Source organism: Ictalurus punctatus, chromosome 6 (genome assembly GCF_001660625.3).
Source record: "Ictalurus punctatus breed USDA103 chromosome 6, Coco_2.0, whole genome shotgun sequence".
NCBI lineage: Eukaryota > Metazoa > Chordata > Actinopteri > Siluriformes > Ictaluridae > Ictalurus > Ictalurus punctatus.
In genome coordinates, this window is record NC_030421.2 from 2,796,155 (window position 1) to 2,868,243 (window position 72,089).

General features: G+C 40.9%; 4 protein-coding genes across 6 annotated transcripts; 2 read left to right on the forward strand and 2 right to left on the reverse strand.

Annotated features, from left to right (window-relative positions):
• The first annotated feature begins 3,177 nt into the window (after positions 1-3,177).
• On the forward strand, positions 3,178-9,895 carry nhlh2 (nescient helix loop helix 2). Its single transcript, XM_017469350.3, has 2 exons — positions 3,178-4,926; positions 8,046-9,895. Exon 2 carries the CDS (start codon positions 8,068-8,070, stop codon positions 8,440-8,442), a length of 375 nt encoding a protein of 124 aa, XP_017324839.1. The 5' UTR covers positions 3,178-4,926; positions 8,046-8,067; the 3' UTR covers positions 8,443-9,895.
• An 8,879-nt stretch (positions 9,896-18,774) lies between these two features.
• On the forward strand, positions 18,775-44,284 carry vangl1 (VANGL planar cell polarity protein 1). 2 transcript variants are annotated; one of them, XM_017470876.3, is made up of 9 exons: positions 18,775-18,905; positions 24,921-25,102; positions 28,075-28,207; positions 35,473-35,907; positions 36,637-36,812; positions 37,662-37,795; positions 41,312-41,447; positions 41,657-41,891; positions 42,815-44,284. In XM_017470876.3, the coding sequence occupies exons 2-9, from the start codon at positions 25,041-25,043 to the stop codon at positions 43,073-43,075; spliced, it is 1,572 nt and encodes a 523-aa protein (XP_017326365.1). In that variant the 5' UTR covers positions 18,775-18,905; positions 24,921-25,040; the 3' UTR covers positions 43,076-44,284. The 2 variants fall into 2 exon arrangements, with proteins under 2 accessions (XP_017326365.1, XP_053536676.1); XM_053680701.1 differs by lacking the exon at positions 18,775-18,905 and adding an exon at positions 24,181-24,281.
• Positions 44,285-45,926: 1,642 nt separating this feature from the next.
• casq2 (calsequestrin 2) lies at positions 45,927-53,757 on the reverse strand. Of its 2 annotated transcripts, none has more exons than XM_017470891.3 (12): positions 53,496-53,757; positions 53,063-53,307; positions 51,001-51,085; positions 50,436-50,536; positions 50,200-50,311; positions 49,842-49,915; positions 49,388-49,518; positions 48,684-48,729; positions 48,118-48,172; positions 47,914-48,014; positions 47,735-47,809; positions 45,927-46,441 (listed from the first exon to the last, which is right to left on the reverse strand). In XM_017470891.3, exons 2-12 carry the CDS (start codon positions 53,297-53,299, stop codon positions 46,169-46,171), a joined length of 1,290 nt encoding a protein of 429 aa, XP_017326380.1. In that variant the 5' UTR covers positions 53,300-53,307; positions 53,496-53,757; the 3' UTR covers positions 45,927-46,168. The 2 variants fall into 2 exon arrangements, with proteins under 2 accessions (XP_017326380.1, XP_017326378.1); XM_017470889.3 differs by having other exon boundaries at positions 53,063-53,389; positions 53,496-53,752.
• Positions 53,758-56,301: 2,544 nt separating this feature from the next.
• Positions 56,302-56,676, reverse strand: LOC108267018 (potassium voltage-gated channel subfamily E member 2). Its single transcript, XM_017470892.2, has one exon. It carries the CDS (start codon positions 56,674-56,676, stop codon positions 56,302-56,304), a length of 375 nt encoding a protein of 124 aa, XP_017326381.2.
• Positions 56,677-72,089: the final 15,413 nt, after the last annotated feature.

Here is a 72,089-nt window from a genome sequence, read left to right on the forward strand (position 1 = left end):
TTTAGCGTATACACTGCAAAAAAAAAAAAAAAAAAAAAAAAAAGTGAAAATGTCTCGAATATGGTCAAAAGTCATCTAGTATTTCTTATTATAAGATCACAATAAACCAAATATAAGGTCGTTAAACCTATTTCTGGACATTATTACTCATCTCACGCTTGGAATGAGAACAAGTGGCTTGGAGTAGGTTTAATAATCTTATATTTGCTTTATTGTGATCTTATAGAATAAGACGTACTAGATAAGTTCACTGTTGTGTTTATATGCAGTCTGTTTGTTGATCTAGTCCACTGTTCACTAAGGGAGACCCGAGTGTGCATATTTGATTTATTGTGATCTTATATTATAAGAAGTACTCGATGAGTTTGACTATATTCAAGGTATTTCCACTTGCTAAGATGTCCGGAACAGAAAAATAATGCCATTGACCCGTTAACCACTTGTATTATTATTATTATTATTATTATTATTATTATTTGAATCATACTTTTTACTCTGGAACAGTTTCGAGCGATTACGTTCGCTTACTTTCGATCATGTTCAGATGAAAAATTTTGTTATACGGCTTTTGTCTTTATTCGCTGTCGGCTCTCCTGCTCACCTTTTGCTTTATTAGCCAAAATCTCGCCCCCCTCTCTTTCTCTCTCTCTCTCTCTCTCCTTGTCTCCTTGTTTCACTTCTGAAAACCATCCACTTTTGCAGAGTGAGGCATCCCGCTTACATCCATCTCTTCATCCGCTCATCCATCTTCCTATCCTCTGAGCACTATTAGCCAGCTGCCCCACAATGCACAGAGAGAGAGGAGAGAGAGAGAGAGAGAGAGAGAGAGAGAGAGAGAGAGAGAGAGAGAGAGAGAGAGAGAGAGAGAGAGAGAGAGAGAGAGAGAGAGAGAGAGAGAGAGAGAGAGAGAGAGAGAGAGAGAGAGAGAGAGCTTAATTCTGTCAGTAAAATCTTCGCCCCTTTCCCGTACTGTTGCCCAGTGAGCAGCACAGGGGGTGGGGGTAGTTATCTCAGGACACCATATGCTCCTTTCTCACATCTGATTCCTACATAATGTATGTGTATGTGATTATGGAGAGGAGGGAGTGATTGTGTGCTAATGTGTGGCTCGTGTTGCTAACATCTGGGGAAAATGTTTTTTTTTTTTCTTTTTTTTTCTTTTTCTGAAGAATGTTTTTATTCTGCTGGCACAAATAATACCCTCTCCCACCACCCCACCCCCCCACCCCCAACCACCACACCCACGTTCCAGCAAAAACCCCACGAAGCGTACATATCTGTCACTGCCTACATTTTTTCTGGTAAAGAATGACATAACATTTTTTTTTTTTTTACAAAACATGCCGACTATTCCCGACCCAATCCAACTCACATCGAAACACGTTACAGACTACAACCGATGAAAACTCCATGTACATAATGTACGTCATGTAGGTAAATCACGGCCTATGAAAAACATTCGGCAGAGCTTTCCCGTTTATTTGCCTTCGCTTATACACACTTCAGGTAAGAACGAGTTTGGGGCAGAAGCTTCCTCTTACACTTCTTTCTCCATCTCCGTCTATCTAACTCTATACTCTCTTCTTCCTCCATCCTTCTCCGTCATAGCGGATTTTTCAATTCAATTCAATTCAGTTTTATTCGTGTAGCGCGTTTAATAACGGACGCTGTCTCAAAGCGGCGTCACAGAAACATATAAACACAGGATGGAGATTTAAAGTGTGTGAGTTTATCCCTATCGAGCGAGACGGTGGTGACGGTGGTGAGGAAAAACTCCCCGAGATGATACGAGGAAGAAACCTTGAGAGGAACCGGACTCAGAAGGGAACCCATCCTCATCTGGGTCACGACGGATAGTGTGAGAGTAAAAGAAAAGTTATTTTTCAGAAACCGCATGTGGTAATCGCAGTCCCGATGCCATCGCTGCAACCGTAGTCCCGGCGACCACAGCGAGTATTTGTATTTACGTGTGTATTCTTGCTGAGTCGTCCTGTTTGGAAGGTGAACCTTGGCAGGTCTTCAATACTACATTTGATGAATATGATTTATTTCTATGTTGTATTTATATGCTTCAGAATGATCATTTATATACGTATGTACTATCTTAGACATTATTACATTATGTCTTTGAATTATTATTATTATTATTATTTTTACAAAGGCATTATTATAGTAGAAAATGACGTTTGGGTGTTGTTTTCTTAACTCATACGGCGGTTTAGAGTCAAAGCTCTGTAGAGTTAGTGAGCGCCAGTGGGGTCAGTGCTTTTGCTTCGTATTCACGAAGTACGGAAGAAGAATAGTACAATTTTCTGCTTAGAGGTGGAACGCCGCGGGAAGTTTTTAGGAAGTTTAATAATGAGAGTAAACTGTGTTTTGAGTTCACACCGTCGAGTTTTGGTTCATTAAGGGAAGTGTGCCAGTGTGCTCGCTCTTTCTCTGTGTAACTGTGCGTTCTGAGAAGTATTTACTCGTACTTGTATTCACGAGTCAGGAGGTCGTAACGATGACGTCAGGTGCGTTCGAGTCACATTGTTCGGAGCGGGATGGCGGTGTACGTTCTGTTAATTGACCGCGGAATAAATATAGCAAGGGTTTTTTTTTTTTTTTTAACTCTCCTTCTAGAAAATGAAGAACAAAGAATGCGCACGAGGTGCATTTTGCTTTTTGATGCTTTTTAAGCGATTTATGAAGTAAACTTTATCGTTACATCTTACGTCATAATTGATACGCTGTCGTATTTTGTACGGGCGATTCGCTTGTCGTATTGTAAATAAAAAAGCCGGACAATAACTTGCCGCGTAAACCCAACGCTTGATAACTGAAATCGGCTTCTGAGACGAGTAAACGTTCAATTTCAGCAAATTTACCGTCGACTACAGGCGCTGCATCCACTGATTCCACCATGTTTTCTTACTGACACGACCCCGAGTCGGAAACTCCGACCTCGAAGTAAAGAAGATCCCAAGTTTCCTCGCTTGTAATTATGACTTTATGGTGGTGTTCATATGCGTTCACGTCGTAAATTCCGACGTGACTTGAACGCATCATAAGCATTGATTACTGATCAATGATCGATCAGGACGCTGTGGCTGTTATAAGGCACATCAGTGGTGGCTTGGTGGTTAAGACTCTGGGTTACTGATCAGAAGGTCGTGTGTTTGAACCCCAGCTTTGTATCATAGTCCTGAAGAAATGACATTTTGTTCCAATGTGCACAATAGAGCCGTGGTTCTCAAACTGAGGTTCTACTCTGCTGGGGGGAAAAACAATAGATTCAAACGGTTTCCACTACAAATACCATTACAGACCATCAACCGACTATTAAAACTCACCATTACTGGTCCTTAATGGTATCCACTAGAGAAAACATGCCACCAAGGCAACAAATTACCAGTAGAGACCCACAGAGACCATTACAGTTTCCATTAAAAACAATACAATTCCCAAATGGGGGCACACGGTGGCTTAGTGCTTAGCACGTTCGCCTCACACCTCCAGGGTCGGGGGTTCGATTCCCACCGTGGCCCTGTGTGTGCGGAGTTTGCATGTTCTCCCCGTGCTGTGGGGGTTTCCTCCAGGTACTCCGCTTTCCTCCCCCAGTCCAAAGACATGCACGGTAGGATGATTGGCATATCCAAAGTGTATGAATGGGTGTGTGAGTGTGTATGTGATTGTGCACTGTGATGGATTGGCACCAGCGTGTACCCCGCCTTGTGCCCGATGCTCCCTGGGATAGGCTCCAGGTTCCCCGTGACCCTGAAAAGGATAAAGCGGCATAGAAGATGGATGGATGTACAATTCCTAATATAACCATTAAAACCATTACAAATACGATGAGGGTTTCTATTATTGTTGTTTTTTCAGCACTATTTAAAAAGTTCATCAAATAAATCTGAACTGTGTGGGTCTGTGGAATTTATTTCACAGTTAAAAGGCTGCAAAAAAAAGTTTGAGATTTAGAGGAATGACAATAAAAACCCATTTGAAGACAATATCTTCTCAAGGTAATGATTCGATTTGGAGTGCTTAACTACTACTACTATTATTATTATTATTATTATTATTATTATTATTATTATTATTATTATTAAAAGCGTAAAGCCAGAGAAAGTTTCAGAGATTTGTGCAGAAGCGCAGGTGTAGATGACCATGACCTGAGCTCAGGTGATGGTGAATGATGCGCGAGGCTCCTGTAGCTCAGGTGTGCTTCCATATAATTGGTGGCAAAGGAAGCAGAGGTGCTAAAATAGACTCCGAGGTAGAACATTAAAAAAAAAAAAAACTTTCACGAACAGTTCTCCGAAAGACCAGAAAACCTTTACATATTCTCAGAGGATCTATATCACTGTGTAACGGCTGAATCCGTGCGGATTGTGTCAGCACGAGGTGGGGGTGAGAAAGGGGTGGGGAACGAGACAGTGACTGTGTGTGTGTGTGTGTGTGCTCACGCGCGCACACCAAATGTATTCAAACCCTGCTGTCTACCCTCACCCCTCACTTTATTTTCTCCTCCGGAACCGTCAACACCAAGTCTGGCACGCGCCGAGTGCGTGTCCTTCCCCCAACCGCGGCGTCTCGCGCATCACTCCAGCATCCTGTGGATAGAGGACAGCAGCGTGTGGAGTTGAGGAGAGTCATATCTCACTCACGTCTCGCAGTTTTGCTCTCTACGCAGAAGGGTCACGCGGCAGAAAAGCATCATCTCTCAGCATGCGTTACAGCTGACAGGCTGCGGCGTCAGGATCTTCCAAACGCGTGACTGCTATAATTAAACGGATCAGAACTTTGCATCGGAAAGACTTGTGCGAAATTCATGAATGGACGGGACGCTGAAGAAGATACAGATCCACTGACAACACCCTGATAATCCAGCTGCTTTCTCGCTCTCCGCTCACATCATATCACAGCTGGAGGAGGCACAAGGTGAGCACACTACTGCCTAATCATCGGAAAGTTTTCGTATACACTTCATGAAAAACTGTCTTGGTGCCGCGCTTAAGGATCGTCCAGCTCACACGACGGGTTTATTATCGGCTCATTTGTTTATCATCGCGTCGTTTTAGGAAATGTCACTTCGTCCCGAATGACTTGCTTTCCGAGACGCCGGGTTTTTTTTATATATATATATTTTTATATATATACACGAGACGAGACATGAAAATAAACAAAACAAAATGAACATATTTAACACGACATTGTTTTCATTTGTGCTTAAAAACGTTATGATTGACAGCATTTATCCTGGTCTGACGCTGCTGTCGATGGGCGAATTGTCGTGTGTGTACAGCACATCCCAAACAGCACACTCCCGCACTCGATCGCAGGCTTTACACACAACCGCATATTATTTAGAAGTGTAGTCGCCCCTCTATGGGTGCAGGATGTGGCCCGTAACGTCCGGTATGTAATGTAATCCACTACAGTTTACTAATTACTACTTTAAAATGACTCATTACGCCACTTTGAAAACTTATCAAACCGACAAAAATACACTACAAGGTGAAACTCGCGGTTCTTTCAGTAATTTTAGCGCGTGTAGGACATGATCAGAAAAAGAAAAGTCGGATTTATAATAAAACCTGCCTCGGGGGTTGTCACCGTGTGTCGGACGACCAGACGGATAAAATATCAAACGTTTCTAACTAGGCTAGTCTGGTGTCGCTAGCCGAGGGGAGACACGGCTAAGCTATCACTGTATGGGTTTAGCTGCTACAGCGCCATGTAGAGTACATTATCTTTCCTTCTGCTCCGCTCAGATCGTGTTCACGTAAACTGGAACTCATCTAGACGTTTACACGCCTTGTTTTCCTGCTCAGCCTCAGTTTCAGTTTCAACTCCTTTACTGCTTCAATAAAAATCAGCGCGTATCCATTTCCCCTCACGCTGACTGTATGAGCTGGCGTTCGGCAGAATCGAGATCCGTCAGCCAATAAGACACGAGTGTTCCCACGTGTGTATTTTCCCGTAAACCCTGTCTGATCGGTCTCGCCTCCGTTCGCTGAAGATATAAAATCACAACCCCGCCGTCTTCTTTTACCGACGTCCGGTTACGCAGCGGCGGACCGCTCCGAGTGCGGAATCGTTCGCGGCTAAATAAAAAAATCTTCGAGCAAAAGGTGATTTGTTTTAAAAACGCATTTTACTTTTAATATTGTTTTCTTCACACTGAAATTGTAACTGTAATCAAATGACATGAATTGATAATGTAACGTGTTACATCACTGCGTGATCAGAAAGGGTCGTTAGGTTACAGTAACGCGTTACACACAACTCTGCTATCGACAGATGGCCAAATGTGCTTTTGAGCGCGCGGAGGCTAATTGGTTTTCCATTAACTTGTTAGGTCTATATTTACCGTCGCTGTTAGGGATGTCAAGGAAAATAAAACTCCTAAAAGTAAGTCAACAATATTGTAAGAAGAAAAAAAATGAATCTCATTATTCACTTTACCTAAAGACAACTTTCATCGTCGATGAAAACACTAAAATAAAATAAAATAAAATGTGAAAGACTGTGCATTGCGAATCGAACAAGTAGGTTACTTAGAAGTAGGCTAGTTTTCCTTTCTTTCTTTAATGTTTAACTTTCATCAAGATGTAGCCTAAATATATTTCTTTCTTTCGTTCCTTCCATCCTAATGTGTAGCTAATTATCAACTTTTCATCTATTTCTTCCTTTCTTCCTAATCTTAATATTAACCTTTCATCATTTACATATACCTAGGTAACTTTCTTCCAAGCTCTCGCTCTCTCTCTCTCTCTCTCTCTCTCTCTCTCTCTCTCTCTCTCTCTAGCCCTCGCTCTCTCTCTCTCTCTCTCTCTCTCTCTCTCTCTCTCTCTAGCCCTCGCTCTCTCTCTCTCTTTCTCTCTCTCTCTACCCCTTGCTCTCTCTCTCTCTCTCTCTCTCTCTCTCTTTCTCTCTCTCTACCCCTTGCTCTCTCTCTCTCTCTCTCTCTCTCTCTCTCTAGCCCTCGCTCTCTCTCTCTCTTTCTCTCTCTCTACACCTCTCTCTCTCTCTACCCCTTGCTCTCTCTCTCTCTCTACCCCTTGCTCTCTCTCTCTCTCTCTCTCTCTACCCCTTGCTCTCTCTCTCTCTCTCTCTCTCTAGCCCTCGCTCTCTCTCTCTTTCTCTCTCTACACCTCTCTCTCTCTCTACCCCTTGCTCTCTCTCTCTCTCTCTCTCTCTACCCCTTGCTCTCTCTCTTTCTCTCTCTCTACACCTCTCTCTCACTCTCGCTACCTAGATACCTCTCTCTCTTCCTCTCTCTCTCTATCCATCACTTCCTCTTTCTCTCTCGCTCTCTCTGTCTACCTCTCTCTATCTCTCTCTCTCTCTTCACCTTCCCTTTTACTCTCTTTGCGCTTCTCTTTCAGTCATTCTTAAGAGTGCTGAAAAAAAATCTGTACAAAAATCTTTAATTCAATTTCCAAATTCTGAGTAATTTGTGGCTGCACTGTACAGACTGACTGAGCTGCAATAATTCTATTAAAACTCTCTCTCTCTCTCTCTCTCTCTCTCTCTCTCTCTCTCTCTCTCTCTCTGTGTGTCTGTCTGTCTCTCGCACTCTCTCTCTCTCTGTCTGTCTGTCTCTCGCTCTTTCTCTCTGTCTCTCTGTCTGTCTCTCTCTGTCTGTCTGTCTGTCTCTCACTCTCTCTCTGTCTGTCTCTCTCTGTCTGAATGTCTCTCTCTCACTCTCTCTCTGTCTCTCTCCCTTTCTGTCTGTCTGTCTGTCTCTCGCTCGCTCTCTGTCTCGCTCTCTCTCTCTCTCTCTCTCTGTCTCACTCTCTGTCTCTCTCTCTCCCCCTAATGTAACCTTTCATCATTTACATATACCTAGGTAACTTTCTTTCAATCTCTCTCTCTCTCTCTCTCTCTCTCTCTAAGGTGAAACTTTCATTCTGTCATCAAGATGTAGCCTAACATTTCTTTCTTACTTTCTTTCTTTCTTTCTTATTAAACTATTTATGTTTTGGTCTTTGTGTATATATATATATACACAAAAAAATTATTTATTTATTTATGTATTTATTTATTTTACCCAGGTGTGATTCAGCCTTGCGCTTGATGAAGATGATGCTGAGTCCGGATCAGACCGATCCTGACCTGATGTGGGCTCAGTCTGACCCGGAAACGGTGCTGAACGTCATTAAAGTAGAGTGTATGCCCAAGGAGTCTCCTCTGGCGGACGGGAAGCAGCGCGCGCTCGCGCCTCCCGCACTGACCCGCGAGGAAAAGCGGCGGAGGAGGCGCGCGACCGCCAAGTACCGACTGGCGCACGCAACGCGCGAGCGCATCCGCGTCGAGGCCTTCAACGTGGCGTTCGCCGAGCTGCGGAAGTTACTCCCTACACTCCCACCCGACAAGAAGCTCTCCAAGATAGAGATCCTCCGTCTGGCCATATGTTACATATCTTACCTGAATCACGTGCTGGACGTGTGAAGGAACCGGAGAACACCTTAACCATTAAAACCAGTTCTAATCTATAAGACTATTTTACACAGGTATAAGATCTAGTCTAATCTATAAGACTATCTTACACAGGTATAAGATCTAGTCTAATCTATAAGACTATTTTACACAGGAATAAGATCTAGTCTAATCTATAAGACTCTTACACAGGTGTAAAATCTAGTCTAATCTATAAGACTATCTTACACAGGAATAAGATCTAGTCTAATCTATAAGACTCTTACACAGGTATAAAATCTAGTCTAATCTATAAGACTATCTTACACAGGTATAAGATCTAGTCTAATCTATAAGACTATCTTACACAGGAATAAGATCTAGTCTAATCTATAAGACTATTTTACGCAGCGTAAGATGTAGTCTGTTTATGAGAATATTGTTATTGTATGCCAGCTGTTAGATGTAGACTACAGACATAGGTAGGCCTATGCAGAGTAGTAATAGCAATATCTGTTGATGGGTCTGATGTCACCAATATCTGATGGGTCAGAGATATTTATCTAACTTCTGTGAAATGGCCTACAGTTAAATAGGCATGCTTTAAAATAATAATAATAATAATAATAATAATAATAATAATAATAATAATAATAATAATCTCAGATGAATATGGGGTTAGCATCAGGAAAACCTCACACAGATCAGACCAGCCTGAAGCACTGGAAGCATCCTGCACAGATTAGTCTCTATTTTAAAATGTTATTTATTCTCTGCTTGCGTTGTAAACAGACTTGTAGGCCTATATTTTATGTGCGGTTGTGTTATAAAGTTGGATAATTTATTTTATTGTTTGACTGTGCTCTTAAACTAGGCCAGTGCAAGGTGTTTAATACTGTAAATGTACAATTATTTATATCGTAAAGTCGTTGTGTTGAAAGTTTTGTCGTCGCTCTGAGCTCGCACATTTGGATAGTTAATGCTAAACGTTAAGCCTTTAATATCAATGAAGCAAGTGATTATATGTGGTTGATATCTCCGTGGAAACAAGACGTGCTTCCTCTGTTTACAACGTGCTTACGGATAGGCTACACGATCTTTACACGTTTCTTTATATAACTCTGTGTGATACGGCCTAGGAAAAGTGTGTTTGGGGATTAAGCAATTTAGTGTTTAGACAGAATAATTGATTTCACGGATCGGTAGTGAGCAATACAAAAGAAGGCAATATTATTGAATAGCCCCAAGACTATGTAAATTCAAAAAAAGATTCTTTCTCTGCAGTGAGCAAACGATAAGGTTGTTTGTTTATTTTTCTTTTACAGACAAGCTATTTTCTACATATTATTTATGTACATTTTCATTGTTAGTCTTAAATTTTATAGTACAAAATGATTCATATCTGCTTTATAGCCAAAGATGCCCAATTCAGGGCCTTGCGTGTCATTTTGTATTGCAAAAGAAAAACACTGAATTTCATGTCTTGATGGGGAAAAAAAAGAAGTTTAAATTAAAATGAAACATTCAATCCATTGTGTTTGTTTACTGCTAAACTGGGAGAGCATGGACAGATGCCATATGCTACGTAGAGATGAAGCATAATTCATCCAGATTAATTTTACCCGCTTGATTAATCTGCCTTAAAAATCAATAGTTAGTGTCACACGTGATGGCATTAATTAAATATTTAATTAACTTTCTTTAATTTCCTGGAATATTTAGAGAAATCCTATACAGACAGGTGATGGGCGAAAGGCAAAGTTCTATTATATATATATATATATATGTATATATATATATATATATATATATATATATATATATATATATATATATATATATATATATATATATATATAGTTATTCTTTGTCAGACTGGTGTAGATAATGTCATCTAATTTCAATCATGTCATTTTTTTTCATGATTCTGAGCTCAAGGTACTCCAGGAATGATGGTAAAACTTTTAACTATAGATATTAAAAAGGTGAAAGGAAAAAAAAAGAACGAATGTGTGCTTAAGACTCTTCCCACCATTCCAATCATTTCAGTGTGATAAACTATTGCATTATGAGGAATGAGCAAGCGAGAGACAGAGAGAGAGAGAGAGAGAGAGAGAGAGAGAGACAGAGAGAGTGTGAGAGAGAGGGGGGAGAGGGAGGGAGAGAGAGAGAGAGAGAGAGAGAGAGAGAGAGAGAGAGAGCATGAGACTTTTAAATTGTCCTTTGATTCAGCCATTTAGATTCCTCCAATTTTTGTGAGACATAGTAGACAGAGGAGGAGAGAGACAGAGAGAGAGATGGGGAGAGAGACAGAGAGAGAGGGGGAGAGAGACAGAGAGAGAGGGGGAGAGAGACAGAGACAGAGGAGGAGAGAGAGAGAGGGGGAGAGAGAAGGAGAGAGAGAAAGAGAGAGAGAGGGGGAGAGAGAAGGAGAGAGAGACAGAGAGAGTGGGGGAGTGAGAGAGAGAGAGATGGGGAGAGAGAGGGGGGGAGAGAGACAGAGACGGAGGAGGAGAGAGAGAGAGGGGGAGAGAGAAGGAGAGAGACAAAGAGAGAGAGATGGGGGAGAGAGACAGAGAGAGTGTGAGAGAGTGGGGGAGTGAGAGAGAGAGAGGGGGGGGGAGAGGAAGAGAGAGAGAGTGAGAGAGAGAGAGGGAGAGAGAGAAAGAGAGAGAGAGGGCGGGAGAGAGAGAGCATGAGAGTGACCTGTTTAATCTTCTGTATGACTGACAGCTCTCCTCCTCCTATGTGTTGTTCTGTCTGGGACCAACATCCCCCTTCCACCCAAACACACACACACACACACACACACACACACACACACACACACACACACACACACACACACACACACACACACACAATGCTTGTTCAATTTTGCACAAAAACTCTTGATTTAATACGAAACTCAAACTCCACACTAAATAAAATATGCACATACAGACAGCGACTGCAGGCCAGAGTCCCTGTGTTGGAGTGTACAGGCCTGTATGGGGATTGTGCTCAGCTCATACACTGTTCATGTAGCCATGTTAATAACCCTGCATACAACCAACCACCCTGTTCCCTCTGTAACACCCGTGCGTTGCTCATCTTAACATCCACATGTTGAAAGTATAATCCTACAGTGATATGTTTATCTTAATCTCAGCTGGACTACAGCTCCCTATTGGTAATGAGGTAAGGTGTGTACAGCCTCTATGAAGTCAGTCCACATATAGATACAGCTCTGTTCTCTCACTCCTTAAAACATGGCTACTCTTTTGGTACAGAAGCGTTGAATGAGTGTAGACGGCAGCAAACCTGATAACACCTGGCAACTCTTTCACCAGCTCGAGCCATTCCTAGCGATCTCCTTTTACCCACTTCCTCTCCTCTTTATAGAAAGTAAGGTGGACCACATGGTCTAGAAAGAGTTACACGTAGGTAGACCTGCATGACTAATGTCCACGTCAGCACAGTGCCTTTTGATGGAAAATGATGTGGAAAAGCACCAGTGCTCAAAAATAAATGCAACCTATTAAGCAACCTGTTTTCATTCTGCATGTGCCCCCGTAACAGCTGTTACACATCTGCATCGTCCATCTGACAGAAAGTGAAAACATATTCGTTCGGGATTTTTTTTTCCTCAAAGTTCCGTCTGGTGATTCGTTACATAGTGTTGCTTTCTCACAGCACCGGGGTTTGATCCTGAGCTCCTGGTTAAGATCTCTGTGGGGTTTCATGTCCACATGAGTGTCCTCCAGGTCTTTCAGTTACTTCCCATCATACAAAACGTGCTGGTAGATGGACCGGCTATGCGAAACGGTCCTGGGTGTGAATCCGTATGTCCACAGTGCCCTGTTCTGGACTGGCATCCCATTAAGAGTGTGTCATCGCCTCAAGACCATAAGTTCCGGATCCACCACAACCCAGAGCAGGATGATTACGCTTCAGCGAATGATGCACGCAGGCACAATGCAGACCTTCATATTTTGAGAATTTAGAAGAGCATTAGCTTCTTCATATTTTATTATTTATGCAAAGCATACTAGTAGGCATGTTCTCTAAAGACATCTTTAGTCTGCAGTGTGTCTGAGCAATGCTGGCATCTGGACCAGTAGCAGAAGTGTCATTTGCAGTTTGAAGTGACTTAAATAGTAATCAGGTCGCCGTTTTTCAGCACTACTCATTGTCTTCCTATCACATCCCATCCCATCCCATCTCATCCCATCCCGCACCGCTTCTTCCATCTAAATGCGCATTTTGGAACCAAATTGCCGAACATTGTCCTATATCAGTGAACGGGCTGTATGAAATTGTATATGGTGAATAAGTATGGAGGATTAGGAGATCATTTTCTCGCCTCAATCTTCCCACTGTGAAATGTGATTATGCAGTAATGAGCTGTCATCAGGGCTGTAATAGAGTTGGCAAAGAGTCGAGCTATTGAAGAGGCGCGTTTACAGCGTGTTATGTGGCGCCATCTTCTGGTTATTAGAAGGAACTGGCGTTAGCGTGTTTTTCTTTGTTTTGACTACTAGCAGGGCCGTTTCTGGCCATTTTGGCAGCCTGGAGGAGATTCTTATTGGTGCTTTAATCCCCCAACCACAATGGAAATTTCATGAATCAATCAATGCAATCAATCGATCAATTTATTTATAGAGCACAATGAAAACAACAGTAGTTGACCACTGTGCTGTACAAGCATAGTAAAAGAAACATCACACAGATACATCAGTACTGCTCTGCTGTACAGACCGCAATGCAAGATAAGAGATACATCAAAGCACATTTATAAATTCTTACTTTCTGACTTTAAGAACAATTGTAAGCCTGTTCAAAAAGATACGTTTTTAACTTTGATTTAAATTCTGATTCTGTCGAAATTTCTCTAAGGGATAGCGATAAATTATTCCACATTTTGAGGATGGTTCGAGTGGATAAAAAATCTCCAAGGATCACAGCTGGAGAATTGTAGAGGTTAGATGCGTCTTGGGGTCAGAAAGTCTCCAAAACTACAATCTGAAGTCACCGACATCACCACAAGTTGTTTGGAAGGGTTTCAAGAAAAAAGCCTCTACTCTCATCCACAAACAAACTCGAGCGTCTTCAGTGTGCAGACACTACTGGAACTTCAAACGGGATCGGGTTCTATGGTCAGATGAAACCAGAATAGAGCTTTTTGGTAATAAACACAGAGGTGGTTTTGGAGCACACAGAGAGGTAGCCATATGGAAAAGTCCCTCATGTCCACGGTTAAATATGGAGGAGGATCTTTAATGTTCTGGGGCTGTTTTTCTGCCAGAGGACCTGGACATTTTGTTAGGATACATGGCATCATGGACTCCATCAAATATCAACAGATATTAAATGAAACCTGACCGCCTCTGCCAGAAAGCTTATAATGGGCCGTGGTTGGATCTTCCAGCAGGACAATGATCCAAATCATCATCAAAATCAACACAAAAATGGTTCACTGACCACAAAATCAAGGTCCCGCCATGTCCATCCCAGTCCCCTGACCTGAACCTCATAGAAAACCTGTGTGGTGAACTGAAGAGGAGAGTCCACCAGCGTGGACCTCGAAATGTGAAGGATCTGGAGAGATTCTGTATGAAGGAACGCTCTCAGATCCCTCGCCATGTATTCTCCAATCTCATCAGGCGTTATAGGAGAAGACTCAGAGCTGTTAACTTGACAAAGCGAGCTAGCACAAAGTACTGACATTTTAAGCAGGGTTTAACAGTTGCATGTTTAAGGTATTTTGAAACAGTCCTTGTAAGAAGACTCTTATGTATTATTGCTAAAACACTCATCCCCCAAACATTAAAAACCCAAATAAGAAAGTGTGCGGGGATGATATCTGCTTAGTCATGTCTTGAAATGAGTTTAAAGATATTGTCTCAAATTCTTTTTTAAATGATATGCAACAAGCAGGATCAGATGGATCATAATCTGAAGGTACAATAAGCTGTCTAATATCAGTTATTTGATCGATGAAAAACTTTCACATACGGTCTCTGATGCATTAAAGTGAACAGTAATAGTAGAATTCATCACAGAAATTATTGTTTTTTTTTTGCTATAATATCTGAGAAATACTTTGACTTTGCAACTTATACTGCAGTCTGATATCTGTCCAGTGAGCCATTTAACATTGGACTCGTGTAATTTTCCACTTCCGTTCAGCTCTTCGACAAGCCCGTCTTAGTGCCCGTGTGGTGTTATTTAACCAAGGATCAGACTTCGAGATCAGTTTATGTTGTTTTATTCTCAATGGAGCTACAAAGTCCAAGATGTCAGTACATCATAAGATGTTCTTCTGCATTTAATTTATTAGAAGGGCAATCAAGATGATAGGTTTGCCAACCCTCCTTAAAAAACATGGAAAATCATCCATCACTAGATGTAGAACTGAACATATAAGTCCAGTGTACTGACCTCTTGGATTTCAAGATTTCATTAAAAAAAAAAAAAGAAAGAAGCAAAACAAGGTCTAATGTATGGTCTTGTTTATGAGTGGGTCCATTTACCATTTAAATAAAACCAAAAGATTCAGCAAGACTGTAAAACTCCCTTCCCTTCCCCTGCCAAAAGATTTGAGTCACAGCAAACATGACTATTAAAATCCCCCACAATTAATAGTCTATCGTACCGAAGAACATTTTCTCCTAAAAACTTAGTGACTCTTTTATAAAATCCTTGTTATGCTTCGGTCGACGATTCACCACAGCAATCACAGTTTGATTCTTGACCAACTGAAACGAGAGTACTTCAACGCTAGAGAACAATTCAGTTTAATTCCGTAGAGTCTGGCAACAAAAATTGCTTTTTAAAAATGGACTCTAGCCATCCAGCCCTACCGGTTGTTCTGGGGCAGTTAAAAAATGTACAGTTTGAGGGCACACGTTCAGAAAAGGGACTTATATCCCTGGCGCTCAGCCATGTCTCAGTCACAGATAAAAAATCCAAATCATTTGAGGTGAAGAATGCGAGTTGAAAATAGCTAACTACTTGAAGTGACTGAGTAAACTTCCATAATCTGGTTGCAAAATCGTTTCTGATGGATTCACTTGATATGAACCACAATTCCCACCTCAATGGTACAGGTAGAAAACATGAGGAAAATAATGGTCAATTCTCCCGCTCAGCGTTCTCAGCTCAGCTAGTAGCCTAAAGTGTTGTTTTTTGGAAGCTGAGGTAACTTGGCTGTCGATGTACTGTATGACATGCTCAGACAAAAAGTTGGTTTTATCATAAAACTTGTCTCGGGTGTGATCGCTGTTTAATAAAATATAAAACCTTTCGGCTATCTAACACGAGACTAGGCTAGTTTTGTGTCGCTAGCCAAGTGGAGGCATAGCCAAGCTATCACTGTATGGGTTTAGCCGCTACAGCACCGTACAAAGTACATTATCTTTCCTTCTGCTCCGCTCAGATCGTGTTCACGTAAACTGGAACTCATCTAGACGTTTACACGCCTTGTTTTCCTGCTCAGCCTCAGAGGATGTTTCTGTTCCAGTTTCAACGCCTTGAAACTATATATACAGTGGCAAGAAAAAGTATGTGAACGTTTTGGAATTTCATGGTCTTCTGCATAAATTTGTCATGAAATGTGATCTGATCTTCATCTAAGTCAGGGTATTGACAAATATGATGTGTCTAAAATAATAACACAATATAAATTCTGATCCCTCATGTCTTTATTGAACACACTCATTCAACATTCAAAATGGCAGTGGAAAAAGTAAGTGAACCCTTAGAATTAATAAATGGTTGACCCCACCTTCGCAGCAATAACCTCAACCAGGCGCTTCCCGTAGCTGTGGATCGGACCTGCACATCGTTCAGGAGGAATTTTAGCCCGTTCTTCCTGGCAGAACTGCTTTAGCTTGGTCATATTCTTTGGACGTCTCATGTGTACGGCTTTCTTCAAGTCATTCCATAGCGTCTCTATTGGGTTGAGGTCTGGGCTCTGACTCGGCCACTCCAAAAGGCGGAGTTTGTTTTTCTGAAGCCATTCTGTTGTGGACTTGCTCCGGTGTTTTGGGTCGTTGACCCAACTTCTACACAGTTTCAGCTGATGTCCAGACATTCTCACATTATCCTGAAGAACTGTCTGATATACTTGGGAATTCATCTTCCCCTCAATGATTGCGAGCTGGCCAGGCCCTGATGCGGCAAAGCAGGCCCAAATACAGTTGGGATGAGGTTTTCATGATGATATGCCGTGCCCTTTCTACGCCAGATGTAGTGCTGTGTGCTTTTTCCAAATAGTTCAATCTTAGTTTCATCAGTCCACAAAACATTTTGCCAGTACCACTGTGGAGTGTCAACATGCTCTTTTGCAGACTTCAGGCGTGCAGCAATGTTCTTTTTAGTAAGCAGTGGCTTCCTTCGTGGTGTCCTGCTGTAGACACCCTGCATGTTCAGTGTTTTACGTACTGTAGACTCATGAACAGAGATGTTAGCCAGTTCCAATGATGCCTTCAAATCTTCGGCTGTCATTCGGGATTGTTTCTTTACCTCATTGATGAGTCTTTGTTGTGCTCTTGGTGTCAGTTTGACTGGGTGCCCACTTCTTGGTAGAATAGCAACAGTCCCAAAGTGTCTCCACTTGTAGAATGTTTGCATAACTGTTTCTAAAGTCTTTGAAATCACTTTGTATCCCTTGCCAGCTTCATGTAAATCAACAATTCTTGATCGTAGATCCTCTGAAAGCTCATTTGTTATAACACATAACACATGGCTAACATAAGCGTGTGCTTCTTGTGCAGAGCAAACTCCAAAAGTTTGAGGGGTTTTTATCAGTCAAAGTAGCTGTAGTCCACACCTCCAAACTTATTTTCTTAATGAGACTCCAGGTGTGCCAAAACCTGACTCCAATTAGCTTTTTTCAGGTCATTAACTCAGGGGTTCACATACTTTTTCCACAAGTACTATGAGGTTTTTTTTGGTTGTTCTCAATAAAGACATGAGGGATCAGAATATTTTTTGTGCTATTATTTTAGACACATTATACTTGTCAATACCCTTGACTTAGATGCCCCCGTTTACAGAAGATAAAATACAACACGTCATTCACTAAAGATATAAAATTACAACACCGTCGTCTTCTTTTATTGACGTTCAGTGACGAACCGCTCCAAGCGGAGAATTATTCGTGGCTAATGAAAAGATCTTCAGGGCTACAGCACCCAATGCCCAGGCCAGGTTACGCCCCCGGAGCTGTCTTTCTTGTGGGTGGGTGAGTTGGGCAGGGGCATCGGGAAACTCATTGGCACCCCCAAGCGTCACTGAAATTAAATTCCAATACATTTAATACGAATCACTGCATATGTCATATACTGAAGTCTATAGTATTTTACATTTAATTGCTTTATTGCATTTCCGTAGTATTTCTTAGGTGAACGCTACTGACAGACCTACCCGAGAAAACGTATCGTTATCGTGAAATAAGATCGTCGTCGTATCGCCCGCCTCTAAACAGTAGAAAACAAATCTTGTGTATTTTGTATCGTGCTATTATTTTATCGAACAAATTTTTTTTAAAAATTGTGTGTGAATGTGTATGTCTGTAATTTAACGTTACCAATGTTTTGTCAATGTAAAGCCTTCCACCATGCTAATAAAGCTAGTTGAATCTTGGTGGGGGGGGGGGGGGGGGGGGGGTTTGCAGGGATGGGAGACTATACCTTTACCTGTACACTAACTTATCCCACCATGACCTTATTTATTTCATTGAACTTGTTTACTATTTGTACAACTGGTTGGATGCTAACTACATTTCATTGCCTCTACACTTGTACTCTGACAATGACAATAAAGTTAAACCTAACCTAACCTAAAGGTACATCAGTGGTCCACAAGGTCCATCACTTAAAAGGTATAGTAGTACAGTAAATTCATGTTTCCAGGTAAAGGTACGAAAGAGTGCCTGTCTTAGATCCGTCCCAGTGACGAAGTAAAGCGCATCTTTGTATCTTTAGAAAGTGAGGATAAAAACCCATGCTTGCAAATAACATCGTAACATCAACATTGTCCAGAGGATCCAGCGCACTTCACATTGGTTCTGAAACAGCCAAATGATCTGATCAGATAACCATCAAGCCTTCCACCAGCCAAGTCAGTTATGTTAGATCAGACTGACACACAGACATGTGCAAGTCAAAAGGGTCAGCAGAGGTCATCCCTGGTCTTTCCAACGCTCCAGGGAGTAACTTCTGCCTTCGGAATCCTGAGAAACAATGTGTTGAGCTTTCCTGCCTGCAGAAACACATCCCGACTGCAAAATGAGACTCACAACGCCCTAGACATTCATTTCTGTAAGAGTTATTAACAAGAGCTCCTTCTAGCGGGAAGTAAAGGTATTACACCGCCCATCTGCTCAGAGAGAGAGAGAGAGAGAGGAAAAAGGTGCGCTGCTCCAGTCCGGTCCATATGTGTATCCAGAGGTGATTTCTGCTCTCAGCGTATTTCTGTTTATTTTCCTGGGATGTTCTTGAAACGAGAAGGTAATGTCTTAAATCGTTTCTGTGACATTATTCTTTGTGTGCTAGGTTGGTTTAAGCAGTCCAGGCGGTCTAGGAATGATCAGGATGCCTATTGTATCTGTTATTATAGGCTACTGATTTAATCCACTAGAGCAAATCTCGTGACTGGTATCTCACCTGTCATTTGGACTGCAGACATGTGTATGTACGGCTTGTCATTTGGTAAGGAACGTGGTTTTCATTGGAATTTTCTGGGCGTCTCACACCGCATCTAGTACACCAAGTCATGTCAAAGCAGCACGCCACCTGAGATACCATATGTCATGCATTCGGTTCATGGAAATGCTTCTTTCTTTCTTTTTTTTTTCTTTCTTTTTTCCCTTTTCTTTCTACCATTCTGGTGCGGTTTTAACCCCGCAGCGGGTGTAGCGCGTGCTGATCGGGTGTTCCTCTCCAGCGCGCGCTGGCGCCGCATCCGCTGTTTATTTCTCTAGACAGATGATTTACCGTGCTCAAGAACAATGCATGCACGGGAGTGCATGGGTCTGGGTGGTGCTCTCATCGTCTGAGGGAAAAAAAAGAAAAAGAAAAAGAAAAGCCACAGAGATTCATTTATCACTAGATATTTGCTGTGTGTCTTCTTCTGAAAGACACACCGACGGACTGCTCAGCAGATGTTCAGGTCTGCTCAGCCAGCAAGAAAGGCATCCATGGAGGATATGAGGTGCAGGTAAAAGAAAATCAGGATCAGACTATTCAGTTTGCTTGTCACACACACACACACACACACACACACACACACACACACATACACAAAAGCATGGGTCAAACACGTCCTTTGTAAAGACCACAGATCTTTCCAAAAGACAAGTTAGATCCAACTCTGCAGCTGTAAGAAAGGACCGCGCATGTGCACACCCTGCAGAGACAGTGATAGTATTTTTGATCTGCATCTGTAGTAAACCTTAAGGATCCTACACTTCAAAGCTTGACGAGCTGTAATTTTCCATCAAGACGTGTGGGCTGATGTTGTCCCAAGCGAGGAGAGAGAGAGAAAGAGATTGACGTAAGCCGTTACCCAGCTGTCGATGGCGTTCCGGGTGTTAACAATCTCCGCCATCGTGAAGTCCGTAATCGCGTCTCGTGCAAGTTCACCGAATCAAGTGGCGTGTAATCTGATGGGTTCCAGGCTCGGTGAAAGAATACTTTAAGCGTCACTGTACATCTCAGATCACATCTGGGTAGATTTGAATGCTTGCTAATAGCAAGTTGAAGTCATTTCATACTTGACGTTAGTGAGTCTGGGAATGATATTGTCCGGAAGCCAATGCTATCGCCTTGTCTATCCTGAATCACCTGCACCTAAACCGTAGGCTTCTCCATTATTTGCAGACCTTGTAATGGTTGATTGGCAGGAGCAGGGCGGGAGTATGTGCCTGTATCTTCAAACGACAGATGTGAGCTGAAGTTTATGCTTGGAAGCTAGCGTTATTGCACAGTTTATCATTCTACCCCATTTAACACGCTTGATTGAGCTCATTAGCTCATTATTACTGGCTTCGCTGGCTGGATCCGGTGTGTTAGAAGCAGGAAAATGCAGATCTCTGTGGATTGTTCTCCTCCAGGACTTGGTTGGTTCTTTCACTGACCTGTACTGTATACACAGACGACGAGCTTTCATGTGGGACAAAAGTGAATTGTTTACAACTAATTGACTAACGTCGCATTCTCGGGCACACAGATGGGATTGGGAATACAGCCCAAAGCACACAAATGACCTCAATTCCCTTCCCCAGGGAGGGAGTGTTTGCGCTGATCTTAGACCGGTCACGGCCAGCATCTCTGGAGCTCCAGTGTTTCACTTTTCACTTTCTGCTTTAATGTTAGCGTAGCGGTATTCCCTCCGTCATCTGAGAGCTGCCCGCGGTACTTCTGAGGAAATCCAAGAGGATGTGTAATACATAACGGGCAATAAAGCAACCTGATATATATATATATAAAAAAAAAAAAAAACAATGGATGAGGCGGACACAAAGTACGCCACGATGCAAAGTAAAGCGGTGATGCATCGATCCAGTTTGGTTTTTTTGCCAACATCAGAGAGCATTATGTCACTTATACAGGGCAGGACTACCCATAAATTCATTGACTAGCCCACTGGGAAAGACAAAGCTCTAATGTGATTGGATGTTATCCTTTTCAGAACACCAATTAATGGGCTAAAAAGCAGCTACTAAATGTACTTTAGCTCAATAGTATAACAAGCTGCAGTAGTGTGTGCATTAGTAGGTACATAAAGCATAACGCTTTACGCTTTCCTGATAACGTCTCAGGCGACAAGAAGGCAGGAAATCTTTGGTTGACATTTCAGCCGTGGTGTTTTCTTTTCTCAAATGAAGTGTCTAAATCTGAATAGGATCTCGAATGACATGTTATAACGCGAGGCGACGGCTTGTTGTACTAGCATTAGAGTTAGATGACAATTTCTATGCTACATTATACTTTTGTTACTGTTTCCAAAGAACCCAGAGGAAACCCCCAAAGCACAGGGAGAACATGCAAACCACATGCACACAGGGCGGAGGCGGGAATCGAACCCACAGCCCCGGAGGTGCGAGGCAAACATGCTAACCGCTAACCCACAGTGCGACTTATTCGTAATGGAATAATATATTAATGGCAAATTCTATCATTTTGTTTGGCTAACTTTCTAGACCTCCTCACATCAGTAGTCAACCTCACACCCTCCCAGCTTCTGTCTGTCAGAGAACATGAATAATTGATTTCTGCTATACTCTCTGGCACTCGCACACATTCTGTCATAACACTGAGGTTTTTTTTGTTCTCCCTCGAAAGCCCAGAAGCTTCTGCATAACAATTTTCTGACACATCCCTTACCCCTCATTTTCCCGGGAACTGGAAAACAGTTTAAATGATTATCTGTCACTACAGTGGTTTTCAGAGCTATTTTTTTTTTACTGAGTGTTACAGAAGAGTAATCATGTCAAAGCCACATTGTACTTTTCCAAACCCTCAGTGAAGCTTGGATTCAGAACTGCTCAGTTAGAGGCCTGGCTTAAGGGTTTGTGTGTTGTCTTTTTAACCGAACAGCATTTTGAATATTGTGACGCTGTGAAATTGACAGCACATGTTAGAGCTGACGGGCTTATTCTTTTCTCGCTTTTAAAAAATGCTGAGAAAAAAGTTTAGCATCATTCTCGTTGATTGCCAGAGCTGTATCTCCCTGCAGTTCTCACCTGGTTTCCCACTAAGCAGGGTTGAGCCTGGCCAATACCTGGATGGGAGACCTCCTGGGGAAAACCTAAGGTTGCTGCTAGAAGTGGTATTATTGAGGCCAGCAGGGGGCGCTCACCCTGTGGTCTGTGTGGGTCCTAATGTCTCAGTATAGTGATGGGGACACAATACTGTAAAATAAATAAATAAATAAATAAATAAAACAGCACTGTTTTTCGGATGAGACGTTAAACCGAGGTCCTGACTCTCTCCCAGCACGCTTATCGTAAAAGAGTAGGGGTGTAACCCCGGTGTCCTGCTGAAATCCCCCCTTTGGCTCTTCTCTATAATTCCCTAATAATCTCCATCCCTGAACTGGCTACATCACTCTCTCCTCCACTAATATCTGGTGTGTGGTGGGCGTTCTGGTGCAATATGGCTGCCGTCGCATCATCCAGGTGGACGCTACACACTAGTGGTGGTTGAGGAGATTCCCCCCGTACAACGTAAAGCGCTTCGAGTGCCTAGAAAAGCGCTATAAAATGCAAAAGAGATTTTCGTTGCCAGTGCATTCATTAAAAGCGAATTATTACCAAAGGCTTCATCTATAATCCGTTGGCTTTCTTAGTTATATCTACCTTTATGTAGGTTTCAGTCGCCCATGTTCAAATGCCCATGTTTTTATGTCCGTTACAGAATAAACAACTTTACAAAAGACTTTAAATACACATAGCTTCAGTACCTAATATAACCTCTTGAGTCTTTTTAAAAAAAAATCCTTCCATTCGGTGTGTATTTTGAGACACAGTAAAAAACTCAGCCCAAGTCAGGCTTTTGCCTCGGTGATTCAGTTTTATAATATACCTGTAGTCGTCTTACTTACCCCAAACAGGGGGGATTTGATCAAATTCAAGAGTTTTCTTACTTCTAAGTCTTTTCACGTTATTATAGGTCATGGTTTAAATCTAAAGGGGTTAGGGATACTTTTAGATATGTAGGACATTTTTTTTCACCTAGATTCTTTTTTTTTTGTTTCTTTCTCATACCCTGAGGAGATTTAATATGTTGCTTAGTTTCTAATGCTTGAAAGCACTTCTCAGTGTGTGTGTGTGTGTGTGTGTGTGTGTGTGTGTGTGCGCGCCTTTACTCTGTAGGTGTAATGACTGAATAAAGCCAGAGTTTTGAAAGCTAAATGTCATTGCCTGCAGGCTCTCTTCTCCTGCTCCACTTCCCAGTGTACTCTGCTGTAATGGACTCATTATTACAATACCGTAAATCGGTCAGCATGACCTCCTTAGCTTGTCAAACCACTGGTTCTGCCCACAACGTCCAGTTTCACTTTTATGTTGGCCTTATCTGGCCTCAAAGTGGGCGCAAACGTACTGGAAAGGGATGTACTGTACGTGTGAGCTGTTCGATTTTTTTCGAAGCAGAAGTAGAATAGAAAGCGAATAGAAAGCACTACCCCTATCCTATTTTAAACCTCAACCCTTTTGTCGCGTTTTGTCTTCCCCCATCGTTTGCTGCAGTGTGAAGTGCAAACTAGTATTGTCCAGCCCATCCCTGTTGCTTCACAGCCACCCCTCCCTCCTTCCCTCTCCCACTCCCTCACACAGGAATCAGCACTGGTGTATCCTTTTGATAATGAGACATCTGGACTGGACATCTGCTCTAGCTCTGTGTATCTGTTGCCTTTTCTCCAGCTATTCGTAATGCCCATACCGTATTACAGATTTACAGTGGCTCGTATATCTCCACACGTTCTTGCTTGCCGTTTGACATTAGAAATGAGATTTATAGGGACTTTTGGCAACAGATAAGCTTCCTTATAAAGAGCAAAAACGAGACATGTTGCTCAAATCACATAGAGAAGCGAGAAAAATCAGAGAGGCGACTTGTTTGTGGGGTTTTGCGTGTCCGTGATGTAATCCCAGTGGAATTATTTGTGTGGAGCATGAGGTAACTCCAGAGGAATTACTTGTGTACTACGTGTGTGTGTGTGTGTGTGTGTGTAAGTGTATCTCCCAGCTCAGATTTCCCATATTGACGGCAGTGACCGTAGGACTGCAGAGGCTATCAGTACGGGATGATAGAGTATGAATAGGGATGTGTCTGTGTGTGGGTGCGTTTAGGGAGGGAATGTAATCAGGATAAAGATTCAAGGTTAGCTGGAGTAAGCACCACAAATACCTTAAAATCAATATATGACAGTGATGTTGCGAAAAGACATGCTCTCAGTCGGTTAACCTCGGCTGTGTCGTGTTTCCGGACGTATCCGTGTGAAAACGTGTACAGGTCTACTAATTGTGCAGGACTGGTTGTTCAGAGGAGGTGCTGTGTATGGAATGGAGGAAGCGGGTAGGAGTGAGATAAGAACAGCAAATACATATAGCTCGATCTGCAGAGGAAAGTTGTGCTGTTTCCCCCACATAGGTTAGATTGTTTTTTACTGTTTTGGTAGAAAGTTTGGGGTCATGACCTGGTAAAAAAAGAAAAAAAGAAAGGGGGGTGGGGTCAGGGGGGAGTCGGGTATGTAAAGCAGATGGCAATCACCTAAGAGAAACCAGCAAGGAAAGAGATAAGCCTAGTAAACCTGGTAAAGCTTATTTTCCTGGTTAGTTGATGTTACCTGTTCTCTTTTCAATTAAATTAGAATAAATATATTTTTGGAAAAGATTAGATTAACACCACCCCTTCACCCGACTCCATCCGAACGTGCGTAATTCTTATAGTACACTGTGTCTTAAAAAGAATTTGGTGACAAAGACAGAGTACAAACAATAGTCCCTTTCTTCCTCTCAGGTTGACAGTAAATTGGTGTAACCATCACTTGGTGCCTGCTTCCTGACTTGTGGCCTTTACATTTCTGTGGCCAAACTACAAAAAGCCCTGGACCAATCATAGAAAAGACACAACATCATCATGGACACAGACTCTGTCCACTCTGGCCACTCGCAGCACTCACGGGGGTCAAACAGACACAGGTAAGTGGCGCCTTTAGTGCATATTACATCCTACAAAGCAAAATATGCGTATATAGCTAACAACAACTGGTTATTTTGATAGTTTATTAGCGTTAAATATGCTAACCGTGAGTTGTGTCATAGCGTGATTGATCAGTTTAATCAGTATTATTTAGAACTAATGATGCAGTCTTTCAGGGGAGGGTGGACTTTATTTCTAGACGCATAATGTTGTTAAAGCAACGATTAACCTATTTATAAAAAAATATCTAATCAGGTAGATCTGAATTTTAAGGCTTGCGCATGGCATATTAGAACAGCAGAACCATTTATATAAAAGAGTTCAACCAAGAGCTTAAAACTGGGAAGAGAAAATCCAGACTGAAGAAGCAGGTAGATTTTTTTTTTTTTTTACCATATAACATAAAAAAAATACAGTTTATAAATAATAAACAAGCAAGCAAATGAACAAACAAACAAACAAATAAATAAATATAAAGAGCAATATGATATACACTGACTGAGCACTTTATTAGGAACACCTGTACACCTCCTCATTCATGGAATTATCTAATCGGCCAATCGTGTGGCAGCAGTGCAGCGCAGAAAATCATGCAGATACGCGCGAGCAGCTTCAGGGTAATGTTCACATCAACCATCAGAATGGGGGTAAATAAATACGATTTCAATGATTTTGAACGTGGCGTGATTGTTGGTGCCAGACGGGCTGGGGTGAGTATTTCTATAACTGCTGATCTCCTGGGATTTTCACTCAGAATGGTGCAATAAAGAAAAAAAACATCCAGTGAGGGCAGTTCTGAGGACGGAGACGCCTTGTTGATGAGAAAGATCGATGGAGAATGGCGAGCCTGGTTCGAACTGACAGAAAGGCTACAGTGACTCAGATAATCACTCTGTATAACTGTGGTGAGCAGAAAAGCTTCTCAGAATGCACAACATGTCGGACCTCGAGGAGGATGGGCTACAACAGTAGAAGACCACGTCGGGTTCCTCTTCTGTCAGACCAGAACAGAAAGCTGAGGCTGCAGTGAGCACAGGTTCACCAAAACTGCACAGGTGAAGACTGGAGAAACGTAGCCTGGTCTGATGGATCTCGATTTCTGCTGAGGACCACAGATGTTAGGGTCAGAATTTGGCAGCAACAGCATGAATCCATGGACCCAACCTGCCTTGTGTCAACAGTCCAGGCTGGTGGAGGTGGTGTAATGGTGTGGGGAATGTTTTCTCCAAACACTTTAATACCAATCAGTCATGGCTTGAATGCCACGCCCTATCTGAGTACTGTTCCTGAACATGTGCATCCCTTCATCACCACAATTTACCATCTTCTAATGATTGTGATCATTCCAGCATGATACTGCACCACGTCCCAAAGCAAAACTCGTCTCAAACTGGTTTCACGAACATGACAATGAGTTCATTGATCTTCAGTGATCTTCCCAGTCACCGGATCTGAATCCAGTAGATCACCTTTGGGATGTTGTAGAACGGGAGATTCACAGCATGAAAGTGCATCTGAAAAACCTGCAGGAATTGCGTGATACAATCATGTGGACATGGACCAGAACCTCAAAGGAAGGTTTCCAACATCTTGTGGAATCCATGCCATGAAGAATCGAGTCTGTTTTGAAATCAAAAGGAGGCCCTACTCAGTATTAATATAGTGTTCCTAATAAAGTGCCCAGTGAATCTCTCTTATAATGTGAAAAATGCTGTCTACTGTTTTCACAAAAATATTTCTATGAGGCCCTGAGAGTTAAAAGTGGGACTATGAGGTATGAAATCATGAAGTCACAATTTGTTCACTGCATATAGACTATTTTATCATGCTTTTAATTTGCTATTTTGAGTTGTGGAATTAATAAATGAATAAAATAATAGTTCAAGATCAGAATCGTGGATTGGGAATTTGGACATGTAGCTTCAGAATGCAGAACTCAACCTATGCCAATGGTCTTTTACAGTCAGGGCAGGCAGGATTTCAGCAAGGCTTGCAGCTCCGACTGACCTTAAAGCATGTTATTTAGTAACTCCCATGAACTATTTAGTAGCTACACGGAAACTAATAGGAAAGTTATGTTGGGGAATGCAAGTTTGGACCCACTGGTGCTTGGATTTAAAAAGTAATTGAAGATTTCTAAGCAGTTGTGGATATATAACAATTCTTTAAAAAAAAAATGGCTCATAATAAACATGACTAGGATCTGTAAAGTAAAACAGATCAACAATGCTTAAAATGAACTCTACACGTGCGATATTTACAAAAGCTTTTAATCGATCCTTTCCATCCGTCTGTAAGTATGATGACTTTTACTGCTCCAATTACCCAAACAGAGCTGCGAAACCACAGGAGGGCGAGGCAAATTTGTGTCAGTGTGCTTGTTTTAACTGCTTCATGAGAATCTGTGCCATAGGGACAGAACCTGCTCCATTTACTGGAAAGATGGCGAGAGGTTTTGCTGCTTTTTTGTCAAGCGTTCGGCTAAATCTCTCATGAGAAACCAGACTGTGCTTCTTCTTCCGCTGCCTTGATGGAGCATAATACTTATAAATATTTTGTATGCATGCACGAAGTCCTGATGGAATACTGTCAAAAATATGTGTTCAAAGAATCCAGACTCAATTCAAAATGTGCTGTGTTTACAATGCCAAACCCTAACGCTCACTGTCCTCTTTCAGTTAAAAAAAAAAAAGAAGAATGAAGCAGTTGACCTCAAGAATGATAATGAAGACTATAAGGACTTGGATTAAGGACGTTACAGCTGGCTTTAACTAACCAAGTTTCTTTTTCCTACTGCAGAAAGAGGACATGAGGAAAAGTGATTGAGAAATCCTCGAAATAAATAAATAAATAAATAGAAGGCAGAGGAAGACGATGATGTGAAAGGAGCAATATTCTTAGGGTGTGTCTGTGTGGTGATGGCAGCAGTATTTCCCTGGCCCTTGTCCATGTGTGTGTTTGTGCCATGCAGTGATCGCAGTAAGGACCGGCACAAACCACGCAGTCATGATGGCAGCAATCGGTCCGACAAGAACGTCACCATCAGCAGCCTGTCTGCGCAGACAGGAGCGACAGGACAGACCCCGGCTAGCACAGAGCCTCAGGTCAGTCCACTTTACTCCTGCCTACAGGTGCATTGCTGTAATTAACATAGTTCTATATAGGCTGTGGGTGAATGAAGACCTACAGTTGCAATCAAAATGATTCAACCTCCAGTGCAAATCAGGCTTATTTTCAAAATGTACAGACTTTCAGCTGTTTGTGATGAACAAATCAAATAAAAGCAATTGAAACAGTTCAACACAACGAATGCTTCAAGTGTTTTCCCCAAATTCAATTAATCAGGGGCTTCATTAGTTGCAGCAGGTGTGGTTGAGCTGGAGCACATGAAATACGTGAACTGGCTAGGGGTAGAAAATGTATGAAATACCTGGACGGGGCAGAAAAAGGAAGCTATCGACGGCTGCAAGCAGATTTCTGAGAAGGCAGTTTGTGAAAAACCCTCGAGTGACTGCAAAAGACCTGCAGCAAGACTTGGTGTAACAGGCACTGAGGTTTCAGTGAGCACAGTAAGGCGCGTACTAAACCCAGAAGGATTCCATGTCAGAACTCCAAGACGTTCACCACTACTGACGCAAAAGCACAAGAAACGTCGATCAAAATCATATAAATAATCCACAGAAGTTTTGGGATTCTGTTCTGTGGAGCGATGAAGCAAAACTGGAACTTTTCGGCACGATGGATCGGCGGTATGTCTGGAGGAAGAAGAATGAAGAAAGAACACTCTGTCCACAGTCGAGCATGGTGGAGGCTCGGTGATGCTCTGCGGCTGCTTTGCATCCTCTGGCGCTGGAAACCTGCAGCATGTGGAAGGTGAGATGGAGTCACTGAAGTATCAGGAAATCCTAGGAGAAAACCTCATGCCGTCTGTGAGGAAGCTGAAGCTTGGGCATCACTGGACCTTCCAACAGGACACTAATCCCAAGCATACCTCAAATTCCACCAAGGCTCGGTTACAGAAGAAGTTCTGGAAGATTCTACAGGGCCGTCACAGTCACCTGACTTGAACCCCATAGAAAATCTCTGGTGGGATGTGAAGAAAGCGGCTGCAGCACGCAAACCCAAGAGTATTACTGAACTGCAGGCTGTTGTTCATGAGGAATGGTCTAAGATTCCTCAGGAACGCTGCCAGAAGCTCTGCATCTCGTTTGCAGCAGGTCATAACAGCAAAAGGAGCTCTACTAAGTACTAAAGATGCTCGCCATGAAGGGGGTGAATAATTTTGAGACTGGAGAAATCATTATAAGTCGCATTTTCAGTTGAATTTGGGGAAACCAATTGAAGCATTCATCGTGTTGAACTATTTCAGTCGCTTTTGTTTGATTTGTTCATCACACACAGCTGAAAGTCTGTACATTTTGACAATAAACCTGATTTGCACTGGGGGTCGAATCATTTTGATTGCAACTGTACGTCAGTGTACGTCTATAGGTATAGAATGAGGATATGGAATTAACACGTTTAATTTTATGGCAGACAAATGCTTGTGGGAAAATGTCTGTCACTTTGCCTTGTAAAATCTCACATCAACACTGGTTACCCCTCAGCTGAGAGAGAGAGAGAGAGAGAGAGTGAGAGAGAGAGAGAGAGAGAGAGAGAGACCCAGATGCAGAGGTCAGCAATAGAAATGCTCAGAGGAAATCAGTTGTTTGTTGTAAGCTTGGTGAAAGTATGTCCGGTTTGAATTCGTGACAAAGGAAGCAGTAATCAGGCTGATTACCTGTGAATCAGTTTTGTTGGATCCTGCCATCGAACACATCAGCACCACGTACTCTGACATCGTTACAAAATTCATGTAAGATTTCGACAACATATAGCTCGATTCATGTTAATTCATCATGTGAACACAATCGAGTCGAATCTATCTAAATAGGGTTTCTATCATGCTATCATAAGTCAGTCAATTTTAAAGGCTAGAAGCTGAACCAGTGCTGCCGAGGGAGACTGAAGGAAATCTTTTGGTTCTTTTGTTAGTCTTTTCTGATAGAGAGAGAGAGAGAGAGAGAGAGAGAGAGAGAGAGAGAGAGAGAGATGCTGCTCTAGGCATTACACTCCACTCTGACCTAGTTGTTTCGCACAGTGGGAGAAGCCACACAGTTTTTATAAGTCTTCATGTCTGTTTGAACTCGTGTGTGTGTGTGTGTGTGTGTGTGTGTGTGTGTGTGTGTGTGTGTGTGTGTACTAAAAATATACAATCAGGTAAATCCTATGTACTGTCAATCCTATTTACTATCATAAATCCCATGTACCATGCAGCATGATTTTAACCTTAATGTTCTATTTGGAAGTTCTTAAGTGACCTTTCCAGTTCTTTTCATTTTAAAATAATGCAAAACAATATTTCTTTCAACTTTTTGTGCTCCGCTCAGTGGGATATTATCTTTTAAATGATACGCATGTTGAGATTATTGCTTTAGGTTATTCTGACCACAGACTGATTAAGAAATAAGTGCTGAGTGACAGGCGTTTGTAAATCTGAAACAAAATGGGGATTTTTTTAGTCCTTGGCACTTCCCCTGTCTCTTATTTGCACCCCGTTAGGAGAGGGGAACCATTCAGAGCACTGTTTTAAATAAAGAAATTATATGGTGATTTATATTTCGTTATTTAGAGTTCCTTATGTACTCGTGTGTAGTTATATTTAAAGCAGGACTTGCTAATAATGGAGCGTGCAACAGACTCGTACACAACACTAAACACTTTCTGCTCTCCGGACCTGCCTGATACGTTCGGATGCCCTACCTCTGGATGGAGCTCTCATCAACTGGAGGCTACGGCCTGGAGATCGCTGAGGACGGTACCGCTTGAAGTACCATGGAAATGGTTTTGGACGTCAAGTCCACATGGACGTTCTCGCTGTGGTCGCTGGGACTACGGTTGCAGTGATGGCCTTGGGACTGCGGTTACCACATGCAGTTTAACACTCGGGTCTCCTTTAGTGAACAGTGGACTAGTTCAACAAACAGACTTCATATAAACACCATAACGAACTTTCTTTTACTCTCACACTACCCGTCGTGACCCAGATGAGGACGGGTTCCCTTCTGAGTCCGGTTCCTCTCAAGGTTTCTTCCTCGTATCATCTCAGGGAGTTTTTCCTCACCACTGTCTTGCTCAATAGGGATAAACTCACACACTTAAAATCTCCATCCTGTGTTTATATATTTCTGTAAAGCCTCTTTGGGACAATGTTCGCTGTTAAAAGCGCTATACGAATAAAATGTGTTAGTCGAGCCTCGTTATGAGCGTCCGTGTTTGTACCCCAGTGCTTTAGCGTCTCGCGTGTTCCTCGACAGCGCTAGAGGGCTAATGATAATCCGCGACTGGTTGTCATGCCTGCTTGAAGTTCTATTCTTCTCTGTGTAATTCAGCCTGGTGTTGACTCACATGTCCTTTATTATATCTGTCATATAGTGACGGTGTGTGAAATCCTCTCTACTCTGAAGAAACCGGAGACATGCAGAGGAATTCCTTCAAATCCTGTGCACTTTGTTCCTGTCGTATTTATACATGCAGAAACACGTTAATGAGTTTGTCAGGTAGTAGGAAAGGTTGTAAGAAATGATTTATTTACTGTAGAGAATAAATATGTAATACATGTATTCCAAATGGAATAACTTGAAACAAATTTTAGGGCAGGGAACCTTTCCAGTGTAAGAAAATCTTCACCGAACCCCTTATGATCGCAGTACAGATTCATTTTATAGACATGATAAGTAAGAAATAAATACATGTTTTACTAAATACATGATAGAGCATTTATTTTTTATAGAAAATTATATCTCGGTTTCAAGCAATAGAGCTTGAACTCAGATGAACACTTTATTATCATAATAATAACCATAACAACCATAATAACTATTGATAGTTTATTGTAATCTCCACTGATTTAAGACAATTATACAGTATAGAATTTTCCATATTTCTGCATAAATATGACCAAAAACAACATCAGATTTTCACACAAGTTGTAAAAGTAGATAAAAAGGACCCAGTCAAACAAATTATACTCTGTAATTTTTTTTTATCGGGGAAAACGATCCATATTTTTTATACCGCTTATACTTCAGGGACACGGGGAACCTGGAGCCTATCCCAGGGAGCATGGGGCACAAGGCGGGGTACACGCTGGACAGGGTGCCAGTCCATTGCAAGGCACACTCACAGTCACACACCCCAGACACTTTAGATACACCAATCAGCCTACCATGCATGTGTTTGGACTGGGGGAGGAAACCGGAGTACCCAGAGGAAACCCCCGCAGCACGGGGAGAACATGCAAACTCCACACACACAGGACCACAGTGAGAATCGAACCCTCGACCCTGGCGGTGTGAGGTGAACGTGCTAGCCACTAAGCCACCGTGTGCCCACTAGCTTCCAAATTATTCTGTACGTGAACATCAAAAATATTGAAAAATGAACACGATCGGCTGTCTCGGAATACTTGATCGAGATTTCTATATTAGTTTCGACGTTTCTGGCTGGAAACTGATGAGGAATCTTTGTTGGGATTTCAGTAGCTCTTTGTGTGCATTAGCTCACACACAGTCCTTAGGCATGCAGGGCTGAACATCGAGAATGACTCTCAGGTGGAAGATGAGCTGTCTAATCCCTGAGTCTGAACACACATACACACACACACACACACTCACACACACACACACACATTCCTGTTGCTGGTCCTGTTGCATGCTGGCAATAAGACCACATTCCCCCTGTGTCTGTGTCGGTTTCCTCTGGGTTCTCTGGTTTCTTCCAACTGTCCATGCTGTTCAGCGGATTGACTAGGATAGATTGTCCGTGTGTGTATTGTGGATTAATACTGAAGATAAACGAATGAATGAATGACCAACATAATAGTCACTTCATATTTCAAATGAGTCGAAGAGGTCCTGACTACGTGTGGTCATTAAAATTCCCGGTATAACCCCGGTCTCCCGGCGAAATTCCCCCATTGGCCCTTATCTATCACGGCCTCCTAATAATCCCCATCTCTGAACTGGCTACATCACTCTCTCCTCCACTAACATCTGGTGTGTGGCGGGCGTTCTGGCGCAATATGGCTGCCTTCACATCATCCAGGTGGACGCTACCCACTAGTGGTGGTCGAGGAGATTCCCCCCGTACAATGTAAAGCGATTTGAATGCCTAGAAAAGCGTTCTATAAATGTAACTGTAATGTAATGAATTGTTTTCCTGTTCAATTTACGAGGCTCGTTTACAGCTCCAGTGTTTCCCTGGTCAAAGGATCCGTGGAGGGATATTTGGTGCAGCTGTAAATATTTACACTGGTGTCACATGAGTCACGAATCATATTTCTTTCTGTAAGACACATACATGTATATTATTACTCACTTTTTATTATTATTATTCACTTTACTCATGTTAAATGTTTACACACACACACACACATCAGTCATTAAATGATTATGATAGCTGTAGCTCTTAGAGGTGTTATTACTCTGTGTGACACGTTCTCATTGCCTTACAGGCAGTTGCACTGCCAGCCGGTTTTACACTGATTTTCTGCCCTGGCCCAAAGTGAACGCCTGGTCGCTCTATTATTTTGGAAAGAATGAGAGGAAAAGGGATGGAGGGTGGAAAGAGGAGGGGTTCAGGACATTCACACACTTGTTTATCACTCCATCTCTTCCTGCTGTTCCCTCTCACGCTGCTGGAGCCCAAAGTCTGCCTCTGCTAACCACGAGGAAGCGAGTGTCTGCCTCAGTCAAACAGGACACACACACACACACACACACACGCACAGATGTGCCTACTCTAACACTTTTAATTCTTTCTTTCTCACTTGATTCTCACTTCTGTTCTATAACCAAACTGATGACGACTTACCGATGACTCGTATGATTTATTTATTTATTTTTTCACGCGTTCGCTATATCCGTGGTTATAAATGAACGCGCCGCGCTGACGTGGGTCGGAAAGCGCACGAGAGGGTGCGACGTTCAAAATCTGCTGACCCAGTGGAAGTTTTTATAACCTATTTTGGTCCAGAAATGCCAACGTGCCTGCGTTATCACCTGACCTCCAGTTCGGCCTTAAACGCCTCTTCACATTACCTACAAGCAGTTTTGCGGATGTTCACTGTTTACGTCAACATTAATAGGAAAAGTCATCCAAATGCTAACTAAATACACTCACTGTCGCTTGAAGGAGAAGCCGGTGTGGTCTTCTGCCGTCGTATCCCGTCCACCTCGAGGTGCGATGTCTTGCGCGTGCTGAGATGCTTTCCCGCATCACGGGTGTAAAGAGTGATTGTATGAGTTATTAGATCTGTCCTGGCAGCTCGGACCAATCTGGTCATTTTCCTCTGACCTCTCTAATCATTTCCACCCACAGAACTGTCACTCACTTCCTGTTTTTTTGTTTTTCGCACCACTCTGTGTCAACTCTTGTGTGTAAAACTCCCAAGAGATCAGCAGTTTCTGAAAGACTCAAACCAGCCCTTCTGGTACCGACAACCACGCCACGTTTACCGTCACAGAGATCAGTCTTTCTCCACCGTTCCGATGTTTGACGTGAACATTAACTGAAGCTCTTGACCTGTATCTGCATGATTTTTTGCCTTGAATTGTGAGGATTTGGTGTTTATCATGGTGTTTAGGCAACAAACGATTAAATATAATTCATACACTGCTTTAATAGTACACACAGACAGCACAATATAGCATGTTATTTTGAATAATTTAGTGTATATTGAGGGAAAGCGTGTCAAGGGGGTGAAACGTGATCTCTGCACGTGACAGCCCTTTCGGCGAATTTGTTTTTTAAACGACTGATGGATTTAAATTGGATTTCGCACTGGTATGATTCAATAACCAAAGCGCACGACACTGCCACTGCTACTAAAATATGTACTTTATACAAACTCATAAGATCAGGTCTGGTTATTCTTAACCCCTTTAACTCCCAGGACTTGTTGTTAGGTCCAGATTTACCCTCTCAGTCATAGCTGCGTACGTTTCCTATCATTTCCTCTGTAATTACTAAATCATTTCTAACAGTTATTGAATCATTTGCTTGAAGACGAATAGCTCAGTAATAAGACGGGTGGTTATGATGCATCCATAACATTAGACCTGGCTCAGGTACTGTCTGTGTATCCAGACAGAGCTTTCAAAGACTCTCATTTTTGTGTTCATGAAGACTTTTAATCGAATTCATATTCATATGGCTTTGCCAAAGAGAATGTTTTCTACATGGAAAAAGCATGGCGATAGCGTTGAATTGACTTGTTCTGAAACAGTTTTTCTCTGCAATATCATGGTTTCTCTCCCCCTCCTTCCAGGACGATAACTGGGCCGAGACCACCACGGCGGTGACCGGTACCTCAGATCACAGTCTCTCTCAGGAGGAGCTGGCCAGTTTTGGGAAGGAGACCGTGGGTAGCGTGCATAAGCAGAGCTTTGTGCGTTTGCTGCCTCTGGCCCTGACACTGCTCCTTGGACTGGTGGTTCTGGTTACGCCACTAGCCTTTGTGGTGCTGCCACAGCTGCTGTGGGCTGAGCGTGTGCAGTCGTGTGGCACAGCCTGTGAGGGCCTCTTCCTCTCACTGGCCTTTAAGCTGCTGATCCTAATGCTGGCAGGCTGGGCCCTGTTCCTGCGTCCGCCCCGGTCCACACTGCCTCGCCTGGCTGTTTACAGAGCACTGCTCGCTGTACTCACGCTGCTGCTTCTACTCTCATACTGGCTCTTTTATGGAGTGCGCATCCTTGACACACAGGTGTGTGTGTGTGTGTGTGTGTGTGTGTGTGTGTGTGTGTATTTATGTCTGAGATGTTCATATCATTTGTATTAAAGGTATAATGACTTAAAATATTATCATGATCATTTTCACGCAACTAAATTGATTTAAATCACAAAGTTGATTATTTTCCTAAAACAGCATGCCCCAAAGCGTTCTGTTCCTCTCATACCTGAGGGTACGAGTCGAGTTCCTGTTATCGGTTACGTTATAGCAGGTATAAACACCAGGGTCTCTTTCGTTTTTTTTTTTTTTTTTTGACGAACAAAGCACTGTGATCTGTCCAGAAGGCGTTCCTTTGACAGAAAATGTACTGACTGTGATAAAGCGCTGACGTTCTTTCCATAAACGTTAAATAAACATCCGTATAAAAAGCTTCGCTATGTCAGCAGTTATATCTACGTTATATATATATATATATATCTTTTATGAAAATGGCACGTTTTCTGCTGGTCATAGTAGTAGTTCATAGCATAGCGAATACGATAAAAGTCCTCGAATGAGCTGTTTGAACGTGTATCAGGGCGATAACGTCAACCCGTGAGTCGTTTTTAATTCCTGCACTACTGCAAGAGCCGGGCTTATATAGAAAACTCAATCCCATTTGATTCAAGTTCCGGCCGTGCGCCAGGAAGAAAGAACGGATAACTCTGTCGAGCGTGTGTTGACTGTTTTCGTTGGTGGTGTGTTTATGTCTGTGGGTGACAGGATGAGAATTATCAGGGGATAGTGCAGTTTGCCGTGTCGCTGGTGGATACGCTGCTGTTTACGCACTACCTGGCCGTGGTGCTGTTGGAGGTGAGGCAGCTGCAGCCGTGCTTCTCGTTGTGTGTCACACGCTCGACTGATGGAGAGACACGACACTACAACCTGGGCCAGCTCAGGTAACACACACCGTGTGTAAGAATGAGTAAGAGAATGTCGAAGAATAAATCCTTTCTATGTCAAATCTGTTTGATTCTTAACAAGAATGATTTTTGCTGTGTGTCATTTCTTGTTATTGTAATCTGCACTTTTATATTCTTCTGCTACGGTGTGCGTGGATTAGCTGATCCAGGAATAAATCATTTACTCCATTCAGGCCAAAGAAGAAGGCAGACGTTAATCATGCAATTATTTTAACCATTTATTTCTCGGGGGTTCGATTCCCGCTGCTGCCCCCTGTGTATGTGTGTATGTGTGTGTGTGGGTGTGTGTGTGTGTGTGCATGTTCTCCCCGTGCTGCGGGGGTTTCCTCCGGGTACTCCGGTTTCCTCCCCCAGTCCAAAGACATGCACGGTAGGCTGATTGGCGTGTCCAAAGTGTCCGTAGTGTATGAATGTGTATGTGATTGTGCCTTGCGATGGATTGGCACTACATCCAGGGTGTACCCCGTCTTGTGCCCTGGGATAGACACCAGGTTCCCCACGACCCTGTAGGATAAGCGCTGTAGAAAATGGATGGATGGATTTCTCTCACTCTCTCTCTCTCTCTCTCTCTCTCTCTCTCTTTCCTGCATCTGTAACTTCTTTGTTTTTACTCTTTTCAATGATTAGCATACTCTGTTAATTCACCAGGCTTCTCCTCTCGCATTAGGATTCAGGCATTCCAGCATCGTTAGTGCATTCTCGTGTGTATTGTGGGCGTGGCTTTGGACGAAACACTGTAGATTATCACTACAGCTTTAGTTAATATACCGCTGACTAGACCTTTAGTCCAACATTATTCGTTCTTCCTTCTTTCTGTGTGTACAGTATTCAGAGGGCAGCTCTGGTGGTCCTGGAACACTACTATAAGGACTTCTCAGTACATAACGCTGCACTGCTGACTGCTGCCAAATCCAGGACGGCCAAGCATCTGGCTGCTCTGAAGGTCTACAATGTGGATGGTGGGTTCTGCACTTTGCTTTCTTCACTTTGCCGTTGCACTGTTCCTGATTTTAGAAGAGAGAGTTCTATACTGGTCCAGGCTCATAGTCGTAGTTCGCAGTAAGAAAAACTCCCTAAGAGCATTTGGAAGAAACTCTGAGAACGAACGTAGACGTCTTGTCTGTTTGACGGTGAAAAGGAGATTCAGCTCAAGCAAAGCAAGTCTCCTTGAGACCTTCAGACACGTGGACGGTCTAAAAATCGTCTTAACGTCTTAATCTTCTGTGGGGGAAACACTGTGTTAATAACAATAGAAATATGTGTCTTTGGTGTATAATAACAACAGAATCGCGCAAATTGTTTCCATTCCTGTGGTTTAAGGATTACTGAATATTAGGATTATTATTTAGTTTGTCACTTGATATTTTTGTTGTGTGTGTGTGTGTGTGTGTGTGTGTGTGTGTGTGTCACTGTGTTCTCTGCAACATTTAAAGTCAACCCCAAAAGCTTTCTTTTAGAATGTAAGGTAAAACCATGGAATGCACTGAGTGCCCACGGTGTGTGTGTGTGTGTGTGTGTGTGTGTGTGTGTGTGTATTTCTGCCCTGGAGGCAAATTCACCCATCAGAGGTTCATCCAACATTTACTTCAGTAACAATAGCACATATACATCCTGAGCACATTCATTAGCGGTGTTCCTATGAACAGCTTATATTTTATATGGCGGGGAAACCTGACGTTTTTTTAAGCACTCCCCTGGCCCGAGTACACACACTGTATTCACACATTCAATCCCACATCACAAAGATACCGAGCTGGTATTTGGCCACTACACAGGGCATATTTAGCCCGTCTGTGCCTGGACCTTCCCTACAAAGAGGAAATGCACACACAGTCTTGTGTATTTCAGTGTAAAAAATGATGTGTGCATAATTGATAGTTCATAAAAGTCAAAAGTGTGTATGCATGCGAATAGGTTTATTCATTTATTTCTTATTATATTCTACTATAGATTCTATTATATTCTTCAAACGATGGATTTGATTCGAGTGGTTAGGATTTCAGTTTTTATTACCTGGCATTTACATCTTCTGTAGACGTGTTAAACAACGTAAAACATACAACCTTTTGTATCAGACCACCTAATCCTTAGCCGAGCAAGAGAATGGGAACAGATAAGCCTTGAAGTAAATGAAAGTAAATACCACTTAATATTTGGTTGCGTATCTGTTAAACATGGGTGGGTTCAAAGAAAAGGTGCCACGTTCTTAATTGTTTAACGCATCTAGATGTAAATATCAGGAAACGAATGCTGGGATTCTGATCTGTCGTCTCGTATTCATCTTTTGAGCTCAAACCCAAATGTCTTCGACGTATAGTGAAAATAATAGAATCGGCCTTGCTGTTCCAATACTTTTGGAGGGGACCGTATGCTAGAACACTTTGAAATGTTAAACAAATCAAATTATTTTGCTTTGCGCTTTTAACCAGAAAAGAGATGTCTGATGAAGCTTTGGACGCTCTTGACAGTTTTCTCAGCCAGCTTCATGAAGACGCGTCACCCAGGCGGATGTTCCCGGGGTCCCCAGATACTGTAGGCTGAGCACTTGTTGGCTGTTTCTCCTAAATGAAAACTACTTGCTTTGGAGGGGAAACAATTTCATTTGAATTAAAAACGAATTACTGAAATAGATTTTGATTCAGAAATGAATTTATACGTAGGCGTTAATGTCACTATTTACATTTGTCTCGATCTATTAAAGTATTTTATTGCATTCACTATTGTATGCAAAATTCTCATGACCCAAATTTCACTATTATTATTTTTTTTAAAATCTCACAACTAAAGCGGTTTCTTTTACGCAGTGATTGTGCCCACGGATTGTTTTTGGAATCATTAGGCACTACGCTCATGTTGTGCACAGGCACAGTGCTGCCCTCATGTGTTCATCTGATTAAACCCGATTGAACCAGATTGAATAAGCTTTATTTAACAATAGACAAGACAACATAACTTGCATAATTGGCAGTAATAACAGTAACCCCCAGAGAGTGAAATTCAAAACCTGTTACCATTAAGCAGTGCCTCTCCTTTAGTCATACTAGACTTCCCATTAGAGAAGCTCAATTATCTCCAACAGGCTGTTAATGAGATTAGGCTTACTATCTAAATATTCAAAGCTATATAAAATAACTAAGGTGCTGAAAACAGCGCAATCAGCTCACTCTTAGCTTGCAAGAAGGAATATCTGAATATCCTGATTACATGTTTATGAGTCTGTCAGTGTAAATGGAAAATGTATTACAGTGTCCCGCATTAGAGTTGTCCATTTTGATTATCGCATTTTATATATTACTCTATGTTGTTCATCACACTTTGCTAGCTGGCTACAGTACCTCATATGTAACTATTACTATTTATACCACAGCACTGTTGAATTCTTGAATCAATTGGTGTTGATTGATTACCTTTAATAGCATGACTTGGACAGTCTTTCCAGCAAATCACAGATTTATATTAACGCACTGATTCTAATACGGCGGGGGAAATAAGTATCAGACGCGTCAACGTTTGTATCAGTAAATATATTTCCAATGAGGTTATTCACATGAAATTCTCACCAGACGTCAGTATTATCTCAAGAAATCCGGAAATATAAAGAATTCACAACATTAAAGTCCATAAATTAAGTTATGTGTAATAAAGAGGAATGACACGGGAAAAAAGTATTGAACACGCTAAGAAAAAGCAGTTCTCCAAGACAAGGTAAGGCGAGGAACCAGCTGAAATTCGTAAGTAATTATTTCTTGAGTTAATACTGATGTCTGGTGAAAATTTCATCTGAATAGCCTCATTGGAAATATATTTACTGAAATAAATCTTGACGCATCCAATACTTATTTCCCCCGCTGTAGGTTATTATTTACACAGTGACTTGTATGGTGGATTTTAAAAATGTGTGTAATTGTTGAAGTTTAAGGGAAAAGATTTGAGTTTCAGTGCTTTGGAACAGTCCTAGCTAAAACTGTAACTTGAAGGTTTCTGACACAGGAAAGTCTTCAGAACAGAGGTCTTTGCAGTGTCTTGGTAACGTATTACATATTTTTGTGTCTTGTTTGACTAACCTCACGTGGGAGATACAATGTGCTAGAATGACTTACAAGAACAGGATCTTACAGTATCTCGCAGATATCCCACAACATAAAATGTAACTATGAATGGGATACAAAAAATATAAGATATCGTTCTTGAATGAGTAAAAAATTGTTAGAATTGGCAATGAGGAATTAAGGGATTCTGTGATGTGCTGTTATAGAAAAAGAAGCAATTTTGGGGTGATAACAGCTCGATGTCAAAAAACCCCATCATTGATTATTATCCTGAAACAGCAGTCTGAAATGTTTTCTTCCTTACAGTGAATACAATTTTTTTAAAATTCGAGTTTTTATACAGTGTGCAAGTTGCGATTTCTCAGGTTAGAACTTTCTAAGATCTCAAGCTGTGAGATCCCATCATGCCGTTCTTTATCCTGTCAGGTCCTGGCAGTGACGGTGCAGCGAGTCAGTCTCGAGCCAAGATGGCTGCTGCGGCCCGACAGAAAGACGCCGGCCACAGTGAGCTTTACTACGAGGAGGCTGATTATGAGAGAAGAGTCCGGAAACGCAGAGCACGGTACGGGAACGACGAGGAGACTTCAGAACCGAATGATAGTGGGGTATCATTCTGACGCTATGATACATGTTGATAAAGCAGAGCAGAGAAGAAATGAAGTAACTTGAGAACTAGAACTCGGCACATCACTAAACCAGAGTTCCATCCAACTGTAGGGTACAAGTTTTCACTTTGCTACAGGATTAATATTTGTTTGATGTGCTCTCAAGGCTGGTGGTGGCAGTAGAGGAGGCGTTTACACATGTACGGCGGTTGCAGGAGGAGGAAAAAAAGAAGCCTCCAGGTGACGTGATGGAGGCACGTGAGGCAGCTCAGGCAATTTTCCCCTCAATGGCACGTGCGCTACAAAAGTACCTGCGCACAACACGTCAGCAGCACTGCCACAGCATGGACAGCATCCAGAGCCACCTCGCTTTCTGTATTACCAACAACATGAGTCCCAAGGTACACACACACACACAAATACACAATCTCTTCTTTACATGAAAGCACATCAGTGTGAATAGTTTGTAGGTAATATTTCTGCATTTATAAGAAAATTCTTACTTCAGAATACTAATAATAATTCTTTACTACTATGTATGGCAGTAGTATAGTGGCTGTAAAAAAAGAAAGAAAGAAAGAAACACTATAAAAAAAAAAACTATTTCTAGTGAGGACTTTTCATTAATTATTCAAATTGTTAGACACTGATTAGACAATTCGGCCAATTTCCATTAAAAGGTGTTTTTTTTTGTTTCAGCAATGTGTAGTCTCCACTCTGTGCTCACGGTGCGTTCAGTTCACGTCGGAAAGATCGTATTTACAAGTTGAAACGCATGCCGTGAAGTCGTAATTACGAGCGGGGGAAACGCAGGATTCTCTTTCAGTTGGGGGCGTGTCGATAAGACAACATGGCGGAATCAGTGGAAGGTAGCTGGTGGTAAATTAGCAGAAATTGAATGTTTACTCTTATCAGAAGCTGATTTCAGCTCTTATATGCAGCACGTTATTGTCAGGTTTTATTATTTTCAATAAAACAAGCTAATCGCCTGCACAAAATACCATAGCGTTGTTCAATTACAGCATGATATGTAACGATAAAGTTTTACGGCGGCGTCATGAATTGATTCAAAAAAGAAAAGAAAGAAAAAAACGCAGCTCAGGCGCATTCTTTGTTCTTCATTTTCTAGAAGGAGAGTTTAAAAACTTAATAAAACCTCGCTGTATTTTTTTTTGCAGTTAATTAAGAGGACGTAGACCGCCATCTCGCTCCGAATAAACGTGACTCGAACGCACCTTATGTCGTAATTACGACTTCCCGACTCGTACATACGAACTTCGCAGGACGACGTGAGCGCACAGTCAGTGCTATGTTTTGTCAACAGGCGTTTCTGGAGAGCTACCTGACTCCTGGTCCGACTCTGCGGTACAACAGCGAGTGCTGGCGAGCTCTGCAGTGGACACTCGTCAGCGAGGCATCGGTCACCAGCCCACTGCGTCATGGCACCGAGTTCCAGCTGAAAAACAGCCACTTCTGCCTGGTGGTCAGCAGCAAGTCTATCCCGCAGCTCAGAATCAGCGAGGAGTACATCCACCCAAAATCACACAAGTTCGTGCTGCAAGTGCAGTCAGAGACCTCCGTCTGACCCTCTGCCGCGTCCGTCGCTTTTATACACAAACTCAGAAACGGTGTTTCTTTCTTTTATTCCCTTTTTTTTTTTTTTTAAAGAAATCCCGTATCGGACGTTCTCATATCGGACATATTTTGATACGCAGCAGTGTGTTTCTTTTTGAAATGAAAAGTATTAATGTACAAGACTTTGTATTTGAGTGTGATACACGTGTGAGAGTGTGTTTTACTGTATGTGTGTAAGCTATGCTTAAGAATTAAAGGCTGCTGTTTATTAATGGAGGCATCGAACAGAAGTGTAAAACCTGAACTGTGATCATTAAGAAGTGTTGTCTTACATGTCATGTGACTTGCCTAATAGACAAAAACAGACACTAAGGAAGTGACCGCAGAATCATTACCTACAGTTACCTAAAGGAACCGTTTGACAATGTATTTGACATGATGGACGACTTTAATACCACATTTACAAGAGAAGATGAGACACGGTGTCACCTTAGTCCATAAAATAAAAAAAAATAATAAACTCCTCAAAACTTTTCTAATGCACCAATTTCTCGTTTGGGATTTCATCGTTGTGGTAAGACCACAAACCGTGTAGGGCACCCGAGCCCAGGAATGCTGCCTAAACCTTTTTGATAAACCTTTTAATGTAAGAGGGCTTAAAACCTTTTCACCAAAAGGGTTCATTAATCATTCAAATGCAGCAGAAAAACTACCTAGTGAACATTTTTTTTACATTACAGCCAATAAAAACTCTTTTCTACTTGTATTTATAGGATTACGAATGAGTTTTTTTTTCTTCCGTGTCCTTTCTGTGTGATGATATATGATGTGTCCCTGTCAACTTGTGAAGAAAAAGGCAGCCGTCACCTAATCCTGCCGATTTCTATGACAATAGGAAACCTTTTTATTTTTTGTAAAATCTGAAAGAATACAGTCATCCTGTACGTTTTATATTGTTTACATTGGTATATATATATATTTTTGTGTACATAAGTCTGTGCGAATTTAATTTATGAGTATATGTACAAACATCTTATGTACTTTTTGCATGTATATATATTCATATAACAGTGTTAAATTTCCTTCTGAGATCATTCATTAATATGAACTCCTTTCAGATCTTACGCTGTTTTCCTTTGTCTTCTGATCACCTCATACGTTTGCTCTTAAAAGAAAACTTCATCCTGGTTTCTAATAAAATTTTTATGTCTGAGACAAATTAGTGATATACAGTGTGTTATGTTACACACTCGTTCAAGCCATGATTGACTGGTGTTAATGGGACAAACGTGAGCCAAGAAAGCATTCCTCACACCATTACACCACCTCCACCAGCCTGGACTGTTGACACAAGGCAGGTTGGATCCATGGATTCATGCTGTTGCTGCCAAATTCTGACCCTAACATCTGTGTTCCTCAGCAGAAATCGAGATCCATCAGACCAGGCTACGTTTCTCCAGTCTTCACCTGTGCAGTTTTGGTGAACCTGTGCTCACTGCAGCCTCAGCTTTCTGTTCTTGTCTGAGAGAAGAGGAACCCGGCGTGGTCTTCTACTGTTGTGGCCCATCCTCCTCGAGGTCCGACATGTTGTGCATTCTGAGATGCTTTTCTGCTTGAGTTGTACAGAGTGGTTATCCGAGTTACTGGAGCCTTTCAGTCAGCTGGATGTTTTAATTTATTGTAACATTCTGCGTAAACTCTAAAGACTCTAAAGCAGTTATAGACGTTCACATTTTCTGATGGTTGATGTGAACATTACCAAAAATTATTTCTCATGACTCTCTGAAATTGAGACGCAAGGACAATCAGACTAGCAATCTGCACTGGTTGATTTACCGGTACTGATGTCATTATGTATGTGTAGGCCTCTCATCACATGATTGCATGCTTTCAATCTAGGTAGCTACAGTCAGTACACTATATGGCCAAAAGTATGTGGACACCCGACTATCACAGCCATATTTGCCCATTCCGTAACCATGGGCATTAACACAGGTTCAGTCCCCCTTTTCTGTTCGAATAACCTCCACTCTTTTGGGAAGGCTTTCCACTAGATTTTGGGATGCTGCTGTGGGGATTTGTGTTCATTCAGCCATAACAGCATTAATGAGGTCAGGCACTGATATCAGTCGAGAAGGTCTGGTGCACAGTCAGATTGCTTTATGTTCGGTGGGGTTGAGGTCAGGGCCACGTGCAGGCCACTCGAGTTTTTTCCACATAAATTTCGTCAAACCATATCTTTATGGACTTCACTTTGGGCACAGTATGGGGAACGGCTACATATGGGTGTGATGGTTAGCTGTCCACATAGTTTGAGACATATATTGTAATTAATTCTGTCATTCATTCACCTTCTGTAACTGCTTTATCCAGGTCAGGGACACAATAAGTACTAGGCTTCCTTAACGAAATTCATTTTAGCCAGTAATCCTGACCTCTCGTATTTGCGTTCTATTTTCAGAAGGACAATTTTGTGTTGCCACGTCTTCCCAAAACCTTCATCTGAAATGTTGTTTATATTGCAAACAACCTGGAATAAAATGAAACCAGTGTATTTTTTTTAAAGATAATTGGTATGAAAGGGTTACCTCCTACCTTCCACTGTGGGTTTGGATCCACAATGACACGCAACTGGATGAAGCAGTTAAGGAAGATGAATGAATGAATGAATGAATGAATGAGTGAACACATACTGTAGTTTTATGTAGGTATAGTTAGGAGCTTTGAAAAATGGCAGCAGGACACAGTCTGAACACCAGTGGGCAATACATAGAATTTCTGTCATTTCATTCCACTAAGATTTTTATGCTTTAATTACATGAAAAACATTTACTGCTCTAAAAGAACCATAAAACATGGTGTTTAATTTGGAATATTTTTAATTCAGTCCGAGTAGGTTATTTATTAAGTTATTTATATGTCCAATAAGTTAATGCTGCCATAGTTTTACACTGAGTTCTGTTCATTTATGAGAGCGAAAGTTTGACGTTTATTGAGATGTGCAAAAACGATTACGGTATTAAGGTGCTCATACAGGATCTAGATGTCCCTGAGCGAGTAAAAGCCGCTTAAGTTTTGGTTCCACGGAATTCAACTTTATAGGTTACTCGTCATCATCATCATCGTCGTCGTCATCATCGTCGTCGTCATCATCGTCATCATCGTCATCATCATCATCGTCATCGTCGTCGTCATCGTCATCATCGTCGTCGTCATCATCATCATCGTCATCGTCGTCGTCGTCATCATCATCATCGTCATCATCATCATCTTCAGTGTTGACCTTCCCAGAGAGCACATCCTCTATCCAGTCCTCCAGTTCATCAGCAGAGGGCAAATCCTCATCGCTATCTATCTGCATCCACACACTGTCCGCCTAGCAATGGATCACAGAGAGGTCAAAGGTCACAATCATATTAAATAAATCAATCATCTTTATATTTCAAGGTATATATACTTGCAAGGTCAACCTCGAGTGTCAGTATTCGACTCTGATCAGTTTGATCTGCAGTGCAGTTTTTACTTTGCTTTTCAGACTTTGAATTTGAATGCCTGTGATGATTCCTCTAGGCCAATTCATCGATATTATTTCCTAATACAAATCAAAATGGATTCTGCTAAATGTTACAGTACATCCAGGACAAAATCCATTCTTCCATCTACCTGTGAAATATTTCCTGTGCCACTGGCTTCCACATAACCCCAAGGCTTAATAGATCCAGCCCTTGCTAAACAGCTGACAAGGAATATTATTCATTAAATGCTTCTCCTATTTTTTTTTTCTCCAAACATACCTTTGTTAATTGTAGCCAAAGAGTTACATTCTTAATTCATCAGTTCACAGCATTTGTTTCCAAAATGCTTTTGGCTTATCGTTTTGTGAGCATGTTGCAGGTAAGGTTTCCTTCTGATGATTCTTCCATGCAGATCATGTTTGTGCAAGCAATGCTACAGAGTAGAATGGAGCACCACCACTCCTGTGTCCTGTGTCTTGCAGGTCCTTGCTGTCATGTGTGGATTATGCCCAGATCTATCCGAGAGTTTTCTTGGTCTTCCAGATCTTGCCCTGACTTCCACAGCTCCCCATAACTGTCATGACATTTTGGACAGTGAAAATTGCAAGCTCAAATCTTTTTATAGTCTTTCCCTGCATTGTAGGTGCCAGTTAGATTCATTTTCAGATCCCCAGTCGGATGTTTAAACAAGCCAATGTTGAGTTTTAACACAAGTTTTGTTAAAGAGTGAGATTTTATTACACTCTGGAACTGTCATCAGCTGACATTTTGTAATGACAATTCTTGACCTGAGTAACGATTCAATTAAGGCCTAACTTCTGAGACTTCTGAACTTCAAAATATTTAGGTGCAGAGTTTGTGTTTACTTCAAAAATCAACAAAATATGTCATTTGGCCAGGGTGCCAATATTTAAGTATACTGACCTAAAATAGGTCATTTTCACTCTATACTTACTGAAAATCTAACATAACAATGTATTATGTAAAAATTCACAAGATATGAAAAATACAAAATATAATACATTACAACTTTATTATAAAAACAAATAATAATGTTGTAAACAAATCAATATAGTATTGAATCTTTTTTAATAATACATATGTTCTGGACACAAAGATTATTTATTTATTTATTTATTTATTGCTGTACTTACATCTGTGACGTTAACTATTCCGATCTGAGGTCTGAAGAGGTCAATTTTAAATGTCTTCTCCCAGTATGGAAGTAACTGAGGAAAGAAAAATAAATAAATAAAAAACAATGGGAACATGCCTCAGTTCCATTTCTGTCACATATATCATTGTTGAATGGGTAAGAGTTTGGGGTACTGACCAGAGGGAAGTCATCAGGATCAATCCAGACAATACTCAAGTTAGGATTCTGTGTATTGTCTCGTGCGACTTCTTTCAGAATCTCCAAGAACTCAAAACCGTCTAAGAAATAACATGCATAAAGAACATGGCAGTCCCTAGACCCTTATATCAGTAGTTAAATAATCTAACACCGTAAGCTTGACATGTTTTATATGCACTGCACCTGGGTCCTCCTCTTCAGCAAAGGCTATAATGTGGAAGCCGTCCAAGTCGTCTTCCTGCAGAACAGCACATTTCAGTCAGTTGAATAAATAATCATCTTTGTGGGTCTGCAGCTACCACAGGAAGGTTTTGCTTAAGACTCACTCAGTTTAATCACAAACTGCTGAAGTTCATTCCATGATATATACTGTACATAATGGTTAACCTCATTGACTGGTTTTTAATCCAAACCTCAATAACTCAAAAACAAGTTGGTTTATAAATAAAGTAAAAATAACTTGACCTAATGTGTTCTCTCAGTGTAAAGGAAAGTCTCCAGGTCTCCAATAAATAGTTAAATAATCCAACAGTTTGATTACGCTATGTTATAATTAAATCTGTACTTAGGGGTCAGTGGAATTTATTTTATAGTTAAAGGGATTCCTGGCTGCAAAATGTTTAAGAACCCCTGGTTTAGAGATAATCTTCACAAAATAAAATCGATGCTGATCACAACAATATGTTATATAGACGGAGTTCTTTCGTTCTTTCTTTCCTTCAAATTTTAAATATTTGAGTAATCCTCACCCAAGTTTCGAACATGTCCTCGGCTCTCAGTTTTCTCAGTGTCGCTCTGTGAAAGTAAAACAAGAAAGTCAAGAAAATGTCATCAGAGGACTGTTGTTCTAACTCAAGCATAACATCCATTCGTCCATACATCCATTAATCCATCCTTCCATCCATTAATACATCCATCCATCCATGCATTAGTACATCGTTCTATCCATCCATTCATCCTTCCATCCATTAATCCATCATTCCATCCATTAACCCATCCATCCATCCATCCATTAATTCATCATTCCATCCATTAATCCATCATTCCATCCATCCATCCACCCATCCATTCATCCATCCATTCATCCATGAATCCATCCTTCCATCCATCCATCCACACATCCATCCATCCATCCACACATCCATTCATCCATCCATCCATGCATCCATCCATGGAATGATGAATCCATTAATTCATCATTCTATCCATTAATCCATCCATCCATCAATCCATCCATCCATCCATCCATTAATCCATCCATCCATTAATCCATCCATCCATCCATCCATTATCCATCATTCCATCCATCAATCCATCCATCCATCATTCCATCCATCCATTAATCCATCCAACCGTCCATCCATCCATCCATTAATCCATCCATCCACCCATCCTTTCATCCATTGATCCATCCATCCATCCATCCATCCATCCATCCAGTCACTCCAGTTACCTCCTGTGCTCTGTGATAAAAGCCACAAGTTCCTCTTCAGTGTGGGGTTTGTCTGGAATGGTGACTGCTTCCTCCATGAAAGGCTCATAGAAGTCTACTTCATTCATCTTGAGAGTCAACTCTTTTGCTACCTGAAAAACGACAGAGCAAAAAATAATTGCAGGCACAGAAGCGGTGTAAGATCTCCGTGTTCCCTTAGAAATGTTTTCTTATACAAAATTCTTCCTAAAATGTTCTCATAACCCATTTTCATGAACATTAAGGTGTGCACGGTACACTGGTCTTCACAGTAATAGGGCCATGCAATGGGGAAAAGATCTCTTGGCAGATAAGAAAAGTCATGCAGTATTCAATAGTGAATTATGTTGATACAGGATCGATCTCCTTTAAAGTGAGAAACAATGGGGCAGGAAGAGAAATTGGTAAAAAGTTCTCACATACATACAGCACTCACAGATTTCTCAAAGGTGGCAAAAAATTTGATAAAAGGCTGGAAGTGCTCAGCAGCTTCATGGAAAGCCAGAAAATCTGAGAAGAGAAGCGAAGAGAAGAGAGAAGAGAAGAGAGAAGAGAAGAGAAGAGAAGAGAACTTCATTTTGACTTTATAAAGCCTTGTGTTTAGTGACTTTCTTATAAGTGTACTTATATTACTGTTTCTGGACATTTCTTGTGTATTCACAAACATCTATTAATTGGTGGAGTGTGCATGAACCACATGAAACCTTCGTCTCGTCTCGTCTCGTCTCTTACCTAGCATTGTGTTCAACTTCTCCAGCTGCTACACACACATAAACATAAATGCACACACTCACGCTCCGACTCCGGACTCTTGAAGTAGCCGATTACTCTGATGTCCTCTTCCATGCGGTCAAAAGCCTGCAGCTCCAAAGCATTGCCAATGACCTCGACTGGATCATCCAACAGCTGCAAAAAAACGTCAGAGTACTGCTTCATTGCACGTTGCACTCGCTCAACATACAGCACAGGCGAGCTAATTAAATGGACTGACGCAATGAGAGAAACGGTAAGAAGGAAACTGAATCCTTACATCCAGCAGGAACTCCACAAGGGTGTCTGCAGAAAGTAGTCCATCATACTCGATTACACGGTCCACCTTAAAAACATAGACACTGCCCTCTTCTTGTAGACCTGAAAATAAATGCCCATCACTGTTAATATTTTAAAATTGTTAGAGAAAGAGTGATCATTTGGCCATCTCCACTCTTACACCATGTGATAAACAGATTCATCTCTGGTTACCTTCATGCAACCTTCCTCCTGCGCTTTATTAACATAACCTAATATTTCTTCTTGGCTGATTACTGTAGGTCAGGCAGCAAATGAATGAACCCTTTGACCTTTTGTGATCATGAAAACTGGATATTAATCCCTGAATTAACAGTGAACAAAATAAGCATTGTGCTAACGTTTTCCTAATTAGCAAGCAAGCTGCATTGCCAGTGTTTGTGTTTTGTAGATGTTTGCATGCTATCTGTGTAGGTTCTCTGGTTCCGGGTTTATCTCTCACTGTCCAGTTAAGCAAGACTTGACGTGAAGCCTCGTAAACCCTTTGTGAGTTAATTATAGTGCCTGCGGACTTCTCTTAGTCTTACCTAGTTTCTTAGCGACCTTGGCATCCTTCTCAGAGTCAACCATTCCAAATCCGATGTCCTTTTCCTGTAAGACCTGAGCAGCTATCTGCAGATCAATAGGACATGTCATTTAGAAAAAGTCCTTTTAGTACGAGTGTTAAACAAAAAAATCAGTTTTAATGGCTTTCTCTTATTTTGTTCTAAATTGATGTCGCTACCATTTTCAGTGCAAAACTCGGTTATTTATGCCGTGAGTCATCTAGCATCTAGCAAAAAAGAATGATTCGTGTTATCTCCTTCACCATTAGTATTATTTCTTTAATTAGGAGCCTTGTGAACTATAGGATTTACGATGTAAGATATTTAACATTAAGGTTAAATATGTATTACGTGCAAATAAACTGATCACTTTTTTAAAAATTATATAATATCGTATGTGTACGTGAAATATAATATAATGTATGTATTAGAGGACAAGCCAACTATATTTATTAGGATAAGCTACATACTGAACAATACAAATTCAATCTAATATACATGATATGGCCAAAAGTAGACACCTGACACCCATATGTGGTTCTCACCCCAAACTGTTGGCACAAAGTCGACAGTTATAGAATTACCGTTCACTGGAACTAAGAGGCCCAAACCTGTTCTTGCCTGACAATGCCCCTGTGCACAAAGAGAGCTCCATGAATGGTATGGTAAATTGTCTGCACTTATATAGTGCTTTTTTTTTTTTTTTTTTACCTTAGCAGTTCTACAAAGCGCTTTCACCCATTCACCATTGCTAGCTTTCCATCAGGAGCAACTTGGGGTTCAGTGTCTTGCCCAAGGACACTTCGGCATGTGGAGTCACGTGGGCCGGGAATCGAACCGTCAACACTATGCTTAGTGGACAACCCGCTCTACCACCTGAACCACAGCCACCCATGAAGCCATAGTTTGCCAAGGTTGGAGTTGAATAACTCGAGTGTCCTGTACAGAGCCCTGACCACAACCCAACTGAACACCTTTGGATGAACTGGAACGCCAACTGTGCCCCAGGACTCGCCCATCATCAGTGCCTGACCTCACTAATAATCTCGTAGCAGAATAAACACAAATCCCCACAGCCACGCTCCAAAATCTAGTAGAAAGCACATGGGTGTTATGGTCAGGTGTCCACAAACTTTTGGCCATATAATGTATTTAACAGTATATTGTACTGTCAATATACAGTACACTTGAATGTAATGTAATGAGATTTATTCATTTATTGTTTAGTTTTTTTTTTATTTGTTTGGCTTTGGCACATATTGTTTAGTTCTTACCAGTAACCAATAGAAAATGTCTAATAAAAACAGTACTATTCTTAAGCCGTGCAGTGAAAACCGGAAGGTGATGCAAAGTACACAAGGTGGAGGCTGGTAAGTGTTGGTCTAAAATGCTAAAATGTGTTTGTGTGTTGGAAAAGACAGACACATGAGTAGCTAGGTACAACATCCACCAACTGAAGCATGAACATAAAAGCATTCAGGGGGTCCTAAGAATAAACAAAGCACTCGCTGGAGTTCCTGATCAGAATAGCAATTAAGAATATCAGAGAACTGTGGGAAACGGGGAGCTCTAACCAAACTATTTGGCAACTTCAACGTCTTAGCAGAACCTGGATTTTACTAAGCTGTTACAGGCAGTTATTTTCTTAAATATAACACACTTCTGTGGTTGAAATACCATAGAAATTTAGTGACCAGCACTAATAGTGACCTTCACACACACATACACACACACTCAACTTTGACATTATGTACACTTCTGAAAATGACTAACATTATTTTCCATTGTAACGGAATATGAATTTAATCGCAAATGTTCAGTACATTCTGTATTGAATATTCCTGATTCTGCTAGTTGTAAGTCATATTACCTCATTTGATTGAATTTACATCAGAACTTTGTCATATACTGGACCACCGCTAATGTGTACTGTGGAAATGCTCATAGAAAAGAAATTCCCCTATATAAATATCCCCGTTTTCCTCAATTACCCTCAATTATTCCTACTGTTTTGACACTTTTCATTGGTCTCTCTCTCTCTCACCTCCAGCACGAGCTCAGTCATTTGGAACTGTTTCTGCAGCTCCTTGCTGGCCGGCACTGGTGCATGGTAGAGCAGGCAGAGCATCTGGTGGTTCTTCAACGCTTTGCGGTAGTTCTTGTTGTCGATGTCCAACACTCGGTCCTTGCCGTCATAGCGGGGGAACTCCAGGCCTTTCCTCGCCCAGGCAAGTCCTGCCAAGCTCAGACACACCAGCACTACCAACGAGGGTGTCCTCATGGCTGCCACTACACAAGCACACGGGTATTAATCTCACACGCACACCGCCAGAATTCTCACGCACTCAGGTCTGGTTTTCTATCCAAAGAGCTGAAATCCAAAAAAAAAAAAAAAGATAGATCAAATTGAAAGATATAATTCAAGACAATTCTCTACAGTAGGTTCAGGTTTTAAATATCTTCATGGTCTTATGTACCGTTCCAATGGATAATCAGGTCTGTCCAGTCTCTCTCTCTCTCTCTCTCTCTCTCTCTCTCTCTCTCTCTCTCTCTCTCTCTCTCTCTCTCTCTCTCTCTCTCTCTCTCTCTCTCTCTCTCTCTCTCTCTCTCTCTCTCTCTCTCTCTCTCCCAGTCGCCCTGAATGTTTCCGTCTCTCTTTTGGCTGGAGACAAAGCAAAGGGCTTTGAGGGGGGATACCTTACATAGTAGTAGCCCTCTGACTCACTCCCGGGTCTTTTTTAGGAGCCCAGTTGTTTCATAGCTAAAAATACTCCAGCTAAACTGCGAGGGGCAGGAACAATGTAGAACACTGGCTATGCTTATACAAATTATATTTTATCATGAGGTGAACATGGCTGTTTGATAAACTTGCGGTATCACTGGAAAGTAGACAGAATTAAGTGCACACAGCCCTGGCAATGAACTGCTCAGTGCCAGTGTGTGTGTGTGTGTGTGTGTGCATGCAATAAGAAATAGTATGTGCGTATTATGTAAGATGTGTGTAAGAATGTGTATCTCAGCATACTTTAGCTAAACAGTCACATACTGGAGGAGCAGGATGAGTTTGATAATGAAGTTACTGATCGCAGTAGTCATTAGCAAACAGGAATTTCTACCAGTGGAGGCCTTCAACTTTACGCACGCATGCAAGAGTGTGTAGATGGATAAAGTGACAGAGTGAGTTCTCTTCGTAAATAGTCATTTAAACAGGACAGCTGGCGAATTAGCTCCTTAATTGGCCACAGATAAATCCATTCCTCAAGAAGCCTGCTGCCTTACCCCAGTGACCCTCAGAGTCTGGAGAAACCCTCTGAGGAGACTGCCAGATTTGATCCAGACAGCTGCAACTTAGCAAAAGCAACTAAACATTATTGTTCTGCCATGGAGACAGTAGATTTCCGATATATGATTATATAATGATTCGTTATTCTTAGAAGTTTGCAAATGTAAAGTATTATTACCAGACATCATGACTAGTTACTGAAAGTTCTGAAATTTCTAAACATATATATATATATATTTTGTTAAGGTCTTTCCATCTTAAAATGATAGCTATTTTAATCGTTTGCCAATGAATATGGTCAGTGATCATGATGAATATTTCTGGTGTTATTTGTAGCACAGGAAACTTGATACTCAGTGCTTCTCATTGTCATCTGTGGGTGGTTGTGGTTCAGGTGGTAGAGAGGGTTGTCCACTAATCGCAGGGCTGGAGGTTTGATTCCTGGCCCATGTGACTCCACATACCGAAGTGTCCTCGGGCAAAACACTGAACCCCAAGTTGCTCCTGATGGCAAGTTAGCGCCCTGCATGGTAGGTCCACTACTGTGTATGAATGGGTGAATGAGACACAGTGTAAAGCACTTTGGATAAAAGCGCTATATAAGTGCAGACCATTTACCATCTAGGTGTTACCATTGAACCTACATGGATAACTCTGAGCATATATTCTGTCATTTAGTTGGATTCCAGTCTTTAAATGGTGATTGATATGCTATATGATACTGTGAAAAGTCTCAGGCACAAAATGAAGAATAAAAATCAGTATAAAGAGCAGAAGTAGGGCAAAAGCTAAAGCAAATCTCGCCTTTAAAACCGCACCAGTTCTCTTGGTTACACTGTAGTGTCGTTTTATAAGGAAATCCACTGTAGGAAATCCAAGCGTTTTGGAGAAATATCCACATTTCTTTATGATTCAATGGCTCTCACTTGCTTCTGTCTCTGCAAGTCTCTATGATGTTGAGATCAGGGCGCTGTGGAGGTTATGCTATATGTTGTAGAATGTCTTATTCTTCTTGGAAATCTAGTTCTTTTGGAAATTTTTGCTATTTTTTACGGACGAGTTAACGCAAAAGGAATCAAACATTCTTTCATTTTATCCATCCATCCATTTTCCATACCACTTATCCTACATGGAATCGTAGGGAGCCTGGAGCCTATCCCAGGGAGCTCGGGGCATAAGTTGGGGGACACACTGAGCGGGTTGTTAACCTATCGCAGGGCAAAAATTGCACACATATTCACACACTATGGACAATTTTGAAAAGTCAATCAGCCTACAGTGCATGTCTGTGGCACACAGGGTGGAAGCAGGAATCGAACCCCCAATCCTGGAGGTGCGAGGCAACCGTGCTAACCACTAAGCCACTCTGCCCTCCTATATTTTGCTTTAATATTATTCTAATTTCAGGGTGCACGGTGGTTTAATGGTTAGCATGGGGGTTTGATTCCCACTGTGGCCCTGTATGTGCGGAGTTTGCATGTTCTCCCTGTGCTGTGGGGGTTTCTTCCAGGTACTCTGGTTTCCTCCCCAGTCCAAAGACCTGCATGGTAGGCTGATTGGTGTGTCTAAAGTGTCCGTAGTGTATGAATGGGTGTGTGAGTGTATATGCGATGGACTGGCACCCTGTCCAGGATGTACCCTGCCTTGTGCCTGATGCTTCCTGGGATAGACTCCAGGTTCCCCCGTGACCCTGAAAAGGAGTAAGCGGTTGAAGATGGATGGATTCAATTCTACTGAGGATAAAATGCACATTGCACTACACATTATGTGCACTTGTTATATTGAAGAAATCAAGCCATGATGTCTGCAAAACAGTTATTGTTTTTATTTGTTTATGAATATAAGAATGTCAGCCCAAGTGATGCATCACTTTTGACCATCACCATATTTTTCATCATTGAACTTGGTGCTTAATGCCAACGGACATTGATACAATCACAGAAATCAAGTAGCTAGAGATGATGCATCAATCCACATGTGTTTCAAGCAGAGAGTGAAGGTCAAGGTGAGCCAGGTCCATCAAAGGTGCTGGTGCTTGGGTTGGAGATGACGTAGCTCTGGTTGTATCCTTGAATCTGAGGCTGGGAACTCCATTCTCCCTCAATGTACTTATGGTAGGGGTCATTGGAGTGCTCCCTGCGTTTGGACTTTACCGTGCTCACTAGAATGGCCACGACAATGAAGCCGAATATCCCGATCATTACCACTAGGTACCAGATAACGTTGTCGAGGTTTTCTTCAGCCAGTCGGGCGTTTAGGTCACGTTCAGCCTGTGTGTTGTTCCATTGCCATTGCTTCAGGAAATCATTCAGAGCATGAGTTAATGAATCCTGCAGGTGGAGGGTCACGTTGGACCAATCAGATGATGTTGTCATCTAATTAGTGAAGAAGACAGCATAGGGGTGAAAGAAAAAAAAGAAAAACACAGGCGTGAGTCTCTGTGGAGTGAGATGCTGCTTTATAATTTAAAGGAACAGAAAATGGAGTCTCTAGACTTTTCGCCCTTGGGTTTTACCCTGGTGCTACAGCGCCCTCTACTAATATTGGCACCCTTGGTAAATAGGAGCCAAGAAGGCTGTGAAAATTTGTCTTTATTGTTTAGCCTTTTGATCTTTTGTTCATAAAATTCACAGAAATACTCTGCTCTCATGGATATCAAAGAATTGCAAACACAACACAGGTTTATAAAAAATATCTTTGTTAAATATAGGTGGGCAATGATTATTGCCACCCTTTTAGTCAATACTTTGTGCTGCCTCGCTTTGTCAAGATAACAGCTCTGAGTCTTCTCCTATAACGCCTGATGAGGTTGGAGAATACATGGTGAGGGATCTGAGAGCGTTCCTCCATACAGAATCTCTCCAGATCCTTCACATTTCGAGGTCCACGCTGGTGGACTCTCCTCTTCAGTTCACCCCACAGGTTTTCTATGGCGTTCAGGTCAGGGGACTGGGATGGTCATGGCAGGACCTTGATTTTGTGGTCAGTAAACCATTTTTGTGTTGATTTTGATGATGATTTGGATCATTGTCCTGCTGGAAGATCCAACCACGGCCCATTTGAAGCTTTCTGGCAGAGGCAGTCAGGTTTTCATTTAATATCTGTTGATATTTGATGGAGTTCATGATGCCATGTATCCTAACAAAATGTCCAGGTCCTCTGGCAGAAAAACAGCCCCAGAACATTAAAGATCCACCTCCATATTTAACCGTGGGCATGAGGTACTTTTCCATATGGCTACCTCTCTGTGTGCGCCAAAACCACCTCTGGTGTTTATTACCAAAAAGCTCTATTCTGGTTTCATCTGACCGTAGAACCCGATCCCGTTTGAAGTTCCAGTCGTGTCTGCACACTGAAGACGCTCGAGTTTGTTTCTGGATGAGAGTAGAGGCTTTTTGTGACTTCACAAGGTGACCTCAGATTGTAGTTTTGGAGACTTTCTGACCCCAAGACGCAATTAACTTCTGCAGTTCACCAGCTGTGATCCTTGGAGATGTTTTATCCACTCGAACCGTCCTCTTCACAGTGCGTTGGGACGATATAGACACGCGTCCAATTCCAGTTCGATTCATAACATTTCCAATTGACTTGAACTTCTTAATTATTGCCCTGATGGTGGAAATGTGCATTTTCAATGCTTGTATTATTTTCTTATAGACTCCCATATATTCCTTGTTCTTAAACACTGTTATGAATGACTAAGGGAATTTGACCTGTTTGTTACCTCATATTTATACCCCTGTGAAACAGGAAGTCATGGTTGAACAATTTCCTGTTCCTAGTCCCCCAGGTGTGCTAAAAATTATTTTTTAAATATCCATCGGAATACACTTAAAATATATTTTTCTCATATGAATTCCTAGGGATGCCGATAATTGTTGAGCAGAGTATTTTTGTGATTTTTTTTTTTTAACAAAAGATCAAAAGGTTAAACAATAAAGACAATTTTTCACAGCCTTCCTTGCTCATACTTACTGTGGGTGCCAATATTAGTGCAGGACTAGTATTGCCAACAAGTAATGTAATCTTGTAGTTTCTAAGTTTATTATTGTGCAAACAGTATGCATGCATACTCAAGAAAGATTTTTTGTTTTTTTTAATATGTACCTCTGAGCTACTGTGACTTAGCTTGTAATAGTAATTTACAGTGGGAGCTGCTAGTTTCAGACATTATTATGCTCCAGTTTTCACACACATCAGTGTACTGAAATATAAAAGCAGAGTAGTTCTTTCTGTTCAACAACAGCTTGTGTGTAGCGAGTTTTAACCAGCTAGCTTGCTACCTTAGAGCGAGAAAGCTCACATCACAGCCCTGCACAAACAAAGCGCTAAGAGATCGGAATAGAGCAACTCTTTCCCCAACATACAGAAATTGTGCATTTTGGCCGGGTAACTCTAGCTAAAGGAGAAGGACATGTTCATGTGCACTGTAAGAAATCTTGTTTGGGCTCCAGAGATAAAAGACTCTCAAAATATCTGCAAATCATTTTTCGAATTCATTTGATGCCAGTCTGTCTGATCAAACATCAGACTCATGTGCACTTGAAGGTGGCCCTGTATGTTAGATATAACTCAGGTAATAATTTATTCTGCTGGTTTATTTAAAAAAAAAAAAAAATGCTAACTTGCAATACTGCCCTAATGGTATTACCGATGTCTTTTGAGGTGAGTGAGCGTCGGAATTCTGATCGGAAGGTCGTGAGTTCAAATCCCAGCACTGCCAAGCTCCCACTGGTGGGCCCTTGAGCAAGGCCCTTAACCCTCAACTGCTCAGTTGTATAAATGAGATAATTGCAAGTCACTCTGGATAAAGCTGTCTATCAAACGCCGTAATGTAATGTACTTTTAAGATCTACTTTTTAGCCCCGGTGTAAAAAGTCTTTTTATTTATTTATTTTTTTTTTTTATTATTTTTTTTTTTACAAGATTTTACTTGAAGACTGGTCAGTTATTCTGTAGTGGTACACTGTAATAGCTTAGTTTATATAAACACGTATTTTAGATTATGTTAAACATGTCATTCCAAAATGATTCATATTTTTATTTTACAACTAAGCAAGATGAAGCAGTGATAATACAGTAGTCATTATAATATACAGTAAGTAAGTAAGTATGTATATTATTATTATTATTATTATTATTATTATTATTATTAATAATAATAATAACAATAATAATAATAATATTGATAAGAAGAAAGTTGTTCGACAGGTAGAAAACGTAAACCAGTCCAAATCCGATGAGTTTGTGTTGATTGAGCTACATTGTGTCTTTAATTAAACGACTTGCTTGTTAGAAGATACACTTCACTTTGTATTATCAGAATGTAAATCTTTCAGCTAGGCAGTAGATCATTGTATTATTACATAATGATAAAATGACCAAAGTTTAGTATAGTATAAATACAAATAACGAATGATTTGTATTTAAAGGCGTCCCAAAGGTTCCTTACTAAACTACAATTCCACCAGAATTTGATTAAGACATTCTTGACTAATATCTTTTTCATCAATAGTAAGAAAAAGCAGTAAGTCCTTTCTGTAATCACAGGACACGAATGATTATTACGATCACATTATAGAGAAATTAGCGTTAAACTTACGCTAGTCGTAGTTCCGGTGGTGTTCTCATGTGCAAGACAAAGTGATCAACAGTACCAGAAGTACCAGGCACTACCGCTCATACCTTATACTATTTAACTAAATTGTGTGTGTGTGTGTGTGTGTGTGTCCTGCTTACCCATATCAGCTCCTCATTCCTCAAGGGCATCATTGCTCAAGGGCATCAGTATTTTCTCTCAAAACAAATGACAAATCACACTGTAGTTTCCAAACTCAGAAAGAGCTACAGAGCCAAGTGCTGATGATTAAGTCTTCATGTGCTGTATTCTGGTTGGGGTATTCCATATAGCTGAGGTTTGACACATTTACACATCGATACAGTTGCTAACAAGCAAACCCTTCTTAAAGTTTGCACAACAATTCTCATTGTCGACCAAACTGTAATGTAAATCTGGTTCTCATGGCGTTTCTTCTTCGAATGCTACCACATGCAAAAGCATATATTTCTACAGCCCAATTTGGAAATGTTTTCATGCATTCGTAATGATTAGACTAAAGTACAAAACCAACTTACAATTGATAACAATTTGTTCAAACACCTAGCTTAGTACATTGGGTCACTCAGTCAGTGGACTGAACTCAACTTCCCTGTTCACAAGTACCAGAAAGCTTCAAATTCACACGTCAAATTCCAATTCTTTGTGACGTCTACTTCGTACAAATGATTATTTCAAGCCCTCGTTCTGATACTGCCAGCCTGGTTACAGTATAGATTGTTTTAGTGTACAATTTAGCCCTTGCTTAGCTAAGTATGTTTGCAGATTATGTCTGCCTTCCCTTTGGTTGTTTCTTTTTAGATCTTTTTTAAATAAAACCCTGAGTTTGCATCCAAACCCATGCAATTTCCCGACAGGATCTGGGATACAAATCATGGATGAAGCCCAGTTACAAGAGCAACAGGACACTTTACTAACCAGAGCCTATACAAAGAACTCTGTAGCTAGCCTCTGAAGTTTTCATGCTCTGGATGGCCAACCCACTGGAAGGTCACTGTCATGTATCATATATGTCTGTTATAATTTAAACACTCATTTCTGATTACCATCTCACACAATTTTCCCATCATTTTTGGGCTTATCTGGTCCCTACAATGTTTTCTCTCCTGTATCGAACATCCCCTTGAGCCTAATAAGAAGCACCATAATTGAAATCATGAATTCATCTCCATTACCGTTCCATTACAACCAAGCCTAGAATTCACACGCTGATCAAACCTTCCAACAACTTGTGAAAATGTTCACCACTGCTCCCATCCTAAACCAGCGTGACTCTGCACTGCTATTTGTCCCAGAGATTGATACCTCTGGGACAGATTGTTCCAATGACAAGAAAACTCCCCAAAGCACCACCCATTGGTCTTCTTCTCAACAGAGGGCTTTTTGCAAAGAAAATGGGTTTAAAGGAATGAAGCCACTGGCGTGAAGCACTGTAGGGTTAAGCAGTTTACCCCCAGACAAGCTACATAGGCTGTTTTCTTCTCTTTGTTTCAGTTTTCAATCTCATATCAACCAGGTTCCAAGGTTGATGCACTCAGTCTCCTGCATTAACTCTTCTCCTATCAGGGAGGAGACCACAGAAGCTATACTTCCTGGATAATGCTTTTTAGGGCCATCACCTGCCCCATTTCCAGCATGTGCTCACAAACCAGCCTTCCCTTTTTCCTGGGAACATTATTACCACCAATGCCCCTGCAGATGACTGGTGGCTGAAGTGATGAGTTTTGGCAGAGCTCCAGCTCGCCGTGTGAGTCTGTGGATAAAATGTTCTTTTCTACAATGCAGCACTGTTCAATGTTCCATGCCATGGAAAGAGTGAATAAAAAAATGACTGAATTGTATCAATAATAGTCTGCGTACACGATCAACTAAAGGACAGTAACTAAAAAATATTTAGTATGTCAAGTATACACAGAAACTTCTAGAGGAAAACACGTGTTTGTGGAGTTTTGAAAAGGTGATTTGGTGAATTTGTTAGTACTACTTTCACCACCAGGTGGAGACTCATTCAAAGTATCAGAGAACATATTTGTTAGGCAGTTTACTGCTTGTTTATGGTTAGGGCTGTAAATAGGATATAACCTTAAGAAAGAAAATAGCGTTTTAAAATATTCAGTCAATTAACATGAATACACAAAATAAATAAGCTGAATTAAAGTGAATATAAATAAGGAATAAGTATTGCTTCAGATGATTTCTGCTGTCACAATGTTAGTTAAGGTGCATTCGTTTATTCATTCATTCAGACTAATCAAAAATTCTAATGTTATTCCACGCCTGAAACTTTATGAGTTTCAGGGACGCAGTTTCAGAGACGGTGTGTGCCAAGAGAGTAGCCTGAAAGCCTTTTATCTAGCCTAAATGGCAGAGCATACATATACGTAGGTGATGAGTAGTTCAACAGATTCCCTTCCATTTGAACTGCATATTATAATTTGAGAAAGAAAAAAAAAAAAAAAAAAGACATGGCTTAGTGGTTAGCACGTTCTCCTCACACCTCCAGGGTCGGGGGTTCGATTCCCACCGTGGCCCTGTGTGTGTGGAGTGCATGTTCTCCCCGTGCTGCGGGGGTTTCCTCCGGGTACTCTGGTTTCCTCCCCCAGTCCAAACACATGCATGGTAGGCTGATTGGCGTGTCTAAAGTGTCCGTAGTGTGTGAATGTGTATGTGATTGTGCCCTACGATGGATTGGCACCCTGTCCAGGGTGTACCCCGCCTTGTGCCCGATGCTCCCTGGGATAGGCTCCAGGTTTCCCTGTGACCCTGAAAAGGATAAAACGGTATAGAAGATGGATGGGTGGATGGAAAAAAAAGATATGCTATCCCTACATGATGCTGAGAAATGCATACAAACAGTACATTCATACATTGTGCATACACTGCTTGGGAAGATATACATAAAAGTGGTGGAAGTGAAGGAGCTTCTTAAAATTCTCTTAAAAGAGTCATAGTTAAATATCCCTGTCAGTACAACTGTTTGATAACATGTACTGTAGGTGGAAAGTTTGTGGTACCACAACTAAATCATCCCCAGACAAGTGCACCATGTAAGGTTTCCAAACACGCTCTCAGACTATTAATAATAAGGAAGTACTGCACTATTATACACTATACCATTCCTGCACCCCATACAAAACTCTTCTGCTAAAAACAAAAAGCACAGAGATGCGCGTCTTAAAACATTTACATTAATCACCACTTTTTTGAAACAAACTCCGGTCAGAGAAAAGAAAAATAGAACTCTTTGGAATTCATCTCGTCATGTTTGGAGAAAGAAAGGTTGTGTGTATAATCCCAAGAACTCCATACCGACAATGAAGTACAGAGGTGGGAGCATCGTGACATGCTTCTCAGCAAATGGTACTGCGGTGTTACACGTCATTGAAGGAAACATGAATGGAGCAATGTACCAAGACATAATGATAATGATAATGATAATGAGTCTTTATTGGTCATATATACATTACAACACAGTGAAATTATTTTCTTTGCAATTAAATTCAATTCAATAAAATTTTATTTGTATGGCGCTTTTTACAACGGACATTGTCACAAAGAAGCTTTACAGAAATATATAAACACAGGATAGAGATTTTAAGTGTGTGAGTTTATCCCTATTGAGCGAGACGGTGGTGACGGTGGTGAGGAAAAACTCCCTGAGATGATACGAGGAAGAAACCTTGAGAGGAACCGGACTCAGAAGGGAACCCGTCCTCATCTGGGTCACGACGGATAGTGTGAGAGTAAAAGAAAGTTCATTATGGTTTTATATGGAGTCTGTGTGTTGAACTAGTCCACTGTTCACTAAAGGAGACCCGAGTGTAAAACTGCATGTGGTAATCGCAGTCCCAAGGCCATCACTACAACCGTAGTCCCAGCGACCGCAGCGAGAACGTCCATGTGGACTTGACGTCCAAAACCATTTCCATGGTACTTCAAGTGGTACCGTCCTCAGTGATCTCCAGGCTGTAGTCTCCAGTTGGTGAGAGATATTGATGACAGATGAGATTCACATATCCCAACATACCAGGAAGCTGGGGTCAGAGCGCAGGGTCAGCCATGACACAGCGCCCCCTGGAGCAGAGAGGGTTAAGAGTCTGCTCAAGGGCCCAACAGAGACAGCTTGGCAGTTCTGGGGCTTGAACCTCCAACCTTCTGATCAGTAACTCAGAGCCTTAACCGTCAAGCCACCACTACCCCCATAGATAAAGATATTAGAGTATAATTTGATCTACTGCTAAGAAACTAAATTTGGGGAGAAGATAAACATCTCAACAAGACAACAACAACAAACCTACAGCCAGAATGACTCAAGACTGGTTTCTTGAGTAAATGTGAAGGTGCTTGCATGGCCTAGACAATCTCCTGACTTTATTTATGGAGGATTTTGAAGTTCATCACATTACCATTGTAGCCTTGGGAATTGAAGACGATTTGCCAAGATTGGACCAAAATTGAAACGCAATGCTGCAAAAACCAAATTAATTCCTAGTAATAGTCCCAAAGTATTAATAGTACTAATAAGTACCAAAGTGTTGGTCATTTGCGGTGCCAAAAAAAAAAAAAAAATCCCCCCAGTCAATTAATTTATTTAAAAATATCTTTGTTTACACTTATGAATATATACATTCTTGTTCATATTAATAAGTACAAAGTCACAAAAGACAATAAAATAAAATAAAACAAAGTGAAAGACATCCAGTGTAAGTGCTTTATCCTGGTCAGGGTTCCAGTTAATGGATCCTATCCTGGGAACATAGACACAACGTGGGAATCCATCATGAATGGGAAGCAAATCCATCACAGATAATTAAGTCAGTTCAAGGGAATCCATTTGTGCACATAAAACACTGGTGAAAGTACAAGTGTGCAAAATGTAAAGAAATATTTCATTCTTCGTGTGGCGGTGAAGAAATGACATGTTGAGTATTGGAAAGATGTTCCACATTATATTTATAACATGTGGGCAATTTTATCTGCAGTCCATCTATCATTCTCAGCATGACAGTCTGTGCAGGTCCTGGAGAACAGGTTAGTGAATCTGTTCGAGACAACGTTATTATTCGTAGGCCAGTATGTTTACAAGCGCCAAAGGGACAAAAAAATGCAAACACGATTCGTGAGTTATTTTCACTGGATCGAAAGCTGCAGTACAAGAACCTCTCACACAAGGATTCAGAACCTGTTCCACCATCGCAAAAAAAAAAGAAGAGAAATGAAATGAGCTTTTGCCATGATTATCCAGTAACTGCAGTAAAAACGCCCATCACTGATTGTGCAGATGCATATTTATTCAACATTTAGTTATATTAAGCAAGGATGACTAAAACGAGTCATGTGCAGTAATAAGGTTATGAAATCACTTGACTGACCTTTAACCTTCTGCAACTCCCGAGTTGCTATTTCAACTACAAAGGTTTTTAAACCCCAACCAATGAACCTCAGTGGTGATTTGTGTTAAATGAAACTTGAACGGTGTCCAAGACAGTATTCCCCAGAGCAAAAATATGCCACCTAGCTGAATAACAAGCTGAAAGACATTGTTGTGCAACAGGAATTCCCTTCTGTCATCTGCTGTTTTACCTTCTGGAAAAAAAATAATAATAAAATAAAATCTAGCTACAAAATCTCACCTCATGAAATAATGCAAGTGAGATATATATAAATGTATATTGAATAGAATGCGAAGTGTTTCATTCTTGCAATGATAGTACAGTAGGTGGAGTTATTATAGAACTGGAAATAATTATTGTTTTCTGTGATAAACAGAGGAACTAGGAAGAGGTCACAAGAAATAAGAAATCTGCCACTGCCCACAAAACCCACTGGGAAATCAGACTGCTCCAAAAAGCTGTTTATATTCAAGCAGGAATGCAGAGAGCCTCACCAGAGCCCTTCTGTGTCTTGTCCAAAAACATCCCCAAATACAAATCCAGGAGCCCAAGCTAATCTGAAACGACATCTCCTTGCCTCTGGCGTGCGTATGCGTGTGTGTGTGTGTGTGTTTGTGGAGATATAATGCGACAGATGTTGTGACAGTAAACCTGCCATCGTGATATCTAACACCCAAGTACACATATTGTGCGAACATGCATGCACAGAAGGACGTATTAAAACAGAGGTTTCAAGACTATTGTGTTTTCAAGCCAGCGTTCTGACCGTCACAGTGGTGCTACATATGAGCTTTAAGAGTTCAGGAAAATGCAAAGCTGCTTATCGATATTTTAAAAAATATTATAAAAGCATCAAATACATTCATTCAATGTTCGTTTAAAACGGCATAAATTCTCTTGTGTACACGGTCATGCGTTTTGATATGGAAATCAGTTGCTCTGATCATCTTGGAGAACCTGCCACAATTATCCTGCGGACGTTGTCTGTTTCACTTCTGTCTAAGCAGGTACAATTTCAGAAAGAATTTACTTTCTTAACCTGAAAACGGTAAATTACTGAATGTTCATTTATTAAATACAAAAATATAAACGTAACATAAACAAAAGTCCCTCTAGTGCAAACAGAGCAGACAAATTAAAATTAAACAAACAAATAACACAACACAACATAACACAACACAACACAACACAACATAACACAGCATAGCATAACATAACACAACATAACACAACACAACATAACACAGCATAACACAACACAGCATAACACAACACAACACAACATAACACAACACAACACAACATAACACAGCATAGCATAACATAACACAACATAACACAACACAACATAACACAGCATAACACAGCATAACACAACACAGCATAACATAACACAACATAACACAACACAACATAACACAGCATAACATAACACAACACAACATAACACAGCATAACATAACACAACATAACACAGCATAGCATAACATAACACAACACAACATAACACAACATAACACAACACAACATAACACAGCATAGCATAACACAACACAACATAACACAACACAACACAACATAACACAGCATAGCATAACACAACACAACATAACACAACACAACACAACATAACTCAGCATAGCATAACATAACACAACACAACATAACACGGCATAACAACACAACACAACATAACACAACACAACACAATACAGCATAACATAACACAACACAACACAACACAACACAACACAGCATAGCATAACATAACACAACATAACACAGCATAACATAACACAACACAACACAACACAACACAACACAACATAACACAACATAACACAGCATAACATACCACAACATAACACAACACAACACAACATAACACAACACAACACAACACAACATAACACAGCATAGCATAACACAACACAACATAACACAGCATAACATAACACAACACAACATAACACAGCATAACATAACACAACACAACATAACACAACATAACATAACATAAAATAATACAACATAACACAACATAACAACACAACATAACACAACACAACATAACACAGCATAACATAACATAACACAAGATAACGTAACATAACATAACAACATAACACAACACAACACAACATAACACAACATAAAAAAGAGGCAGAAGCAAAAACTGAAAACCAGTAAAACCAGTGAGTACAGAGAACCCAACACTCAGAAATGCACACTGAAATAGAAATTCTAGCAAAGGTGACTACACAAGTATAAATACACAAATGTAAATAATGTTTAAAGGGAAACAGGTGAGTTCATTCAGCATGTGAGTGAGAGAGAGGGCCACACTGAACTGGACTAGACTGGACTGGATTGTGGGTTCTTTGTGGCTGCTGACTTAGTGGTGGATTTGGATGTGACAACTCTTTGCTACATTCTTAAAATGGTTTTCATTCCAGCAATGTTCCTGTTCAGATAAGATGAGCTCAGTGATTTCAGGCTCTTAAAAACACAATGGGAAAATATTTTATGTTTTAAAAGTGTGCTCTGGGTTAGATATATACAGTATTAAGCTTGGGCTCATACTGAAACCTTCACGTATTAATATTACAGTATGAGATAACTCATGAAACATTGTTCCACACTGTCTGAGTAAACATTCTAAGCCAAAATTAGTCTAAAGCGACTGTATATGTACACTCACCGAGCACTTTATTAGGAATAATATATTAATACTGTCTAGGACCTCCATTTGCTCTCACAACAGTCTCAATTCTTCGTAGCAAGGATTCAACAAGATGTTGGAAACATTCCTTTGAGATTCTGGTCCATGTTGACATGATCGCATCACATAATTCCTGCAGATTTCTCAGATGCACGTTTATGCTGGTTTCATAGAAACATTTCATGTTACTACAAATGCAGATTCAAATACACTGAAAAAGACGCGCTATTAGCATCACATAAATATAAATATATATATATATAAATAAAGTTGGTTTCACTCTGCCCACGTTTTACACGTTTCCTACATTCTTTTGAACGTCCATGGAATAAAATTCTCAACAAAAAAAAGTCTCAGATGCCGAGAGTGAACCTTCTGCCATCATTTACACATTCGAATGGCCGTGTAATACGAAGCAATGCGATAACGTGAAATTAAAAATGACCTTATATGGTCATGGGTGTTGTTTTGAACTCAGGACAGCTGGTATTTGCTGCTATTAAGCAACTGTTTGACGCCGAACACAACAGCGCTTCACCTTCACGCGTTCTCTGAGAGAAGGCTAACGTTTGAGAGGCAGGAATTTGGCCAATAGTTGCTGCAAGTCTTTTATAATCGACCAACCGGTGTGTGAGAAGGCGGGACTTACAGAGAGAGGTTAAAGCGATGCAAACATGCGCACACATGATGCCGTATTAGACCATAAGCACATCATAATGAAATTAAAGCCAAATCTCAGACATTTCCTCAAATTTAGCCGCTTTTTTAAGGTCTGAAAAAGAGGACGTGTGGTCACTCTGACAAAAGCATTTCAGAGAACGATGTGTGTTCATTTCTACCAAATTAACTTTGTGCAAAATTTATTTACACAGGCACCAGGAGGTTGCTCACGTGAGCCACGACTGGCGAGAGAGAACCAGAACTGTAATCAAGCAGCTGTCTCTATCGTGTTCTGTCAAAAAAAAAAGATTCATTTCTTTGGTGTTAAATGAAAAAAAAATGTAATCCTGATAGTACTCCGCTTTTTTTAATAATTTTTTTTACAAAATGTACTTGCAATCTGATTACTTTGTTTTTTCACGTAACTGTAACGGATTACAGTTACCTTTTCTTTTTTGTATCCTGATTACGTAACGCCGTTACACGTATTCCGTTACTCCCCAAACCTGATTATATATTAAATGTATTGTTTAAAGAATAAGTAAATAAGACTGATAGGTTTAGCAATTTTCATAGGGTCAGTTCGGTAAAAGACTTGAAAAGGCATGAATATCTTATTTTGCTTGAATGCGGATATATATACCTTATTGATATACTTAATCTAATGCGTATCATAAAGCCAAATCTACAACCTGCGGACAAAAAAAAAACAAATCAGCATATGGATGAGTAACAACGATTTGGTCACACTGAGTTGGCAACCCTACATGGGCACAAACAGTTAATAGTGCTACATTAAACACAGGACTTCTCCTCCTTGAGCAAGAAAGAAAAGCAAAAGAAAAAAACCTTTCAATGTCAGCAGTGTTTCTAACAGCGAACAAAAACCATGTAACTCCCCCGAGAACCATATAAAGGAGAAAGCGTTCCTTTTGCTATAAAGTTGGACAGAAGAATGTCAGCGGTACTGTAACTTGAACCTTTGAGCAGAAGTTCCTTCTTTCTGATTCCTACTTCGCATGACGTCCCGTACTTTTCGGACACACCAGTGCACGGTGTACGCAACTATCGTGCTAATGATTTGTCAATATTTGAAGTCAAACTCTAATTTTTAAAATAGTTGTATATTTGTATAGACGCTGTTCTGTAGCCCTTGCTGACACCAGGCTGAGTCAAAGCTTTGCTCTTTGAGTGAGTGACCTTTAGTCAGCCAACCATCCTAAACAATAGTCTTCTTTTCTCTTTCTCTTTTCATCTCATTGTGTGCCTTAAAAAAATAAATAAATAAATAAATAAATAAATAAACTTTCTTTTATTCAATGTAACAAAGGGGTTTAGTGTATTTATGTCCATAAATCTTGTTCATATTGCTGGTAAGTGAGAGAAGATAAGATATATTAATAATAATATGTTGGGTAATTTAAAATAAAGCACAATTTCCAACCACTAATGTAGTACGAATGCATATCTATATATCAAATCTATTAAATCGATATAGATCACCTGGGTCAGTACAAGACAAAAGACAAAAGAAGAACAATATTGTAAGCTTTATCTTTATTTGTGGTGGCTTCGGGGTTAAGGCTCTGGGTCACTGATCAGAAGGTCAGGGGTTCATGCTGGGATATGCGAAGAAAGGAAGATCACTGTGCTGTAATGTATATGTGATCACTAAAGACTCATTATCATTATCTGAGTCATTGGACACAGGGTGAATTATTCTGCCCAAATCAAGACGTCAGTGAATACAACATGGATCTTTACACCCTGGGGTCAGAGTCCCTTCTGATATAAGTTCCTTTCCCCATGATCTATCAACGCTGTGGCATTGGAGATATTCATATTAAATGACATCATGGTAGCATATGTGGTGTCTTTATGAACAAGGTTCAAACATACAGTGCCAAATATGATAAAGGTGTCTCTCTCTCTCTCTCTCTCTCTCTCTCTCTCTCTCTCTCTCTCTCTCTCTCTCACACACACACACACAAAATCACTTTTTGGCATCACTGTTTTGCTACTCTTTGTATGTCATATCAGTTTTTATTGGCCCTTTCAGTGAATAATAAATGCACTTAAATATCATGGTTTTGAGCTCATTGGGGAGTAAAAGTTAAAAGGGGTGTTCAAATCCCAGTACTCCCAGGGTCCTGGATCAAACCCGTAAAGGTGCAATAGTCGATTTTTTTTTCTTATAGGTACAAATAACCTGGAAAATATTTACAACGTGATTAAAAACAAATCAGCACAAGTGTATTATGTGGCTGAGAAAGCTGTGGTCCTTGGCAGGTGCTTGTCTGCGTTTAAATGGACCTCCTGTCAGTCTTTTTATTGACACTCCTCAAGGTCCTTGAGCAAAACATCATGCCATGATTTCACAAAATGTAATGATAAGTAACACTCAAAAACTATAAGAAATATTAGTAGTGCTTTTAGAACACAGAGAAACTTGTTACTAGCAAAGGGGATGAAGTTGGACCTAGAATGAGTAAAGTATGTAAATGAAATCTGTATAAAGTATTGAACAGCTTGAGTGCATGTTTATACATATAGAATCACATACATATCTTTTATCGCTTAGAGATCCAGATAAGGTAGTGTATGCAACTACCATGATGCTAACAATGTTAGCGATGCTAATTAGCTAACACTGATAGTGACAGTCACCTGAAAAGTTTGTGAGAGCATATTACACACACACACACACACACACACACACACACACACACACACACACACACAAAAAAAAAGTAGGACAACAAGACTGTCGACTTGAGCATTCTCACAATAGAAAATCAGTATGAACTCTCATGAGTTTTTCAGCTGTCGCTATCAGGGTTAGCTAGTTAACACTGGAGTTAACTAATAATGCTAACACCGATAGAGACAGTCAGCCGAACATTGATGAGATTTTACGATAAAGAAAAACAGGACAGTGAAGGCACTCTTGAGCAATCTCATAAATCAGTAAGAGCCCATGTGTTTATAGTGTTATAACTTGTTTATCAAGCAGATGAATGGCATGATGAGTGTGCAATGGCACAGGTCATGCTAATATGCTAAAAGTTGGAGACAGGGGAGACACTTGAGTTTGTTGCCTAAGTTGGCAAAAACACTGCTGTACAAAGAGCTCTTGGGTAGCATGATTAGATGATAAGTCTCTTTGCATAAGTGAATCATAATGGCATATCATAAATTGCCAAGTGCAAAAAACAGATGATGTCTCATGATTGGCAAGCAGTGCTGTAGCCATTTGTTCATTTAATATAAACTAGCCTATAGAAACACTATTGGGTACTTTTATACCCATGTTGGTACTTTTATACCCATTGGGTACTTTTTTTAGAGCTCTGGATGGAGCTCTCATCTACTCCAATTCCAGATGGACATTTTTCG

Bases quoted from the DNA above. Each gene is read 5' to 3' on its own strand.
- nhlh2 (XM_017469350.3), top strand. From the start codon at position 8,068: ATGAAGATGATGCTGAGTCCGGATCAGACCGATCCTGACCTGATGTGG.
- vangl1 (XM_017470876.3), top strand. From the start codon at position 25,041: ATGGACACAGACTCTGTCCACTCTGGCCACTCGCAGCACTCACGGGGG. The intron at 37,796-41,311 runs GTGGGTTCTGCA...TTATCCTGTCAG, and splicing joins GAAGGTCTACAATGTGGATG to GTCCTGGCAGTGACGGTGCA. The intron at 41,448-41,656 runs GTACGGGAACGA...TGTGCTCTCAAG, and splicing joins GTCCGGAAACGCAGAGCACG to GCTGGTGGTGGCAGTAGAGG.
- casq2 (XM_017470891.3), bottom strand. From the start codon at position 53,299: ATGAGGACACCCTCGTTGGTAGTGCTGGTGTGTCTGAGCTTGGCAGGA. The intron at 48,730-49,387 runs GTAACTGGAGTG...TTACTTTCACAG, and splicing joins TTTATCACAGAGCACAGGAG to AGCGACACTGAGAAAACTGA. The intron at 46,442-47,734 runs GTAAGTACAGCA...ATCCATTGCTAG, and splicing joins GAATAGTTAACGTCACAGAT to GCGGACAGTGTGTGGATGCA.
- LOC108267018 (XM_017470892.2), bottom strand. From the start codon at position 56,676: ATGACAACATCATCTGATTGGTCCAACGTGACCCTCCACCTGCAGGAT.